This window comes from Dasypus novemcinctus, chromosome 12 (assembly GCF_030445035.2).
Source record: "Dasypus novemcinctus isolate mDasNov1 chromosome 12, mDasNov1.1.hap2, whole genome shotgun sequence".
NCBI classification, from domain to species: Eukaryota; Metazoa; Chordata; class Mammalia; order Cingulata; family Dasypodidae; genus Dasypus; species Dasypus novemcinctus.
The window spans coordinates 104,839,954-104,911,686 of record NC_080684.1 but is presented as its reverse complement, the minus strand read 5'-3'; the positions used below and the strand labels follow the sequence as shown (position 1 = coordinate 104,911,686).

The following is a 71,733-nucleotide window of genomic DNA, read 5'->3' as shown; positions in this document are numbered from 1 at the left end:
TGCATATATAAATAACTCCTATATCTTGAAAATAAAAAGATAAACAACCCCTTTAAAAATGGGAAAAAAAGGTTTTAACAGACACTTCTTCAAAGAAAAATACAAATGGCTAAAAAGCACATGAAAAAAATGCTCCAAATCTCTAGCTATCAGGGAAATGCAAATCAAAACTACAATGAGATACCATCTTACTCCCATAAAATTGACAGCTACGAAAAAAACAGAAGAATACAAATGCTGGAGAGGATGTGGAGGAATGGGAACACTCATCCACTGCTGGTGGGAATGCAGAAGGATCCAACCATTCTGAAGGACATTTTGGCAGTTTCTTAAAAAACTAACCATAGACTTGCCATATGACCCAGCAATTCCACTACTGGATATATACCCAGTAGAACTGAAAACAAGAACACAAACTGATACATGCACACCAATGTTCATAGCAGCATTGTTCGCTATCACCAAAAGTTGGAATCAACCCAAATGCCCTTCAACAGATGAATGGATCAATAAAATGTGGTATATACATACAATGGAATACTACTCAGCTTTAAGAACAAATACGCTACAAACACACCTGATAACATGGATGAGTCTTGAGAACCTTATGTTGAGTGAAGCAACCCAGGCATTGAAGGACAAATACAACATGACCTCAATGATATGAAATAAGTAAACCAAGCTGCCTCAGAGAGCTAGAGACTGGATGATAGGCTTACAGAAAATTGGGGGGTAGAGGAAGGATATAAGCTGATGTCTACACGGGTGAAATCTATGATATGCTGGAAGTAAGTATGTGTACAAGGAAGGAATAAAATGGGGGCATAGGGTTACCTTTGGTGGGGCTTTGCAGGCTTGAGGGGGACTAGGGATGGGCGGATGGGTAATATTGCCCAAGAGATTGAGGGGAGGGTGGGGCAACATACAAACATAAGAGGTTGTCAGGTATTCGTTGAGAGTATAATGCTGAGAAAACCTTTTCAAAAATATAATAAGGGAAGTTACCTGTTTATGATACTTAAAGGGGATAATCTGATGCAGGACAGACTCCTAGGGAATATGTGAATGCTCATTTTGACATAGTGGGTTATATCATTGGATAGAGACCCATATAATGAGAGTGAAGGTATACCCACATCCTGGGGAGGACTGATGCCATCAAACAGAGGGAACTGTATCTCTCAAGAGAAAAGGTGGCTCCCAGAGCATTAGGGCAGTTGAGCATGTCAAGCCCTCAACACTGTTGCAAGTATCTCTGAACATGGCTCTTTATGAAATGAAGATTGACTGTCACTGTGAGCCCTAAGAGGGGGGAAATAGGTATTGAATAGATAGAACCAACGTAACTGTGAGGGCAATAGAAGTGTTTCACAAGAGTACGCAAGGATGGATATAAGACATGTAAAATTACACCAAAAATATATAGGGCCTGATAGGCTAAAATGTAAATCTTAATGTAAAACATAGGATAACTAAAAATTTAGAAAATTGTATAGCCTTAAGTATAAACCACAATGTAAACACAAATGTTACCTTGTTTGAAAGCTATTGTCCCAATATCTGTACGTCTGTTTCAGTAAATATGGTATGAATATGTTAAAAGATTATTGCTGTGGAAGGGAAAAGGTTTTATGTTGGGCATGTGGGAGTACTGTATATTGTATATATGAATTACTGGGATCTAAAACTCTTGTGAAGATAAGCTTAATAATGAGAAAAAAGAAAAGAAAAAGATTGGATGTACAATTTTTCCAAATTAATATGAATTCTATATCTAACCTCTAAACTCATCACTATATTCCATTTTACTGTTAAGGGAACCTGGCAATATATTGGGCTTCACTTTTCAGGAAGTTTTGGATCACAGAGAGGTTCAACAATGGCAGCGGAGGAATACTGGTGTGGGATGTTATTGACAGGGGACATATGGTTGACAGGGAGTTCTCCAGGGCATATATCCAGGGTACATAAAAATGTTTGGCTATTTTCATAGTGGAAACAATTAAAAACAACAACTGAGGGAGTGCCGAGTTCCTAGCCAGGGGAGCTCTATCACAGTCCCTAAAGGAATAGCAACAGTCCCCCAAGTGGAATGGCAAAGACCAAAAAGGAATGAAGGTCCAACAATAAGCCCCTGATACTAATGACTATGCTTGTGAGCCTGTACACCTGAAATAAGAACAAAGCCTAGAGCAGCAGTGTGCCTAAGAGTTCCCACCTGAGAGCCTCCATCTTGCTCAAATGTGGCCAGTCTCGAAGTCAAACTCAGCATGTAAATACATTGCCTTCCCCCCAGCATGGGACATGACTCCCGAGGATGAGCCTCCCTGGCCCTGAGGGATCACTACCAAGTACCAGCTGATGACGCACCTAGAAAATGACCTTGAATAAAAGGTTCAACTCGGATCACCAGAATATCCCTGTCTACATACAATAACAGGAGTTAAAAATGCTTTTTGACCTAAATCAAGGGGGAAATGGAAAGGACAAATGAGTTTATATGGCTATGAGTCTCTAAAAAAGACCCTGGAGGTTATCAGAGGGGTTGCCCTTATGCACACCTGAGCAGAGTCTCAGAGACAGATAAAGTAGATACAACCCCAGGTATTGGTTCTTCTGAGGGCTACAGAGACCCACAGGTTCTATGGTCATGGCAGATGGAGGTCAGTGCCATGTCAGTTGGCCCTTCTTTGGAGTTGGTGTTTCTGTGTGATGGAGCTGGACTCAGGTGTGATCTCTTTTCACAAGCCTTTCCTGTTACTTTACCAGAATTGTAGTTGGTGCTGGGGTTTAAGATATATCTAGGGGATCTGAATCTCTGGACTGACAATATGATAGCCAGGCCCTGAGCCTCAGCAGACTTCAGCTCCTACACTCTGGTTTATTGGACTTATCCCACTCAGCTAACATGGAGTTGAAGAATGTCAACCACCACACCATGGAGCCAAGAGTGCCTACAACTGAAAGCAGGAGGATTGCATCCAGCATCCATGTGAATCTAAACCCCCTCTTGACATAGATGTGGAGTGGAGACAACCAATCCAAGGTCCACAGGATGGAGGAATAGAATATGTATTAGAGTGGACTTACTGATATTCTATTCATGAACTATTGTGGTTAGTAATCAAAGAAAATGTGGCATTGGTGTGGAAAAAGTGGCCATGGTGGCTGCTGGGTGTGGGGAATGGGAGGAAGAGATGAGATGTGGAGGCGTTTTCGGGACTTGGAGTTGTCCTGGGTGGTGCTGCAGGGACAATTACCAGACATTGTAGGTCCTCCCATGGCCCACTGGATGGAACGTGGGAGAGTGTGGGCTATGATGTGGACCATTGACCATTAGGTGCAGTGATGCTCAGAGATGTATTCACCAAATGCAATGAATGTGTCATGATGATGGAGGAGAACGTTGCTGTGGGGGGGTACATGGGGACCTCATATTTTTTAATGTTATATTAAAAAATGAATTAAAAAATAAAATAATATAAAATATAAGAGGGTCCCATATACCCCCACTCCCAACCCCCACCCCCATTCCTCCCACATCACCAAATTCTTTCATCAGTGTGGCACAGTCATTGCATTTGATGAATACATTTTGAAAGCAATTTTAATGGGACATATTCACATACCATACAACCCATCTAAAGTGTACATTCAATGGCTTTTGGTATAATCACAGAGTTGTGCATTCTTTACTGCAATCAATATTGGAGCATTTCCATTACCCCAAAAAGAAAAAAAACCCTACTACTGAGCAGTCATCTCTCAATCCTTCTCTCCTTCCCCTGCCATTCATAACTGCTAATCAAATTCCAACTCTCTAAATTTATTTATTCTTAAATTTTGTATAGATAGGATTAAATAATATGTATTCCTTCATGACTGGTTTCTTTCATGTAGTATAATTATTTTTTTACTGTTGATGGAAAAATATTAATATATTACTATTCCCTACAGTTCATAGTTTGCTTTAGGTGTATTTTTGTGCAAATACCATTCTATGATTACAATCTTGTAATATTAACACAAATTTGTTCTGATTCATGAAATAAAACATTCTTATATTTGTATTAGTATTATTAGCCACACTTTTTCGACAAGAGGGTTCACTATGCAATACAGTCTCATGTTGCAACCTTTAGCTTTCCTTTGGTGACATACGCAACCTTAAGCTTTCCCTTTCAACAACTATCATACCTATGTAATAGTGCTGGTAATTACTTTCACTATAATGTGCTATCATGAGATCTTCTATCCATTCCCAAACATTTGCAATCACCTCATTACAAATTCTTCACAAATTAAGCCTCAGCTCCCAATTCTTTACCTTCATTTAGTTCATATTAGTGAGGTCCTACAATATTTGTCCTTCTGTGTCTGGCTTGCTTCCCTCAACAAAATGTCCTCAAGGTTCATCCATGTTGTCATATGCATGATGACTTCATTTCTTCTTACAGACATATTCCATCCTATGTATAGACCACAATTTGTTTATCCATTCATCGGATGATGGACAACTGGGTTGCTAACATCTTTTGTGAATAATGCCACTATGAAAATCAGTGTGCAAATGTCTGTTCATGTCCTGCTTTCAGATCTTCTGAGGATATACCTGTAGTGGAGTTCCTGGATCAAATGGCAGATCTATATTTAACTTTCTGGGGAACTGTCAAACAGTCTTCCATTGTGGTTGCACCATTCTACATTCCCACCAACAGTGCAAGCATTCCTATTTCTCCACATCCTCTCCAACAGTTGTAGTTTTGTGGGGTTTTTAAAAAAATGGTCATTCTAAAAGGTGTGAAATGAAATCTCATTTTATTTTTTATTTGAATTTCCCTAAAAGCTAGTAATAGTCAACATCTCTTCATGTGTTTTTGTTTTGTTATTTTGTTTTGGCCATTTGTAATTCCTCTCTGGAAAATGTCTATTCAAGTCTTTGCCCATTTGTTAGTGGGTCTCTGTGTCTTTTTATCATTTAGTTGTAGAATATCTGTATATAGGTATTAAACTCTTATCAGATCTGGGGTTTCCAAATATTTTCTCCTACTAAAAGTAGGTTTCCTTTTTACCTCCTTGACAAAGTCCTTTGAAGAACAAAAGTATTTAATTTTGGGGCAGTCTTATTTATTAATTTTTTCCCTTCTGTGCTCATGCTTTGGGTGTAAGGTCTAAGAAATCACCTCCCACCTCCAGATCTTGAAGATACTTTCCTACATTTTCTTTTAGGAACTTTACATTCCTGACTTTTATATTTAGGTCTTTGATCCATTTGGAGTTAATTGTATTACAGGGTGTGATATAGGGTCCTCTTTCATTTTTTTGGATATGGATATACGGTTCTCCTAACATCATTTGCTAAAGAGACTGTTTTGTACCAGCTGAGTGGACTTGGCAGCATTGTCAAGTATCAACTGACCATAGATAGATGTGAGGGTCTATTTCTGAACTCTCAATTCCATTCCATTGTTCAATATGTCTATCTTTATGCCAATATCATGCTGATTTGACCATTGCATCTTTGTAATATGCTTTAAAGTCCCCTAACTTTGTTCTTTTAAAAGATACTTTTGGCTATTCAGAGCCCCTTTCCCTTCTGAATAAATTTGATAGTTTACTTTTCCATTTCTGTAAAGTAGGCTGTTGAAAGTTTGGTTAGGATTTCATTGAGTCTGAAAATCAATTTGGATATAATTGATATCTTAATGTTATTTATTCCTTCAGTCCATGAACACTAAATGTCCTTCCATTTGGTCAGATCTTCTTTGATACTTTTAGCAATGCTTTGTAGTTTTCTGAAAACAGGTCCTTTACATCCTTGGTTGAATTAATTCCTAGATATTTGATTTTCCTCTTGCTATGGTAAATGGAATTTTTCTCTTGATTTCTTCCTCAAATTGTTCATTACTAGTATATGGAAACACTATGGATTTTTGCATGTTTATCTTGTATCCCAAAACTATTCTGAACTCATTAATTAGCTCCAGTAGATTTGTTGTAGACATATAAGGATTTTCTAAATATGAGATTCTGTCATCTGTGATAGTGAGTGTTTAACCTCATCTTTACAGATTTGACTGCCTTTTATTTTTCATGCCTAATTGCTCTAGCTAGAACTTCTAGCACAATGTTGAATAACAATGGTGACAGTTGTCATACAATTTTTCATAATATATTCTTATGAACCTTCTTATTTCTGTGGGCTCAGTAGTATTGTCCCCTCTCTCATTTCTCACTTTATTTATTTGTATCTTCTTTTTCTTTGTGAGTCTTGGTAAGGGTTTGTAAATTTCACTGATCTTCTCAAAGAACCAGGCTTTTGGTTTTGTTAATTCTATTTTTGTTGTTGTTTTTCTCAATTCATTTATATCTGTTCTAATCTTTGTTATTTCTTTCTTTCTGCTTGCTTTGGGGATTAGTTTGCCGTTCTCTTTCTAGTTCTTCCAGGTGTTCAATTAGGTGTTTGATTTTAGTTGTTTCTTTCTTTTTAATATAGGCATTTAGGGCTATAAATTTCCCTCTCATCACCACTTTTGCTGCATCCCATAGATTTTGATATGTTGTGTTCTTGTTTCCATTCATCTAGAGATATTTACTGATTTCTCTTTCAATTTCTTCTTCAACCCACTGGTTGTTTAAGTGTGCATTGTTTAACTTCCTTATATTTATGACTTTTCCCATTCTCTGCCTATTACTGATTTCCACTTTCATTCCATTATGATCAGAGAAAGTGATTTGTATAATTTCAATCTTTTTAAATTATTGAGGCCTGTTTTGTGACTCAACATGTATTCTGTCCTGGAGAAAGACCCATAAGCACTTGAGAAGAATGTCTATCCTGCTGATTAAGGTGCAATTGTATGCATCTCTTAGGTCTAGCTCATTTATCATATTGTTCAAGTTCTCTGCTTCCTTATTGAAACTGAGGCATGAACCAATAACCCAAGAGAGCTCAATCTGCAATTAGTTAAGTTGGGTTTCTGCTGGCCTCCTTGCTTCCTGGACAGGAGAGAAGGGTACAGGCAGGTGGCAGGGAGATGTTCCAGCTGGAGGAGCCCATGGAGACCAGATTGGAGGGCATGGAGTCTATAAGGCCAGGGAAGGCGGTGGGGAGTAGTGGAGACCTGTCTACAGGAGGTGGAGCAGAGTGGGGCTTCTCAGGGAGTTCTTCTGGAAGTCAGGTGGGGGGCAGGAGACCCGCATGTGCAAGAAATTAGGCCAGCCCAGAGGAAGGACCAGGAAGCCAGTTAAGTAGGTGGGAAAGTGATGGTTTGCAATTGGGACACATTTAGATTGCTGTATCCCTGGGACTCCAGGTGGAGGCATCCAAGATACCCTGAAATTAGGCTAGTTGGAGACACAGGGATAGCTGGGCTGCAGGCTGGAGCGGTAGGGATCGCCTGGCATTTAGGGGTTGTTGCTATGGTCACTGAACTGCCCTAGGAGAGCACAACTTAAGGAAAAGATGGTAGAATGATGAAGCTTTCTGTGACCTTTATGGTGTGATGCCCAAATTTATAGTTAAGGGAAAAATCCAAGGTACAACAGACTATATCTGTAGGATGTAACATTTTATATAAGAAATAAGGGCAAAGAAGAAAATATTCATGCACATGTTATTTTTTTAATTAATTTTATTTTCATTTTACTTATTCTCAAATTCATTTATCAGTATGTTTTTAATTGTGATACGATAATAGATGTGCTTCACTGTTTATGCATTAAATCAGATCAGCAGTGGATCTAATAAGAAACATAATTTCAAATTAATATGCATTAAAAATATCTCAAGGTCTACAACAGAATGTGATATAAAAATGCCTGTGATTTCTATTAATAACAAAGACACAGCTACAGCTAATGCCTCTCTACTCTTCTGCCTGGATTTCAATTCATAGGAAATACTAAATTTCAAGTAGGGACCATGGAAATAAAGATGTCATTCTTTTCCATCCATCTTCCTAGACATGCTAAATTCTTTTCATGCTTTTAGAGTTCGGGTCTTTCTAATTTGTTAATGATACCATGCCACTCCCCTGCCTAAACTCTTTAGGGCTTCCCATTTCAACCAGAATATAAGAGACTCCTTACAGCTGCCTCCCCCAGCTCCTCTCCTTTTACTCTCCTGCTCCCTCCATCTTCTCCACCTCTCTCCATTTTCCAGTCCCCTGGGCCTTCTTCTTGGTGTTTGAACTTGCCAGTCTTATTTGTTCTAGCATCCAGCTCAGATCTGCTTCTTTCTGACAGGCTCACTCCTGCAAAGCTCCTCCTTCTGATGCTGCAGTTCTCAACTCCAAGTCCAGACACTTCAAGGAGACTTCCCTGTTACATACACTAGAGCTGTTCCAGCCTGGTGTCCTTCTGCCATGTTCTTTTGTTTTCCCTTTTGCACATATCTTTTCCTGTGTCTTAGTTTCCTGGCTGCCATATTAAATACTACATAACGGGATGGGTTAAACAATGGGAATGTATTGGCTTGCAGTTTTGGAGGCAGAAAGGCTTGTGGCTCCCTGGAGTAAGTAGTTCCAGCAGGTTCCTTGGCATTGCCATTATGCCATGATGTCCTCTCCATTCTCTTCTGGTTTCTGAACTCTAGGTACTCCATGTGGCTTTCTCTCTCTGTCTGAAATTTCTTCTGCTTATAAAGGACTCCAGCAATCTGGATTAAGGTCCAACCTCATCTTCAAGTGTTCCTAACTACAATGGGTTCCTACCCACAAAAGTGGAGACTACATTAAGAACATGTGTGAATTGTGGTACACAATTTAACTGACTGAACTCTAACATTATACAATTTCTTTGCTGCTGACATGTTTTTTGCCTGTCTCCCTCCACTAGCCTGTAACTTCCCTAAGTTATGTCTGTCTTATTTATTGCTGAACCCCTGCACCTATAAATATTTATGTCTCCCTGATTGAACCCAGGCAGCCTTCCAAGGTCCCCAGCTGGGTTAGCTTCTGTGACACTATGAAGTTCTCTTTAGAATCTCAAAGATTGTGTTTAAATTAAACTATTTCTGTGGGTATGGTACCCTTTGATTGCATTAGATTATCTTTGAATAGATCACTTGATTAGATTGCTTTTGATTGCATGTCGGAGAGGCATGACTCAGGTTGGGTCTCTGTCCTCTTGTAGTTCTTATTTAAATTGAGAGCACACAGAGCGACACAGAGGTAAAAAGAGCCACCACCATCTTTGCTGCCATGCATGAGAGGTGACTTGATGACTAGCAGCCAAAGATGAAGCAGGAAGCTCCCAAGAGCTGGGCCAATGGAGCAGCTCAAGGCTGAAGAGATGAGCCATATGCCTGATTACACACAGCTGGGCTCCAGGAGATAGTGAGCCAAGTGGGGTAAGGCTAGTACCTCAGAAGAGATCAGCCACCAACTTGCTTTGCCACATGGCAGGACTCTAAGATCACCAGTAGCTGACTTTGGTGAGAAAGCATCTCTGATGTTGCCTTGACTGGACATTTCATGGCCTCACAAAGTATCCTCTGTGGTCTGGAGCCCACCAGGAATAACAAAAGATACCCCTGTCACAGGAAAGCCAGGGATGTAGGGGTTATACCCCCAGGAACCAGGGACCAAGGTCAGTTCTTTATTATGCTATACCCAGACATAGCACAGACCACAGTGTAGAGTCATGGCCTTGACGAGTGGCTTATTTCTGCCCCTCCTCTAGTCTGTGAGCCCTTTGAGGATGGGCTTCTGTCTGGTAGAGATGCCTGGCACCCAGAGAGCAACACTGGTAAACTCCTTTGCTGCCCTATCCACATCCCCTGCCCTCTCTGCCCTCTCTGCCCCCACTGCCCAAGGATGGCTTCCAACTGCAAGCTCCTGCCACACTGTGCTCCTGCCATTCTGTGCAGCTTTGGCTGCACCACAGGTGCTGGGAGGGAAACCCCAAGAAGAAGCACAGAATGACAGAATTAGAGGAGTCCTCGCCACTCAGGTGGCATGCTCCTCCTCTAGGGGTCCCCAGAGGGACTGAGTCTTGGTGCCCCATGGGATGACCTACCAACAAACACACCTGTTTTGGTTCTCTTCACTTCCCTGTCTCCCCTCCCACTTCTCTCCTTAGAAGTCCTGAACCACCTTCTACTCAAACCCTTATCTCAGGATCGACTTCTGAAGGAACCCAACCTGGAACCACACCTAAGATGCTAAAGAGTAATGGAAAGGAGTTCTTAGCTCACATGTGAGTATACAAGTTAAGAAAACATCTAGGTCTGTGAGGGTGGTTCAGTTGGGAGGACATTTCATAACTAGCTAATTAAGGGGAATGAGTATCGTTTGCACCCATGCCTCATTCATGCATGCATTCATTCATTTTTTCACTAAACACCTGTTTAAAGCATAACACAGAATGGGCACAGTGCCATGTATTGGGGATTTGGCACTGTGTGAGACAGATGTGATAATGCCCTCCTTGATCTTAGAGTCTTGTGGAGAAGTCAGGTTTAGAAAGAGTTATCTGAATATTTTATTTGATCCAATGTTAGGAAGTGCCATGAAGGAAAAGTGCAGGGCACTAAAAGCTTGGAATGGAGACTTGGTCAGCATGGAAGGCTTCCCCGAAGAAATGGCAACTGTGTGACACCTGAGGCCCCAGAAGGTCCAGAAATCAGAAATGAAAGCTACGGAATGCCAGAACCAGGCAGAGCTTAGAGGCTGAGATAAAGATTTGAACTTTACCCTTATATGAAAGAGAAATGGGGAATGACAAAATCAAAGCCCCATCTTAATCAATTACCACTGGACTGGGTGGGAGGTAGGCAAGCTTGAGTCAAGGAAACTCGTTAGGAGGCTAATACGGTCAGTCCAGCAAAATGGCACCGGCCTGGGACACTGGTCTTCAAACTGGGAAACACCTAACACTTGGGGTGCACAGGGACAGGTGGAGTTAAGGAAACCTCCTAGCTGCTTTCCTAAAACCATCCTCCCGAGAACTTGCTGTGGTCGGGGTGTGAGGACACTCTTCCCCTTTCACAGTCTCCTCCATCAGAAGAAACCCCAGCCTCTCCCACGCCGCAGCTCTGGTCCTGCCAGGATGCTGTGGGAGGCCCTTGGGGAGAGGGCCATTCAGGCGCGACACAGGGACAGTAGGAGATACCCACTTTTATGGGACCCTACCAACTGGGTAACAAATCCTTTTGCAAGTCCAAGGGCTTTTGGGTCTTTGTTTTCCACAAGTGCAGGGGAGAATTGAAATGAGTTTTGATTGATAAATCATTATAAACCATTCATCTTCCTAGATCCCTAAGTATATATTTATATACTAAGTATATATTGGCATGTAACTACATTTGGAGCAATGAGTGACCCTGCTGTTACCAACTCCCATTCCCATCCCTTTATGTTTGGGAATAGTTCCTTAGCACTTGTCTTATAAAAATCAAAATATGAGTAGAATTGATACCCAGCCATATCTCAGTCCAGTAAATAAGTATTGATCACCCAAGGATACAGAACAAGTAATAATTGTAAACAATCTGCAGTCATCTAATTAAAGGATGCATTTCTCACAAACACAATTTTTATAATAGAATTAGGTTGTTTTGACCATCGTGTATTGAGAATATTTGTGATAACTCAGTCTGGAAGGAAAAAAAGTTTCTATCTACATAAAGAGATTTGTTTAAGGAAATGGCTAACACAATTGTGGGGGATGACAAGCCCATACTCCATGGGGTAGGCTGGCAGACTGGAAATTCCAGTGAGAAATGATGCTATGTTCTTGAGTCTGAAATCCTTAGGGGTTCCAGCAGGCTGGAAACACAAAGGGGTGCTGACGTTGTGGTCAACTCTTGGGTGAAGCCTACCCACATCGCGGAGGGTCATCTCTTTTATTCGGGTCATCTCTTTTATTCGGGTCAACTGATTGCAGGTGCTAATCCCATCTGCACAATAGCTTCACAGCAATACCTAGGCTAGGGATAACTAAACAACTGCACACCTAAGCATAGCCAAGTTGACAGAAAAAATTGACCATCTTATGGTCAGAGAAAAATTTAGAGTTTCTATTTGTTGCTGCATCCCTTCCCCCAGCCTTTGTTATCTCCTTCCTCCAGCCGCTGCTGTCCTTCCCGCCAGTCCCGCCCACGTTGCCAAGATATAATCTGCCTCCTTCCCTAGCTACTGCCTACCTCATAGCCGCCTGCACAACTCCGCCTATCCACTACCGCCCCGTAGTCAATCCGCCCCAGCTCCTGCCCCTCCCTCTACTCAACCCTATATAACCAAGTGTATTTCCGCAATAAAGCAGACTTGTTCCTGCGCTCAGGCTGTCTCCGTGGTTTTTACCGCGCGTCCCCCATGCCTGGAGAACCTAGGCCTACGCGCTGGCCTAGGGGCTTCCCGCCGAGCCGTGGAAGGCTGCCCGGACCTCGTGGGCCGCTAATCGCTACCAGCGAGCCCACACTTGGGGGCTCGTCCGGGATCCTTTCCTTCCACCGCCCTACGGCCCCTGTTGTCTGCTGTTGCTGTTGTCTACTGGCGATCATTTCAGCTCTCCAGGTAGGGACCCCATCGCCGTCTTTTCTTCTCCCACTATGGGCACCTCCCTCTCTTCACACCATACCCCTCAGGTTCGGCTTTTAGCCGCCCTGCTTGATACCAATGGGGTTCGCGTTTCCCTGAAACAGCTCCAAAAATATTGGGACTTACTACTCCCCTTCAATCCGTGGCTCGCCACCTGCCAGCTCTGGAGCCCAGACACGTACTCACGGCTGATAGATCGAGTTACCTCTGCCATAGACCATGAAAGGCGGTCTTTTCCGCCCGGCCTGCTGCCTACTCTTGTGGCCGTTCGTGCCTGCCTCCTTGGTGCACCATCCAAAGTCATCCAGGACAAATCGATCAAACAACCCAATGACTATGAGCCCGATGATCTTAGAGACACGAATTCTCTGTCTGACCAGCTCGCCGCAGCTCTCGAGCGCGAGCCTCCCCGCTCGCGCTCCCCGCCGCCTACAGAAACCGTTTCTGTGGCTCCTCAGAATGGCGGACCTCCTCCTCCTTCCTCTACCCCTGCCCAAGATGGCGTGCTTCCTGCTTCTTCCTCACCCGGATTAGAGCCCGCCAGCTGGAACAAAGGCGCTTCCTCTCGCCTTTACCCGCCCCTTCCTGTCTCGTCATCCCCCGGGCCGGCCCCCGGAAATGATGTAGCTTCGCCGCCATCTTGGCCGGCCCCCGGAAATGATGTAGCTTCGCCGCCATCTTGGCCGGCCCCCGGAAATGATGTAGCTTCGCCGCCATCTTGGCCGGCCCCCGGAAATGATGTAGCTTCGCCGCCATCTTGGCCGGCCCCCGGAAATGATGTAGCTTCGCCGCCATCTTGGCCGGCCCCCGGAAATGATGTAGCTTCGCCGCCATCTTGGCCGGCCCCCGGAAATGATGTAGCTTCGCCGCCATCTTGGCCGGCCCCCGGAAATGATGTAACTTCGCCGCCATCTTGGCCGGCTCCCGGAAATGACGTGGCTTCACCGCCATCTTGTCCGACGCTCAAAAGGGTCCCGCCGCCAGCTTGTTGCCGCCTTGACGCTGCTAAGCTGCCACTCCCTCACTTGTTTCCCGCTACCGCTCATCCCTCGCCACCACCATATAACGGCGACTCCGGAAGAACGCACCCTTCCGCCCCTCAGCTTTACCCGCTCAACCCGCTGCCTACGCCACAGCGCCCTCAGACCTGGCTTCCCTTTACGGCCGAAGAGATCAAAACACTGCGAAAGGCCGTGAAAGAAGATGGTATAGGTAGCCCATATGTCCAACAATTGTTAGAAGAACTGGGGGTTCAACTTGCGCTCCCCTATGACTGGATTTCCTTAGCCCACGCCATTCTTCCGCCCGGTCAGTTTCTTGAATGGCGTGCCTATTATCAGCATGCTGTTGAGCAGCAAGTAGCAGAGAACGCCCGCATCGGTGTCAGAGATCCACCGGATGCCTACACCGGAATCAACGGCTTTGCTAATCCTCAGTCTTATGTCAATATAGATCCAGGGTTTTGGCAACGAGTAAAGAACCTTGTCCAGCGGTCATTTTCGCTAGTCTCCTCCAAGCAATCTACCAAATTTGCGCAAATGCTTCAAGACCCACAAGAGACCTTTCCCGCGTTTGTCGCACGCGTTCTAGAAGCCTGTCAGCGGAAAATCACCAATGAAGACGCCCAATTTATGTTAGCAAAAGAGCTTATTCTTGACGGATGCCTCGCACCCTTCCGGACTGTCATCCTCCCTCTTCGCGACAAGCAGTTACACGAGTGGGTCTTAGCCTGCCGAGATATTGACCCTCAAACTAAAGCGCTTACTACTGCCTTCGCCTCTGCCATGGCTGTGTCCTCTGCCTCTGCTTCTGCCTGCTTTCGATGCGGTCAACCTGGTCATTTCATCCGCAAGTGCCCTCAACAAGCGGCTCCCCGCCCTGCCGAGGCACTGCGCCGACCGAGAGGCCCCCCCACACCATGCCCGCGCTGTGGAAAAGGGTACCATTGGGCTCGCGATTGCCGTTCCTCGCAACAGCCTTTAAACTTCCAACGGGGCAGGCCTCAGCCCCTCTCCCAAGAGGCCTTCAAGAGAGCTCCAAAGCCCTAATGTGGACAATGCCTATCACACGTCACCAGAAACCTTCCCTCGAGCTCAAAATCAACGGGCAGTGGCTTGAAGGGCTCTTAGACTCTGGTGCTGAAATCTCTTGTATTCCCTTTGAAATCGCTGCCTTCAACCACTGGCCCCTCGAAACCGGCCCTCAAGTCATTGGCGCCACGGGAGCTGCTACCTCCTGGAAGACATCACAGCCTTTGCATTGGAACGATCGAGAAGGTCACGAAGGCCAAATTCGTCCACTCGTCCTTTCCTCAGTTCAAACCATCCTGTGGGGACGAGATGTCCTCAGCCAGTTAAAAGCTCGAATCACCACAGAAGCCTTCTCAGCCGCGCTGCCCCCCCCTTCTAGGGGCCACTGCTCCTGTCTCAAGACCTGACCCTATCCCTCTGGAATGGGACACAGAGGAGCCCATATGGGTCGAGCAGTGGCCCTTGCCCGTGCACAAGTTACAGGCTCTCTCTGCCCTCGTCGAGGAACAACTACAAGCGGGGCACATTGAGCCGTCCACCAGTCCCTACAACTCACCAATCTTTGTCATTAACAAGAAAAACACTAGCAAATTCCGCCTTCTCCACGACCTTCGAGAAATCAACAAGCACATCAAGCCAATGGGGTCACCCCAGCCAGGCTGCCCCCATCCTACTGCAGTCCCCCAGCATTTTCATGCAGTGACCATCGACATCAAGGACTGTTTTTTCTCCATTCCTCTTCACCCGCGAGACTGCCCACGATTTGCATTTACAGTCCCACGCACTAACAACCAGGGCGCAGCACGCCGATTCCAGTGGAGAGTGCTACCACAAGGTATGCGGAATAGCCCCACCATGTGCCAGCTTTATGTCAACTGTGCCCTCGAGCCGCTGCGCTCTCATTTCCAGCCTGAAGAAACATACATCATCCATTATATGGACGATCTTCTCTTAGCAGCGAGTTCTAGCACCCTTCTCAATGACCTGCTTTCTGCAGTGATGACCAACCTCTCGAGTCTCGGGCTTACCGTACAGTCAGACAAAATAAACCTCAAACCTCCTTTTCAATTCTTGGGCTTTCATTTCCATCACTTCATACAACCGTCAAGCCCTCGGCTGCACATCTCTCCCACTATGACACTGACTGAACTTCAGCAACTTTGTGGGCAAATCAATTGGCTTTGATCAGCTCTTCCCATCACGACAGCACAAATGCAGCCTCTCTTCGAGCTTCTGCAAACTAAAGATAGCCCACCTGCTGCAGTCCGGCAAAAGATCACCATCACCCGCGCTGCACAAGAAGCCGTCCAACAAGTCAGTGATGCGCTTCAGCAATGCCGCCTCGAGCGATTCTCTCCAGATCTTCCAATCTTTGCCCTGGTTCTACCGACGCCGGTCACCCTGACAGGTCTCCTGTGGCAAGATGGTCCTCTTCTTTTTCTGCACACGTCAAAGAGCAAACTCCCAAAAATCTGCCCTTTCCTAAGGGCCTGGATTGCGTTGGCCACTGACTTAGTCTTCCTTTCCATACAAACGTATGGTATCCCACCGCACACTATTATTTGGCCTCTTGATGCCAAAGAAGTTTCTTCCCTTATTATGAACAATACCCAGATGCAGAGCTTAGTAGAGCTCTTTCGCAGCTCCTTTGATAATCACTACCCTCATCACCGTTTGCTGCAAGGGGTGTCTCAGTTAGCATTCTCTAACCCGTTCCGCCCGTTGCCTGCGCGGAACCCCATTCCATCAGCCATCACTGCCTTCACAGACACCTCAAAAACAGCGTTTGCAGCCGTTATCTACACTCCTGGAAAACCTGAGCCCCAGCACTTAGTATTCGCCAATGACTTTTCTGTTCAAGTAGGCGAGCTCCTAGCGGTCGCAGCGGTCCTCAATCTCCACCCAAGCCAGCCTCTCAATATCTTTACAGACAGCCTATACACACTACAAGTTTGTCGCAGCCTGCCACTTGCCACCTTTTTGCCAGGCGATTCAAACATTGACCGAGCGCTTGCCTTCATGCAGCGCTTACTTGAAACGAGACAGCAGCCCTGGTTCATCACACATTTGCGAAGTCATTCCAACCTTCCGGGGCCCCTTGCCCACGGCAACAACCTTGCCGATGCGGCGGTGTCAAGCTTTAGAGTATTTCCTTTAGCCTGCAAAGATTATGTTGTGGATGAAAATCTGCTTGGAGACCCCATCAACCACGCTAAGTTGCTGCACTCGCGGTTTCATTACTCAGCGCGGACAATTCGCAAGCTCTATCCAGAATTACCCGCTGAAACCTGCAAGCACCTAGTGCGCTCGTGCCGCGTGTGCACCCCTCTCCTCCCTCTGGGGCCCCTGCAACCCCGAGGTGTCAACCCTCGCGGCCTCCGACCTAACTCGCGGTGGCAACTAGATGTCACTCATGTCAGTGCCTTCGGCCGCTTCAAGTATCTTCACGTAGCCATTGACACCTTTTCCCATCTGTGCTACGCGGTGCCCCTCGCAGGGGAGAGTGCCAAACATTGCATCAAGGCTCTTCGCCAAGCCATTCTGTTTATGGGGGTCCCATGGGACCTCAAAACAGATAACGGACCAGCATACCGCAGTGCTTCCTTTGCCAATTTTGTGCAAATGTATCACATCACACATCACTTCGGCATTCCGTATAACCCACAAGGACAAGGAATTGTCGAACGCACTCATCAACAGCTCAAGCTACTCATTCAAAAAGAGAAAGCCTCTTCCCCCCACAAAGCTCCAGCAGATGTTGTAACAGCTTGTCTCATCCATCACAATCTCCTAACTTTTGATAGTCAAGGACTCTCTCCCATGCATAAGCATTGGGGACCTATGTGGCCGCCTTCTCAAACTCCTGTGGTCTACTGGAAAGACCCAGCTTCCAATCGCTGGCAAGAAGAGCCTGCCCCTCTGCTAGCACAAGGGAGAGGGTTCGCCTGTATTTTCCCAGAAACAGAACGACAGCCTCTTTGGGTCCCAGGAAGGTACATCTGGCCTGCAACACAGCAGCTTGACCTAGATGATATCCCGCGCCCACTAGCGCCAGACCCCGAAGATATCCCACGCCCTTTGGTACCAGAACACAATACTAATGGCAATGATTGAGACATCGGCCAAGCCCCCTCCAAAAAATGTTTCTATTCCAATGAGTGCTCTCTCTAAGTTTCTTTCTGCTGATTGCCCCTCCTCTATGGGGGCTCTTTTTTCCTTTTTGTCATTTCAGATCTTTCTAAGGACCCAACTCTGCACAAGAGAAGCCTTTGCTACCTCCGCAACCCGCCGTTGACAAGTGCCTGACCTTCACCAAAACGTGCTTTATAACCTATCAATAAGGGAACTCACCGTGCAAATGCTCCTCAAGCTCCCCTCCCACCCACTCTTACTTTGCTTTTTTCTTGCAATTTTCATTTTTCTAACAATCTTTTCAGCTGTCTGTCTCGCAGCCACAGCCCCAACAGACTGGAACCTTCGTCAACGTCTTCTCCTCGCTATTGCCTGGTTGCTTCTAATTGCTATCCTCATCTCTCTTGTAGTCCTTCTCCCATGACCACTATGCGCCCCCAAGTACATTCATCTGAGCCTACTACCCCAACACCGTCGCCCATGGGGACCACACCAGCTCTCTCTCGCCGCGAACGACGTCGACAACGCTTCTTTGCCCGCTGCCTAAGCCGACTTTCTCTTGAAGATGATGACCCCATCGAACGCCAAATTCTTCAACTCCTCAGACAAGCCCGCTCTATCCAGACCCCCGCCTCCTGCCCCCCCACCCTCCCCCGTCTCATTCATCTCCTTATCCTCATGCTGTCTCTAGCCTCCTCTGCTACCGCCAACCTGAATCACCAGCCCTTCAATTGGACCCTCAGCCTCTGGCAGTTTGAAAAACTTCTCGCCTTCAACGTGACTGCTGGAGCCCCCTCCTTCACGCTGCACGTTTGCCGGCTAGCTGGATACGATCACACAGATACTAAAATCTCAGGCTCTGTTATAAATACATTTAACATGGGATACATCAGTAATAAGTTGCCACCCCGACCCAAGTGCTCAGGCACCCCTAGCAGTGGCCTTACTGGCCCCTACGGAAAAACTCTTTCCGGTTACTATATATGCCCCCCTTCAGTGAGAGGCTGTCATGATCCAACACATTACTACTGCCCATCCTGGGGCTGTGAAACCATAGCCTATGGCCTGTCTACAACCCCAAAAGACAAAGACCCATATCTCACCCTCAAGTATGGAAATCGATGGGACCGCGTCACACTTTCTGTCAAAGACCCTAATTCAGATCAGTGGTTCACAGGCCGCACTTGGGGGATCCGTCTGTATATGACCGAGTATGACCCTGGTGCCTTTTTTATTATAATGAAAAGACCTGTCTCCGCCCCACTCTCTGCTATTGGTCCCAACCACATCCTTAACCCTCCTCCCCCACCCACTGTTCACCTTCTTCCGTCCTCATCTACTCCCCTCAAAATCTCTTCCACCTCGACCGCCTTCGTTCCTTCTACTAAGCCCACTTCCCCCCCTGCTTCAGATTTACAACCACATCCTCTCATCTCCTCTAGTCCCTACTTCAAACTCCTAAACGCCTCCTATTTCTCTCTCAACGCCTCCCACCCCAACCTCACTCGCTCTTGCTGGTTGTGTCTTTCCCCCAGCCTCCCCCTCTATGATCCACTTGCTATTCCTTCACCACTCTTTACTTCCTCCACCGACGATTCCCCCTCTTCCTGCAATTGGAATCAATCTACTCATGTCCCACTCACTTTTACGCACATCTCTTCCAAAGGTTTATGCATTCACCCCCGTTCTTCTCGCACTCCCAGCCTTACAGCCTGTGCCAACTATACCTCCCCAAATATCTCTACCAAATACTTAATTCCTCTAAAAACTACCCTATGGCTTTGCTCTTCCACCGGACTTACTCCATGCTTATCTGTTGCTACACTTAACAAGACCAAAGAAACATGTGCTCTCATCCTCCTCACACCTCGAGTCATTTATCACACTCCTCTACATTTCTTTGAAGCCTTTGATCACACGCAAGAAGCTATCTACCTCCACAAACGCGAACCTATTACTGCTGTACTCACTGTCACTTCCCTCCTAGCTGCAGCTGGAGTTGCCACTGGTGTTGCAGCTCTAGCCACACAAGCATCCGCCCTCCAAAACCTCAGACAAGCAGTAGACTCTGATATCATCTACCTCCGTGATGCAGTCAAATACCTTAAAGACTCTCTTAATTCTCTCTCTGAAGTTGTCCTGCAAAACCGCCGAGGCCTTGACCTCCTCCTCCTTAAAGAAGGTGGCCTATGTGCTGCTCTAGGAGAAGAATGCTGCGTTTATGCTAACTATACCGGCTTAGTAGACTCTAGCTTAAAAGAACTTGAAAAAGGTCTCAACCAACGCCGACTTGAACGAGCCCAAACTGCTGGTTCCTGGGGCTTCCTGCAGCCCCTCCTCCCCTATCTCCTCCCGTTACTAACCCCAGTTCTGCTCATTGTCCTGGGCCTCACCGTCGGTCCCTGGGCCATTCGACGAATCATCCGCCTTGCCAAAGATCATGCTGACAGTGTATTCTCCTCATTTGTCCAAATCCATTACCAACGTCTCGTTGCTTCTGATTCCATTCCTCAATCTCGACCATGTCCTCGCCCCCCTTCCCACCGTACTTCCTGCCTGTAAGCTGCTTACTGTAGAACTCCCTGACCGTAGCCGCCGGCACGGGTTTGTTTCCCTCGGCGTAAAGGGCTTGGGTGCACCCCCCGCCCCTCTTTATTGCTATACATCAGAAATATTTTGCAGTTAAGCTAGCCACAGTGCTATCCACCCCAAAAAACAACGTCAAGTTAAGTACTCCATTTAGCACTAGCACGTACCGACCCTAAGGGCTATACATGCATCCTGATCAAATGCTATGTCATTTGCCCTTAGCCAGTCAATTCTGCCCCCTCACCCCTCGTCCTCCCCAGAGATACTCTGTTTTCATCTACTCTCCCTTAAAAAACAGAAGGAGCAATTGTTGCTGCATCCCTTCCCCCAGCCTTTGTTATCTCCTTCCTCCAGCCGCTGCTGTCCTTCCCGCCAGTCCCGCCCACGTTGCCAAGATATAATCTGCCTCCTTCCCTAGCTACTGCCTACCTCATAGCCGCCTGCACAACTCCGCCTATCCACTACCGCCCCGTAGTCAATCCGCCCCAGCTCCTGCCCCTCCCTCTACTCAACCCTATATAACCAAGTGTATTTCCGCAATAAAGCAGACTTGTTCCTGCGCTCAGGCTGTCTCCGTGGTTTTTACCGCGCATCCCCCACGCCTGGAGAACCTAGGCCTACGCGCTGGCCTAGGGGCTTCCCGCCGAGCCGTGGAAGGCTGCCCGGACCTCGTGGGCCGCTAATCACTACCAGCGAGCCCACACTATTTATTTTTGTTGTAGAGAAGTGAACCAGAAAAAGTTTTCAAGGATAAAAATATATTACATTGATATAAAATTCTGTAATGGAAGTGGGGTGGCAAAAGGTGTTCAAGGATAAAATATAGAATGTAGAATTCTTTACCTGTTAAAGATGAGCTTGTTTGAGTGTTTATATATATATTATATATATATATATATATTTCTTTTTAATTAGGGAAGTTTTGAATTTTAAAAATTATCATGTATAATGTGCAGAATTTCCATACATCGCTCCCCCACCAACAGCTTACTTTGTTGTGGAACATTTGTTACAGATTGTGAAAGAACATCATCAGGCTATTACCACTAACTGTGGTCCAGAGCTTACATTTCGTGTATTTTTCCATAACCGCCCTATTATGAACACCACGTATTTGTATTGTACATTTCTTATAGTTCATGGAAGAACACTCTCACTTCTGTACTGTTAACCACAGTCCATCTTCCACCACATGATTCACTGTTATACAGTCTCCCATGTCTTGTACAATTTATCCAAAGTTTACAGTCAGTGCAAAAGGAATTGTGGTTTTGGGCCATGAATTTTAAGTCATTATAACTAGGCTCAAACACATCTTTACTAATCAAAATAGGAGTCATTATAATCAACACATTTTTGCCAATGAGAAATAAGTTTGTTTATTCCTGTAGCATAAAAATCTGGCTTCAGGATTCGACGAACTCTTGGAAAGCATTTTCTGCATCCTGCTGGTTGTGGAAGCGTTTACCCTGCAAAAAGTTTTTGAGATGCTTGAAGAAGTGGTAGTTGGTTGGCGAGAGTTCAGGTGAATATGGCGGATGGGGCAAAACTTCATAACCCAATTAGTTCAACCTTTGAAGCATTGCTTGTATGACATGCAGTTGGGCATTGTCATGGAGATTTGGTCCCTTTCTGTGGACCAGTGCCAATGGATGGCATGTCCAGCAATCAGTAAGATTGAGAACAGTGGCTACTCTTTTGAATAATGTAGGAATGGCATTAGAAAGAGTATGTTCAGTTCTAACAATTACAATAAGGGAGGAAGAAAGGAGAAAAACAGCCATTGTGGATGGCAACAACCTGAGGTCTACTGTGGTGACTTGGAGTTATGTACCCTAGAAAAATGTGTTTATAATCCTACCCCATTCCTGGGGGTGTGAACCCATTGTAAATAGGACCGTTTGATGAGGTTGCTAAGGTGTGGCCCAGCTGAACCTGGATGGGTCTTAATCTGATTACTGGAGACTTTATAAAGAAGGCATCCAAGAGAGAAGCTAAGGGAAGCAAGAAGCTGGAAGTCAACAGGATTTGGAATAGAAAGGAGGGGATGAATCATGTGCACTGCCACATGATGGAAAAGTCATGGACCGAGGATCTCCGGCAGCCAGCCCCAGAATGCCAGGCTTCAGGGAGAAAGCATTGTCTTGCTGATGCTTGATTTTGGACATCTCCTAGCCTCAACACCATGAGTCAATAAACCTCTGTTGTTTAAGCCAACTGCTGCATGGCATTTGTTTTATCAGCCAGTAAACTAACACATCTATAGAGAATGAGAAGAATGATTATAAGCAAGCAGATGAAAACAAAGCAAGAATTAGCTAGGGCTCTTGGCACTAATATCTTGGGTGGAAGGTGACCACTAGCTGCTTTCAGTGGTCACTTGCTTCTACAAGATCTCTGAGAAACCTCAAGTTGACAGCCCTGTTGAAGTAGCTGTCTAATTATACAGAAATCTGAACGGCTTCTTTTGTTGTGAAGCATGAACCCAAGATTTGGCTCCCTGAAGTTTTGCTGCTGCATTTTTAGTTAACAGCACCATAGAAGGTCCCTTCCAGAAGATTCAAGAGCAGTTTTTCTCTGATGTCTCTTCTACCAGTTGAAGTCTCCTGGTTGAAGATCATGAAGAGGCTGTTTAGGAAGATGTTGCAGGAAGGCCACCTTAACTTGTGGTGATAGGACTGGGAATAGAACAAGTCCTTTGCAATATTTTACCCCGTCTTCCAGAGCAGGAAGGACTGTTTTTCAGTCAAGGGCCCAGTGTTACAGTTAAGGACGAGGATACAGGAAAATGCTGTGGGCTGTTTGAAATACCTACCACACGTGTGGTGTGTTTACACCACAGAAGCAGTTGTGCAAAGATGATAGTGTTTAATCGAGAAAGAGTAGACAAATGGCAATACTTAGGCGTAAAAAACCTGTTTTGGTTATACAGCTTGACTGAAAATCAAAGGACCTGCATAGCATTTCAGATGGAGCTCTTCACTGTGAAATTACTGACACAATATGGCTTAAAAATTAACTGTCACAGCTGAATCATCTGATTAAGAACAAGTACCATACTTTTTAGATTAATGAAAATATATTGTTTATAATATCCATTACAATGTGATAAATCACAAATTCAAAACACGTCATCCAAGCTCTGTTCATTTTTTGAATGCTGGGATGGTGCTACTCTGAAATCAAGTAAAGACTACTTCCAAGTAGCTCTTTGTGGTGATCGCCATCTACTTGCTGGTGGCTGTTAACCCCGGGAGTACTGAGGGAGTATCTCTTCCCTTGAGATTTGAATAATAAAAGTGGTTTAGGAACATCAGTAGGGGGAATTACTGCCAAGGTTTGGGGAAAGTTGTGTTCTAGAAGCCTTCTGCAGTTAGGGCCCCTCTGGTTGCAGGTGGAAGGGTTGTCCTCTGGATGGAGTCAGTGCCTGCCAGCAGGGAACCTGGCAGCTGGGTTTCAACCCCACGCATGAATTTGTTTTCATTCTTTCCATATTTTGCTGTCATTCTATTCGTTATAAGATGTAAAATTTCCCTGTTGACGCAAAGCACCACCAACTTTACTCCATCTTCTCTCCTTTCACATAAGTTCTTCCTGAGGCTTAGGAGTCTTATATTATTTGGGCCCCTTTCAGTATTCCTTGTCAAAATCAGATCTTTTTCAATTTCCTCATTGTTTAAGAATACCTATGGAAGCTTTTGTTTCTTGACTCAAAGACTAATTCCATTATACTGTTTTCTTCACCAGAAGGCTAATTGGTGGTGAGGTAGCAGAAGAGGAAGAGCTGTGGTTTATAACCTGTTCAACTCAGGCAGTAAGTGATTTTAGCTTTATTTAAGGTCTATGGTGAGCTTTAAGCATTTTATTTGAAAGGTATGGTCATAAATAATAATTCCCAGATAACCATGTTGAGTTAATAGCCATTGGGTCTATTCCTTTACCTCATGCGATCATAGCAACTGCAGTGAGGTCTAAAGGTGAAATAGGGGGAAACGGACTTTGGCCCAGTGGTTAGGGCATCCGTCTACCACATGGGAGGTCCGCGGTTCAAACCCCGGGCCTCCTTGACCCGCGTGGAGCTGGCCCATGCGCAGTGCTGATGCGCGCAAGGAGTGCCGCGCCACGCAGGGTGTCCCCCGCGCTACGCGCAATGAGTGCCCCCCATAAGGAGAGCCGCCCAGCCCGAAAGAAAGTGCAGCCTGCCCAAGAATGGCGCCGCACACACTTCCCGTGCCGCTGACGACAACAGAAGCGGACAAAGAAACAAAACGCAGCAAAAAGACACAGAAAACAGACAAGCGGGGGAGGGGAGGGGAATTAAATAAATAAAAATAAATCTTAAAATAAATAAATAAATAAATAAAGGTGAAATAGGCAAGCTAAATGTACATCTCTACTGTGAATATTTTAGGGAAAGAAATTCTAAAACTTCTGTAACAGCAAAGTACAGTGTTGAATGTGGCTATCAGCTTTATTCTCCACTTTGATTCTTAACACTGTCAGCCAACTTCCACATTAATGAAAGTTGACCATAGTTATTCTCAAATAAAAAAAAATCAACTCTTAAAAAAAAGAAAGAATGAGTAGCACCCATATCTGCTAGGAATGCAGGAGCTTAGCCATCTGTATTTATAGTTATTTCATCTAGAGTGTTTAAGGCCAAGGTAGGATAGCAGATTTTTTTTCCTTCCTCACATTATCATTGATCAAAATTGAGGGCTTTTTCTTCACCGTGGCTTTTCTTTTGTAAGATGGGACAATCTTGTTTTGTTTTTCCCCCAGTGTCCCTCCTGTTTACAATGTCTAGAGTTGTCTTTGTCAGTAGCTGGTTGGTTGGACAATGGACTACCTTTAATCTGCAGGGCCACAGGTCTACTTTGGGTCCTGTCTTGTTTTTGTTCCAAAGCCCTTTGAAAATGTTCTTCCAAATGCTATAGTTCAGATAAAGGAGCTATTTTCCTCTAATTCTAATTCTAATTCTAATTCTAATTTCTGTTTTTGAAATTCAAAATTTCAGGTTTCACTCCATTAAAAAGGGTGATGAAAGGGCCCCTGTTAACCTCACCACTTCTTGAACTCCCAAATGCTGTCAGAAGGTTTTTCTAGCCTCTCCTTAAAATCTCCTATAGTTCAGCTTTTCTCCATTTGCATGATTGAGTTATCCAGTCTTCCTTTTTTTGTATACTTTTTAAGTCAAAGTTAATAGATCACAAAGAATGTTACATTAAAAAACATAAAAAACATAAGAAGTTCCCATATACCCCAGTCCCCACTCCCCACCCCATCATTTTTGTAAATTGCATTTTTTTGAAGATATATACATCACACAAAAATGTTACATTAAAAAATATAAGAGGTTCCCATATACCCCCCACCACCCCACCCCACTCCTCCCACACCAAATACCTCCTCCATCATTGTGGCACACTCATTGCACTCGGTGAACACATTTTGGAGCACTGCTGCACCACATAGATAACAGTTTATCCTGTAGTTCACACTCTCCCCAAGTACTTTCAGTGGGTTATGACAGGATATATAAAGTCCAGCATCTGACCCTAAAATATCACTTATCCAACCTTTCTTATTGGAAATATTTGGGAATGGCTTGTAGCAGGTTTTGCTCTTTTTTTTTTTTTTTTACTTCTTTTATTGATGCTCTGGGTTGCTGTGGAAAGAGGGGCCCTGTAGGCCCCTTTCAGGTCAATCCATTTAGCCTTTGCCCTCCAGGGTATAGCAGTTGTGGTTCCAACCAACACGCGTATGAGTTGAAGTGGATCGGATAACTCTGGTTCATATGAATTCAAAATAATTCTAAATCTTCCTTGAATATTTGCTGGTCTTGTTTGGGTTTATGGAAATCTTTAAATACAGCTTTTAATTCAGCTCAGGCACAGTTTCATTCTACTGTTGCCTGCGTGCTTGGCTCATGAGAGGGATGAACCAATAGCGGTAACTGGCATTTTGGGCTTTTAGGAGTGTTATCGAGAAATGGTAGAGGATCCAGACAAGGGAGAGAGGAGGGAGGAACTGATGGAGGTACAGGAGGAGAGTGATGAAAAAGATAAGGGGGAAGAGGAGGAGCTGGCTAGAGGAAGGCAACTGAGGACAAGGGGGGAGGAATTACTAGGGAAATTAGTTTGTTTTTGCTCACACTTGTCAAATTGCTCATTAACCTTGGCCAAAGAGTCTTCTAGTGAAGTAAGTTTTGATCCATAATTTGGTTTGGATGCCTCTGCATCCCCACCCAGAACATGCCACCCACTAAGCCTGAGGAACCTTCTCCTCCTTCTGTTCTAAGAATCTTTCAATGAACGACTTCATTCTAGTCAAATGTAGCCACTGAAGGCAAAACCATCCTTGGTGGAATTACTCCACATAGACAGAGAGGCACCAGAACGAGGATTGTCCTGAGAGTGCAGAGAAGAAGCGGTTTTTCTAGGTGGCTCCACCAGATCTGGCAGAGTTTTGCAGAATTGCAATACTTATGCACCTCTTGCCCTGGGACCCAAACCTGGTATTAAAGGAAATTAGCAAGAAACCGAAAAGAAAAACTATCAAATGGAAGAAAATATTTGGAAACCATATATCTGATGAGGCTATAATATCCAGAATATATAAAGAACTCCTACAACTCGACAACCAAAAGAACTAAATTTACAAAGGGGCCAATGAATAGTCACTTCTCCAAAGATAACAGTCTAATGGCCAACAGGTGAATGAAAAGATGCTCAACGCCATTAACCATCAGAGAAATGCAAGTGAAAACTGCACCGAGACACCACTTCACACCCACTAGTATGTCCTGAAAATAACAAGTGTTGGCGAGGATGCAGAGATATAGCAAGCCTTGTTCATTGTTTGTGGCAATGTAAATGGTGCCACCACTGTGGAAAACACTTTAGCAATTCCTTAAAAGGTTAAATATAGAATTACCATATGGCCCAGCAATTCCACTCCTAGACTGGAAAACAGCTTGGCAATTCCTTAAAAGGTTAAATATACAATTACCATATGGCCCAGCAATTCCACTCCTAGGTACATGCCTAAAAAATTGAAAGCAGGGACTTGAACACAGATTTATACAAACACAGTGTTCAGTGCAGCATTATTCACAATAGCCAACAGCTGACAGCAACCCCAAGTATCCATCAACAGATAAATGGATTTTTAAAATGGGGTATATGCAACAATGGAATATTACTGAGCTGTAAAAAGAAATAAAGTGCTGGAACATGCTACAACATGAATGAACCTGGAAGATATCATGTTGAGTGTAATATGCCAATCACAAAAGGAAAAATATTGTATGATCTCACTGAATGTGAGTAATGAGAATAAGCAAATCCATGAAGACAGAAAGCAGAACAGTGACTCTAAGGGCAAGGGGAGGGGAAACTGGAGAGTTATTGCAAATGAACATGAGTTTTGGTGTAGGATGATGAAAACAGTCTGGAAATAGTGTTGAAAGTTACACAGTATTGTCAAAGTACTTACAGTAAAAGATTGTCCACTTAAATGACAAAAAAAAATTTTAGGTTTTGTACATTTAACTGCAATTTGAAAAGTAAATTTTAAAAAGCAATATAAATTGTTTAATATTGCAAAATATTTCTCATCCTCCGCGTGCAGGTGTGGTTGATGCCATGATATATCATGAGTTCCTCTTGCTCCATGAATTAGGACATGCAGGACACCGGGCACGCCTGGGCAACCATGCTAAATGATGCAAGAATCAATTGTACTCAAGCCCTCTGACAAAGATTTGGCAAGTTAATTTGAATTTTCTTTTGCACCTGTGCTTTGGTTGCCAGTCCTCCCCTTCCTCAAAGCACTGTTTGTATGATGTGTAGAAGGCAAAACCCACACATCTCTTTGCTGTCTGTCACTCTTTTGGGGGATAGGGGTGGCACAAGTTCAAGATGTGTAGAGAAGCAATTAGCTGGGTGACGGGGGCAAAAGAGGGAGGTTCAGGGTTCACTGTGATGGCAGCGAAGGCTGGACATCGCCGCCAGCACTGCCCAGGCGATTCTTCATAAATGTCATAGTGGGTGCATGAGTTTGTGAGAGAGAAAGAGAGAGAGAGAGAGAGATGGGGGGGGGGGGGGGGGAAGAGGAGAGAGACAGAGGAGGCGGGAACCCGGGCACTGTGCTCCACGCTATCTACCCAGTTAGCTGAAACGCTAAGGCATTGCACTACACCTTATAATGTTAGAAAAATTCAAATAACTCTTGCTCAACTGGCAGGAGGTGCCCAGAGCTGCAGATTTAACATGACCAGATTTATTTACCAAAAACCTGTAACTAGGCGCCTCGTCTTTGCACCCCGCCAGTATCTGCGTCGTCACATCCGTCCCTATCTGTACTTTCACTCGGGAACCACCTCGCCATCCTGGCTCCCCAAGATGACCAGATCCCGGGAACCAGGTGTTTCAAGATCGAAGCGAAAACTAATCTTCCCAGACCCTGCTTAGGAATGTCATCCAGACAATTAACTTTCTTTCAAGGGGTATAAAACCTGTGAGAAATCCAGGAAGGAGGGGACGGTCTGGGATTGTGCCCCTCCCGCCAGTGAACAGGCCTGCTCGGCGGGGTGGGGGCGGCCCTCTGCCGCGAGGGGCGCCCCAGGCCAGGCCGCGCGCCTCCTGCGGGGGAGACTGCGCTCCCAAGGGCCGCCGAGGGCCTGTGCCGCCAGCGGAGGCGTCTCCCCGGTTCGGGGGTGACCGGGGAATCTGTGCTCCCCAGGACTTCCCTTGTGCTGGAGACAGGGCAATGCGCTCCCGGGTGGGGGCGTGGCGGGCTCATTTGCATGGGGCGGGGGCGGGGGCGGGGGTGGCCCCTAGGACTTCACCCCGGGCCCTGGCCGCTACCTCCCGCCGCCATGGACGAGCCCGAGCGCGGCTGGAGCCTGTCCTTCGTGGGCTGCGGCTTCTTGACCTTCTACCACGTCGGGGTGACCCGCTGCCTGCGCGAGCGCGCCCCGCACCTGCTCCGCGACGCCCGCATGTTATTCGGCGCCTCCTCCGGGGCGCTGCACTGCGCCGCCCTCCTCGCCGGGGTCCCGCTGGGTGCGCCTGGGCGCCGCGGGGGCTCCCGGGGAGGGGGCGCTGGCGGGCTGGGGCGCCCCGTGGGCCCGGGGTGGGCGGGGGGCGCTCAGGATTTAGCCCCTACCCTGGGCCAGGAACAGAACCCGGGTCTTCCAGAAGCGATAGGGTGGACGGAGTGCGCCCGGGACCTGAGGAAGGGGCTGGGCCCCGCGGTCGCCGTGGCGACACATAGCGCTGGCAGCGCTGGGCAGCTGAGCTGCCGAATGCCCTGGTCCCAGGGTGGGCAACTGCTCTCCAGGGACTGGAGGAACTGGGGTGCCCCTGCCCCTCCCACAGTCGTCACCACCCAGCCCTCTGGGGGCCCAGCAGCCACTGGGAGTGGGCAGCCCCTTGGGGTCTTCCAGGGGAGAGGGGCAAAGCGGGGGAAGGGTGGCCGCCGGGGAGGAGGAGCGGGCCCCAAGGCCACTCTGCAGGTCCTGGGCTCAGTGGCCCTAACAGCCACCTTGTATCCCAGGGGGCCCCAGGCACCCGCATGGACCAGGGATTAATTAGGACACACTGGAATGCGCTGGCTGACCCTGGGGACAGGCCCACAGCCCCTCCAGTGTAGGGGGCTCCTACAGGAGACAGGGGTGGGCTGGGGCCGTATCTGGCAGGGTGGAGGGGCGGCTCAGGACCACCACATCCCTGGAAAGTGGCTCTGGAGGTTGCGGCAGGAGCAGCTCCCCGTGTCCTGGGAGCCCCAGGTTTCTGGTCTCCACCCCCTGTTCAGAGGGCCGTGCCCCGGTGCCTGCTCTGCACCACTGAGGACACTTTCCCAGGGGCTGGGACCTAGAGCCCACCTGGGCTGTGGGCAGTTACGTCCCCTCCACCCGGCTCAGCAGGGCCACACACAGAGGGAGAGCTGTGAGCGGAGGAGGGACTTGAGGCAGGACAGGCAGGGGGCGAGGTCTGTCCCGCAGCCCAGCATTTATGGCTGGCCACGTCTCAGGCTCACAGGGTGGCCCTGCCGGCCAGGACAGAAGGGGCCGGGTCAGCGAGGGGTCAGAGGGAGCCTGCACGGGCCCCGGGCCCCTCGACAGGCTGGTGGGACCAGTTAGTGATGCGGGGCCTCCTCTGGTCAAGCACCTTATAGCCGGTGTCTTATCCACCCTTCCTGACTCCAAAAGGTAGACAAAGATTGTCCCACCTTAAAGAGGCCGCCTGAGACTAGGAAGATGGTGAAGTCGCCTGCTCAGGCCACCGGGCTAGTGAGTTGGTGGACACGGGATTCACGCAGCTCCAAGCCTGGCTTCTTTCCCCTGCCCCCTGTGGGACTGAATAAAGCTCTGGTGCTGAGTTCTTGGCTCTGGTTTTGTGGGGAGTGGGGATGGGGTCAGCTTACCAGGGCCCCTGGAAGTGGGGGGCTCATTCTGTGGCAGGAGCCAGAGCAGCACTGCCCAACAGAAACAGCGTGCAAGCTGCATACATATCACAGTTTCTAGGGACACAGGGGTAATTGATCCGGCTTTTTGCTTGCTGTCTGCTCTCTGTGTCCATTTGCTGTGCATTCTTCTGTGTCTGATTTTATTTTTATTTCCTCCTCCACTGCCTTGTGGCTTCCTTCTTGTCTGCTCTCTGTGTCCATTCGCTACGTGTTACTCTGTGTCTGTGTGTTTTTTGCCTGTCTCCCTTCGTGTTGCGTCACCTTGCCGAGCGGCTCCCTGCGGTGCTTACCAGTCAGGTGCCACCACACGGCGCTGGCGGGCGAGCCTGCCTTCACCAGGAGGCCCCGGGACGCGAGCCCAGGGCCCCCCACATGGTAGACGGGAGCCCAGCTGACTGAGCCACAGCCGCTTCCAGGGTAGTTAACTTTAATAATCTTTTATTTAACCCAGTATACCCAAAATATTATCATTTCACATGGTATGAATATAAAACATGATTAATGAGCTATTCCACGTTCTTCTTTTGTGTGCACTTAGCCTTTGAAATCGGGTGCTCGTTTTACACATCTCAGCTGGACTAGCCCCATCCGAGGGCTCAGGAGCCACACGCAGGCAGAGAAAGGCTGGCAGCTTCCTTGCTGTCCGGCTTCGTCCGGCCCTGCCTTAAAGCATTCAGTGTCTCCAGTGTGGAACATTCTTCTGTATGTTTGTCTCCCACCAACAGACCAGACGATACAGATACTCACTGACCTCTTCCAGACTGTCAGGAAACGGAGCCTTGGCGCCCTCCACCCGTCCGTAAACTTGAGCAAGTGTGTTCGAGAGGAACTCCACAAATGCCTCCCGGCCAACGTCCACCAGCTCATCTCCGGCAAAATGTGCATCTCACTCACCAGAGTATCTGACTGGAAAAACGTGCTGCTGTCTGATTTTCAGTCCAAAGATGAAGTCGTGGACGTAAGCAGCTTAATTCATGGGTGTCTAAGCTTGGTTTGGGAAACATCACATGGAGGGATGTGCTGGCCCCCTGCCCCGTCAGCTTAGATGCAAAGGAACTGCCTGCCTGTGATGCTGGTTTGCTGCGCGTCCCAGGGCAGCGTAAACGCTGTGGCTTCGGGTGGTCTGGCCGGCGCCTCTGTAAACCCCGAATAATCCAGGACAGGTTCAGTTTCAAGTAACCCCTAGCCATCCTTCAAGACTTGGCTCGTGACCTCTCCCTTGGGAAACTTACCAGCTTGTCCCTGTCCCCGACATGTTCTAACGTGCTCCATCATGACGGTGTCTTCTAGAGTGAGGCCCACAAGGCTCAGAGCAAATCTTGTACGTGTCTGTTCCAGGGTCTAGTCCAGGGAAGGTCACCTGCAGAGTCGAAGTATCTTTTGATTTGGCTGCTGCTTACCACAGGGCTGTACAAGACAGCAGCCTCCACCCCTGAACAGCAGCCTAGCAGCTCAGCAGCCCGTTTCACCCTGTCTTGTGTTCCTAGGCAGCCAGCGCCTGTCCCTTCCCACATGGCTAGCTCTCCATGAACCAGCGCCCCGTCCTGCTTAATTCTCACTAGCACAGCACTAACCAACGTGTGGTCCTTGGCCTGGCTGCATCGGCCTCCCCTGGGGGCTTGTTAGAAATGCAGGCTCTCAGTCACCTGGCCCAGACACGCCAGATCAGATTCTGTGTGTTGACAAACTCTGCAGGTGGCTCTGGTGGACATCAGGGCTTGAGAAGCACCTAGGCAGCCCCTTACATCTGTCAATGAGCTCTAAGTCTTGGTCATGTCTGCAGTGGCCCGGCCGGGCTCCCTTGTGGGAACAGGGGCTGGAAGTGTGAGTCCATGCAGAAGCTGTTGTGAAGGTGCTAACACTAGGAAAGCCCCTACACCTGAACTGCAGGGTCTACTGGCCCATCCTTCACTCAACCCACTGATCAAAGCACCTCCGCTGAGCAAGAGGATTTTCAGCTTTGTTGCCTGCTTGTTTGGGGAAGGCCTTTGTGAGGCCAGGAGCATAAGGGGCAGGCCCAGCCTGTTCCGAATGGTTGATGCACAGCCTTTTGTCTTCACAGGTTTTGGTTTGTTCCACCTTCCTCCCTGTCTACTGTGGCTTAATCCCTCCTTCCTTCAGAGGCGTGGTAAGTCTGCCTTTGGATGGTTGCTCCTGTGAGTCCCAGTTCCCTGGGGCTTTCCTTCAAAGATGCAATTGCTCGGCTCCTCCTGCCAGGCGCCAGGCTCAGCCAACCCTGCCCTCCCCACACACATAGTCCCCAAATGAGGACATTTGTGCTTCTCAGTCTTTCAGAGTGGAAGCCACACTGATCCCCTTCCAGGTCACTGTGGAAGGAAAACCACCTTTGTGCATATAATTTATTACCTGCTACCTGTCAGGTAAGCTGGATGATTGATTTCATCTGTATCCAAGTGCCAAGGATAGGTCCAGTGGCCTAAAGTCTATGACTGTTATCAATATGTTACACATGTAAGGGGGAGCTTGATTCTTAGGGTAAATTTAAGTGTAATACATTTTCAAATCAAAACTTCTGTAGGTCTGGTCTCACACAGGTTTCTATTTTACTTTCTTTCACCACTTTGTGATACAAGATATAAAGTTGAGGCTTTAAAACAATTGGATTTTAGGAACATTTCTGAACTTCTGAGCATAGTAGCAACATATTTCATAAAATCTTGTTTGAAGTGTAAGCAGAACCAAGCTGCAGAGAGAAGTCACATTAATGAACCACCAAATAAGAGCCGGGTATAGAGGATGCTCATTATTCATATGTGTGAGGTTCTGGGACGTCTCCTGAACTGGCCACCATGGAAGCAGTGCCCCTGGAGGAAAGAGCAGGTCAAGGTCCTTAGAGCCTCTGGTCACCACAGTCCCTCCACCTTAACCTTCTTTATGTGCTTATATTCAAGGACACCTTTTACCTTTTGCTTCCTCCATACAGTTGCAGGCAATGATTCCCCAGGGAATTCTTTGTTTCATGGTCTTTTAGGGGCTGCCCCTTTGAACCCCATCTAAACAGGATCAGAACATTTTAGAGCAATTTTGAACAAAGCCTCTGCCTGCAAACCTAGTCAAGTTTAATCATCGGTCACATTGGAGGGGCAGGTAATTGAAGCTCATTAAACTGAAGTCATAACCCACATCAGGAGAACTCAGGTGAGGGAAGCTTCTTCAACACACACCCCGTCAGGCAGGCACTACAATCCCCAAGCAACAGGAAGCAGTCACAGAATGAACACCGCCCTTCAGCTCCCTTTTGTGATTAAGGGTATACAACTCTCTCTGGGGGGATTTGAGGCAGGAGAGAAGAGGCACCTTTCCCCTAAAGGCACCATGAATAGCTCCCCATGAATAGGCGCCCATGAATGCTGAGGTTCACCTGTAGTTCATGGGCAGTACCTTCTTCAACCTTTGAGTCTACAGGTATTATAGCCAGTGTCTAGGTTCTTGACTATGTCACATAAAGGAATTTAAGGACACAGCAGAGGGTAGGCAAGGGTGTAAAGTACTTATTAAGGGAAGTGGACTTGGCCCAGTGGTTAGGGCGTATGTCTACCACATGGGAGGTCCATGGTTCAAATCCTGGCCTCCTTGACCCGTGTGGAACTGGCCCATGTGCAGTGCTGATGCGCACAAGGAGTGCCCTGCCTTGTAGGGATGTCCCCCACATAGGGGAGCCCCACACGCAAGGAGTGTGCCCGGTAAGGAGAGCCGCCCAGTTGGAAAGAAAGTTCAGCCTGCCCAGGAAGGGTGCCACACACACAGAGAGCTGACACAACGAGATGACACAACAAAAAGAAACACAGATTCCCATGCCTCTGACAACAACAGAAGCAAAGAAGAACACACAGTAAATAGACACAGAGAACAGACAACTAGGGTGGGGGGAGGGGAGAGAAATAAAAATAAATAAACCTAAAAAAAAAGAACTTATTAAGAAATTAGAAATTGATAGTATGCAACCTGAGACCTGGGTGCAGGTATGCTACAGGATGACATGAGTACCCCCTCTCTAGGGGCTTCTGGTTTTATTGGCTGTACTTAGGGTTAGGGTTCATACTGATGGGAACATTTAGGACAAAGTGGAGGAACTTTATTGGGGATTTTGACTTTTAGGGGTTGGTGTACAGTTGTGATTGTCTTCTGACTATTGCTGTTGAGACTTGCTGGGCTTTGCTGCATGAAAGGCTTGTGAAAATAGGTGGGTAGTGTTGGAATTTCCTGCTTTTATCCCTTCTGCAGGGTGGCCACTGCAAAATCTATTCCCATTAACTTGATTGTGCATGTCAGCAGGCACAAGCTGCTGGTGCTGCTTCTGCAGCTGATGGAAGAATGCTAAAAGTTGCCTGCTGATAACTTGCCTGCATTGAGTCCAGCAGGGTATTGCCTTAATCTTTTATATTGGGTGGGGTTCATGTGGAAATTAGGTTTCCGCCTGACCTCATTAGGTCCCTATTCTATCCTCTCTCAAGTCTATCCCGAGAGAGTTGTATACCCTCAATCAAAAGTGGGAGCTGAAGGGCGGTGCTCGTTCTTCTGTAACTGCTTCCTGTTTATTAGGGATTGTAGTCTGTGCCTGACAGGGTATAAAATTTTCTTGCTACACTACTGGGCCTAGGAGGAGGGGTGATTGTTTTAGTGGTTGAGGCTAGGTGATATCCATGCAAGACAGAAGCTCATTTTGGAATGCATGAATCCTGGAAAAGATAAAGTGAGTTAGGATCTTAAGTATATGTGAGGGGGTGGGGCAGACACACACTAAGAGTAAAGGATTGCTTGTGAGCAGCAGAGTGTCCTATTCTGTTTTACATTGAAGGGTAGGAACACCATGCATGTGGAGCTACACCCAAGCCCGGGGGTCTGCGGGCTAGGCCTTACATTTGTTAGATATCAGGGCACAGATCCAGCAAGAGGTTAGTTTTAAGAGGGTGGTGGCCCTTTGGACAAGATGAAATAAATGGTGGTTAGAACTGGTTTGTTCCATCTTAAGATTTGGAGCAAAAAGATTAGTTAAAAGAAGAGTTTTTAGGATTGTCATATTAGAAGCTAAACAAATTTTATCCACCAAGGGAGAAAATAATAGTTATGGTAATAGAGGACATAAGGAGGCAGCAACACCAGTAGGGGCCCACAAGGTGAAGGTGGCGAGGGCGCTGTCGTAGGTACTTAGCTTTTGCTTCCTGAACAGATATTTCAGGCCATCCAATGGCTGGCACTTGAGTATCTCAGCAGGTGTTTCTGGTGTGTTGGCAATTCCTTGGACAGCAGGCTTTATTCGGGATAAATACACTCAGCTACCTGTTCATTTGCTTGTGTGTAGCTGCCCCGGTGACAGCCTAATTGAGGAAGACATCGGATGAGCTTATTTGCAGCAGGCAGATTAGACTAAAGATGCAAACCTAAGTGTTTAGTGGGTACCTGGAGAGGGAGACTTTCTTTGGTAAGCAAAATGACAGTTGAAGTTTTTTCCATAGGTTTTAAGACATAGGCCACCAATGAGCAAGCTCCAGGTTTGCAATACCTCTCCATGGGAGCAGGCCATAATGCCCACTGTGTTTGTTTAAGTTCTACTTACATCATTGCAGACTGCCAGAGTCAGTCTGGAGACAGTGTCCATTCTAGATCTAGGGAGACAGAGCCATTGCCAGCTGGCAGTCGCAGGAGTCTGAAGCAGCAGTGTCTTTTCATTTACTTCAGGAGCATACCCTGAAGATGTGGCAGATACCTTTAATGTAGGGGTCACACTGACCGACCTAGCCGATAATTCAAATGGAGAGACACATGCTGGCACTTGGGGCCTGGTTTAAATGCACAAGAGAGTCTGACAAGACTGATGTTTATCCCTTATTGTATGGCTTTATGGATATGTTCACTGTCGTAAGGCACCATTTGTGGTCAAAGTTGAGAACAGGCCTCACAATTTTGTATGATATAAAGTAGGTAAGAATATTTTATAGGAATACCTAATTCCCAAGCCATGCATCACCATAGCAGCCCCTTAATGGCCACTCTTTTTGTGTGACCACAAGGCTGCTTCTCTTGTGGGGTGGGAAAGACCATTTAATTACAGGTCAGAGCATCTTCTTCTTGATTCCCAGGTGGAGAGGTTGTTTCTGTGACATAACATTTAAAAAAATAATTTAAAGCATGAATAGCAAAATTTTACTGTTCTTTAATATTATACAGAAAGTATTGTTAAATATTCTGGAATTTTATTCAATCTTTACATATTTATATGTACGTTTTGCCCATACAACTTTGATTAACAGACGGTTAGACAACCCCTTTTAATTTTTTTACACTTTCTAAACACTTTCCATTTAACTTATAACATGTTAAATAAACCTTTTTTTTAAGATTTATTTTTATTAATTTCTCTCCCCTTCCCCTCCCCCCCCCCTTGGTCTGCTCTCTGTGTCCATTCAGTGTTTGTTCTTCTGTGTCCACTTGTATTCTTGTCAGTGGCACAGAATCTGTGTCTTGTTTTTGTTGAGTCTTCTTGCTGCGTCAGCTCTCCGTGTGTATGGCACCATTCCTGGGCAGGCTGTACTTTTTTTGCACTGAGAGGCTCTCCTTATGGGGTGAACTCCTTGTGCGTGGGGCTCCCCTACACGGTGGATATCCTTGTGTGGCACGGCACTCCTTGTGCACATCAGAACTGCATGTGGGCCAACTCATCACACTGGTCAGGAGGCCCTGGGTTTGAACCATGCACCTCCCATGTGATAAGCGGACGCTTTATCCATTGAGCCAAATCCACTTCCCAGAACCTAACTATTTTTAATACTTCACTTACTTAAAGTGAAAAAAAAATCTTTTGCAATAGTTGGAAATAAAAATGCACCTTTTAGTGTTTTACTTTGAGAAAACCAAGTGTTTAAAGTTGCTAGATCTGACCACTATGTTCTTTTAGATATGAGAAGACTTGTTTTTCTCTTACCACTAAGACACCATAAGGTACATAAGGTACCATAAAGTATAGGAAGCTATTTTGATAAAACAGAGTTTCTGTTTTTGTCATAATTATCCAGGAGAAAAGTTTTTATAAACTTTTATTAAAACAGGCTAATGATTTAAGAAATGTTGTTACTGTAACAGAGAGAGAAGTAAATTTTTGTTTTGCATCAGTATACTATTTGGTACTAAGGCTTTAATACTTTGGAGAGAGAGAGACCCATTAAATCTTACTGAACTTTGACCACAAAAATTGCTTCTTTGCACACCTTCTGCACTTCCTGCATTCATTCATGTTTGACCCACATTTTCCTCCTTCCCAATAAACAGTTGTTTTCTCTTAGGACAAAATTACTTTATTTTCTTTACTTTCTTTTAGCAAAATCATACATCCTATGTACCTTACATACTCAAGTTGCCAAAATGATTTTGGAAACTCTCTCCAAGCAAACCTCTTACAACATACAATTACCGTTAGAATTTAAAACTTGTTAGAGTAATGACTCTATTTGGTTATATGCAAACATATCTTTTTCTTTTTAAATACCTAGTTGCATATAGTATTAGAACATTGATAGCTCATAGGGAATGGTTTTTGGAAATACATGCTTTCTTTAGTTTACTATTTTATCAGTACTTTAGTGAGATACAATATGAAACATTTACAAGGACACATTTCTGAAACAGTTGTCTGGAGGCCCGTTGGCAGGGGGTGCTGCTTGCTATCAGGGCTAAGCCATGATTGACCTGCAGGCCTACAAAGCAGCCAGCATTTTTCTTTCTTCTCTTTTACTTTTACACCTTTACCATGATTACATTAATTAAGAGATATTTTACTTTACCAGTACCAGAAAAAAACCAAAACACTACTTTCTCTATTATTTTATGGAAACCTAAGATACCCAAGGGAATCAAGATTATTTCCCCCTTACCACCACTTTAATATGCAGATTGAGGTGGCCTCTGACAGGTTTTCCTGTTATGAAGTTACTTTCTGTTATCAATCTCAATTTAGGCTTTTATTTAATAATGGCTTTCTGGAATTACCCATTTAAATACTTCCGTTTAGAAGATGCTTTTGCTAGCTTCCTATTGAGGCAGGCTGGTTCAGGGAATGGGAAGATGAATCTAAAACCTGTTAATAAACAAAAACGCCCAGTTTATTTTTAAGCAAAAATTTACTAAGAACTATTACTAAGAGTTAAATCATACATATAAAAAAAATTAAAAAAAAAAAGATCATTACATAGATGCCTTTATTTCATGAAACAGCAAAAGGATAGTATCTGAAATTGCTCTAACTGGGTGGATTTAGCCTAAACTTGCCACTGTGATGGGAATTCTGAACTGAGTTTGCCTTTACTTATGGTTATTTCAGGACTGGCCTCACTTTGTATGGTAACTACTCTAGTCTCCCATTTGTATCCATGGCAACTTCTGCTCCCCACGGCTCAGGGGGCAGCAAGTTTGAGACACCCTGTCTCGGTCCCTCCACTGGTGTTAATAACCCTGCTTTCTCTCATGGCCATCCAGATGTGGACTCCCATTTACCTACTCGGGGCAAGAGCCTGGAGGGACCCCATGAACTTTAGGGAAACCACTGCCCGATGGAGTCCTTGGCCCTCAGAGTTGGACGTCCACTCTTCCACTCCAGTGTCTGCCGGAGTCCTGTTATGTCTGAGACTGGAAAGTGGGGAGCCTCCCACCTCAAGTGAAAAAAAAATCCTAAAAGCAACAGGCTGTACCATTCCACATTCCCACCAACAGGGAATAAGCATTCCTATCTCTCCACATCCTCACCAACACTTAGAGTTTCCTGACTTTTTAATAGTGGCCTGTCTAATGGGTGTGAAATGATTTTGCTTTATACTTTTGATTTGCATTTCCCTGATTGCTAGTGATGTTGAACATTTTTTCATGTGTTTCTTCACCATTTGTATTTCTTCTTTGGACAATTGACTTTTCAAGTCTTTTGTCCATTTTAAAATCAGGTTGTTTGCCTTTCGATTATTGTTGAGTCATATGATCTCTGTATATCATGAATATTAAACCCTTATTGGATATGTGATTGCCAAATAGTTTCTCCCATTGAGTCAACTGCCTTCTCATCCTTTGACAAAGTCCTTTGAGGTGTAAATGTATTGAATTTTGAGGAAGTCCTGTGTATCTATTTTTCTCTTTTGTTGCTTGTGCTTTGGGTATAAGGTTTAAGAAACTACTAGCTACCACAAGTCCTTGAGGATGTTTTTCTACATTTTCTTTTAGGAGTTTTATGGTTGTCACATTTATATTTAGGTCCTTGAACCATTTTGAGTTAATTTTTGTATCTATGAGATAGGGGTCTTTTTTCTTTCTTTCAGATATGGATATCCAGTTCTCCCAACACCATTTGTTGAACAGACTCTTCTGGCCCAACTGGGAGGGCTTGACCACCTTGTCAAAAATCCCTTGACTGTAGATGTGAGGGGTCTATTTCTGAGTTCTCAATTTGGTTCCATTGGTCAATGTGTCTGTCTTTAGGCCAGTACCATGCTGTTTTTACCACTGTAGCTAAGCAATATGCTTTAAAGTCTGGAAATGAGATAGTCTTCCAACTTTGTTCTTCATTTTTAAGATCTTTTTGGCTATTAGGGACCCCTTACGCTTCCAAATAAATTTGCTAATTGGTTTTTCCATTTCTGCAAAAAAGGTTGTTGGAATTTTTATTGGGATTGTATTGAATTTGTAAATCAGTTTGGGTAGAATTGATGTCTTAATGATATTTAGTCTCCTAATCCATGAACACAGAATGTCCTTCCATTTATTTACGTCTTCCTCAGTTTCTTTTAAGCAATATTTCATAGTTTTCTGAAAGTAGGTTTTTATGTCCTTGGTTAAGTTTATTGCTAATGCTGGATGGTTTTAGTTGCTATTATAAATGGAATTTTTAAAACTTCCTCCTCAGATTGCTCATTAGTAGTGTATAGAAACACTACTGATTTTTTCACATTAATCTTGTATCCTGTCAGTTTGATGAATTCACCTATTCTAGTTGCTTTGCTGTGGATTTTTCAGGAGATCCTAGATATAGGATCCTATCATCAGCAAATAGTGCAAGTTTTTTTAAATTTTATTTTATTTCTTTATCCAGCCTAATCACTCTAGGTAGAACCTGTAAGCACATTATTGAATAATGATGGTGACTGTGGGCATTCTTGTCTTGTTCCTGATCTCAGCAGGAAAGCTTTTAGTCTTTCACCATTGAATAAAATGCTAGCTGTAGGTTTTCATACATGCACTTTACCATATTGAGAAAGCTTCCCTCCGTTCCTATCTTGTGGGGTGTTTTTATCAAGAAAGGTTGTCGTATTTTGTCAAATGCCTTTTCAGCATCAATTGAGAGGATCATGTAATTTTTCCTCTGCAATTTATCCATGTGGTTCATTACACAAATTGATTTTATTGTGTTGAACCACCCTTGCCTACCTGGAGTAAAACCCACTTGGCCGTGGTGTATGATTCTTTTAATGTGCTTTTGGATTCTGTTTGCAAGTATTTTGTTGAGGATTTTTGCCTCTATTTTCATTAGCGATATTGGTTTTCAATTTTCTTTTTTTGTAGTATCTTTATCTGGTTTTGGTATTGGAGTAATGTTGGCTTCATAGAATGAGTTTGGTAGTGTTCTTTCCTGTTTGATTTTTTGGAAGAACTTGAGCAAGATTGGTATTAGATAGTCTTTGAATAATTGTTACAATTCACCTGTGAAGACATCTGGTCCTGTGATTTCATCCTTGGGAGTTTTCTGATGACTGTTTCAATCTTTTCACTTGTATTTCGCTTATTGAGGTCTTTCTTCTATTTTTTTCTAGAGTCGGTGTAGGTGGTTTGTGTATTTCTAGAAATTTGTCCATCTCTTCTACATTGTCTAGTTTTTTGGTATATAGTTGTTCATGGTATCCTCTTATGATCTCTCTTCTGCAAAGTTAGTGTTAATGTACACCCTCCCATTTCTGCTTTATTTGTGTCTTCTCTTTTTTTACTTTGCCTGTTTAGCTAGGGATTTGTTGCTTTTTTTTGATCTTCTCAAAGAGCCAACTTTTGGTTTTGTTGATTCTATAAAATTTTTTATTCTCAATTTCATTTATTTCTGCTCTGATCTTTACTATTTCTTTCCTTTGGCTTGGTTTGGGATTAGTTTGCTGTTCTTTTTCTGGATTCTCCAGGTATGCAGTTAGATTTTCAATTTTAGCTCTTCTTTTTAAATGTGAGATTTGACGGCTATAAATTTCCCTCAACACTGCCTTTGCAGTGTCCCGTAGGTTTTGATATATTGTGTTCTCATTTTCATTCATCTCAAGGTAGTATTTTTTGTTATTCTGGTCTTTTGGTAAGATCTTCTATCAGTTTTTGGTTTTTCTGTGAAGACTTTGAACTCGCCCTCAGTTTTGTTTTGTTTTTTTGAGATTCTGGGGACCTGGGACCTCCTATGCGTGAGGCAGGCACTCAACCACCGAGTCACACTGGCTTCCGAGAGTTGGTCTTTCATTTGTTTTGCTCGTTGTTTGCTTTTGTTTTTCTAGGAGGCACTGGGAACCAAGCCAGGACCTCCCATGTGGAGGCAGGCACTCAGCCTCTTAAGCCACATCTGCTCCTCTCACCCTCATTTTTAAAGAACAGTTTTGGCAGATGAAGAATTCTTGGCTGGCAGTTTTTCTTTTTCAGTATCTTAAATACATCATACCACTCTCTTCTTTCCTCCATGATTTCTGATAAGATGTCAGCACTTCATCTTATCAAGTCTCTCTTGTATGTGATGTTTTGCTTTTCTCTTGCTGCTTTCAGAATCCTCTCTTTATCTCTGATATTTGACATTCTGAATAGTAGGTGTCTTGGGGTAGGTCTATTTGGATTTATTCTGTTTGGGGTGAGTTGTCCTTGAATATTGATATTTATGTCTTTCATAAGGCTTGGGAAGTTTTTGGTCATTATTTCCTCAAGTGTTCTTTCTGCCCCTCTTCTATTCTCTTCCCATTCTGGGATACCGATAATGCAAATGTTTGTGCATGTTGCATTGTCTTTGAATTCCTTGAGGCTCTGCTCCATTTTTCCATTCTTTTGTCTGTTCTCCTGTCTTTTCAAATTCAGATGTTCTGCCTTTGAAATCACTAATTCTGTCTTTGAGCATTTAAAATCCACTAGGTGTATATTTAAATCTCATCCATGAAGTCATTCATTTCATAGATGTCCGTTACTTTTCTTTGCAGGCTTTCTAATTGTTCTTTATGCTCAACCAGTGTCTTCTTCAGAGCCTTTATTTCTTTAGTGATATTTTCTTTAAATTCTTTGAAGTGATTTAGGAGAGTTGTGTGATTATCATTGATTAATTGTCTTAAATCCTGTATGTCTTCAGGATATTTGGTTAGTTCTTTTCACTAGGCCATCTCTTCCTGTTTCCTAGTATGGCTTGTAATTTTTTTTGATATCGAGGCATCTGAATATGTTGGTGAATTTACTCTGATGGGTTATTTCTCTTTCTTGCCTATTTTTTTTCCACAGCTCTTTTTTGATACTTGGTTGAACTTATTCTAACTCTTTAGAATTACCTGGCTTAAGTTATCAAAATTGTGCCAGGGATTCATTTGCATGGTTCAGATTTTCTCCCAGGGGTTAGGATACATATGTAACAGAGAACAGTTTTGTCCATGCCATTTCCAGACCAGCCAGCTGACGGCGTTTATCAGCGCACCGTTCCACAGAGGTGGTTCAGTCTGGGCTTTCCTGTGTTCTTGTGCAGAATCTCCAGAGTGGAGATTCAAAGCAGGCTCTTCTGGTGGAATTCCCTTAAGGAAATCCCCCTGAATCCCCCTCCCTTTTCCCTTGAAACAGCTGACAGGGAGGAAGGTGTCTGTTCCCCTCTCCATCAGCTGTAGTGAGCCAGGGGTTTTACTCTGGCTTGACATCTTGGGGGAGGAGGAGGAGCCCTTCCCGGCTGCCTTGGGGGCATGGGAACTCAAGTTTGTAGTTTCAGCTTCTTCAACTCTGTGTCCCTCACCCTTCTTGGAGTATGTAGCACTGTCCTGGTTTTTTGACCCCTAAAGTGCCTCCCTCAGAAAGCTTTTGGTTCTTTCTCCATTGTTTCTGAGAGCTTTTAACTCTACCTGTGAATGCGATGCCATCTTCACACAATCCTCCTCCAAAATTGTGTGATTTATTTTATACACCAAATTTAATTGTAAGATAGTATCTAAATTTAAAGACATTTTCTTTTTACATACTGGGGGGCTGGAGATTGAACCTGGGACCCCATATGTAGGAAGCCGGTACATACCACTGAGCTATACCTACTCCCTAAAGACTCATTTTTATGTTACCATTCACCATTATCCAATTTGCAACAGGTGAGCTCCAAATTTAACTTATGAGTTTTTAGGCATGAGCAGACTGACAAAGTTCAAGTAAGCACAGAAGAGAGAATTTTATGCACCAAGTAGCATATGCAAAGGCCCAACTTTAAAATCACCTTCATGAAGCCCCGAGTAATCCTCCAGCTTTCTTCCTTCAGGAAAATTCCTGGGCTATGCATGGAGCTGAGGGAACCAGGGAAGCCCTGCCTCCAACAAGACAAGAATTGGGGCTGCGTCCCCACTAGCTACTTTGCGCAAGGTGTACAGTCCTGTGGGGCTCTTCTGCTAGAAGAATCAAGCGCAGCCGGAGGCCTTAGCAGCTTCCTTCTCGAGGTGATGCTGCTTATTCTACAGGGGGAGGTTCAGTAAACGGTCTAGATTGTCACACCCCCCTGACTCCCCTTAGTAGGCATGACAGAGAAGAGTAGGTAGAGCAGGGTCGAAGGAAGAGGCTCCCATGTGCCCTAAGGAATTCACGCTCTTGCCTGCCGCCTCCTCCTCTGGCTTGATGGTTTGCGTGCTGTCCAGGGGCCCCACCTGGCCCCCGCCCCTGCTGTCCTCCCCTGGGGCCCATCCTGGCAGGTCCTGACAGCAAGGCAGCTTGGGGCCAAGTGCCGGCCGCTCTGCACTTGAAGCAGGTTTCCGCTGGTGAGGAAGCCTGAGTCCGGGGCGCCCTGAGGTGTCGGGGTGCCTTTCATGGTGGCACTTCAAAGGGGAGCCTGTTTCTGGGCCCTACGCCTGCCCCCCCTTCCCTGCTTCCCTTCAGAGGCTCGGTCTTGATTGTTGAAACCTGGGAAGGCTGTTCAAAGGGAGTCAGTGGAAGTTTGGTGGCCCAGGGAAAGGTTTTGCAGCTTCCTGCAGATAGTGGAGGCAGACTGGCTGATAAAGTGAGCTCCTAGGAGGCTCTGTCCTTCTCCAGAGGCAGGATCCCTCAGAGGGTTTTAAGTGCCTTTATTCATTTGCCCTGAGACACGGCTGGGTTTTTAGGTTCAGCCTCTGAGTAGGTTCCCTGAACTCATCATCACTGACCAGGGTGCACTTCCTCACCCATTGGAGAGACCTGCGACCACACGGATCAGCCTCTTCCCTCTGACCCTCTCACACAGGTTTAACTGAAATTCAGGGTCCCACACAGACCACTTTTGGCCACACTGATGCCACATGGTGTGGCAAGAAAAGATTAGCCTTCTTATTTTTAGATCGTCAATCCAGATTCCTGAGAAGACACCCCAAAGGGGAGTCTGCTGAAATGCTAGAGGCTGAGCCCATTGTTCCAGGGGGAAGGGGAGGAGTTTCTGAGTCAATCTGGCATCACACACTCAGCCTGAATAAACCTGTGCCTTCCACACTGAAGCGGCCAAGCTGCTTGGGAGACATCTGGAGCTGCCGCTCTGATTCCCGGTGTCCTGAGAAGGCAGAGGCCCTGCCACCGGGCACACCCATGGCCCCTGAGGTTGGTCCACATCCGGGTTCCACACCAAAGCTACCAAGCCAAACTACTTTCCTAGCAAAGGCACTGGCCCGAAACCCTTCCTTCGGTCTACATTTGCCGAGGATTTAGGAAGCGGCTGTGAGAGAGAGCTCATTTTATGCTCACTGCCAGGGAATACGTTTTGTACTTAAATTGAATATTAAGAGGCCAGAGTCTGGCTGTTCTGTGGTGTACAGGAAACAGCCTTGGGGGCCCCGGAGGTAATGGATTAAGAGGAATCTTAGGGCCTCCTGAAGTCTGAGTAAGGAACAAACCTCTGGGCATGGCCCGGGGTGAGAGTCTCACTGGTAAAACAATAGAGGGCATAGACAGGCTATAATTAACCTTAGACTCAACAGTCCATGTGGGGTGTGGAGGAGAGATCCCTGTCTTTAACTCTCCTGCTTGGCTTACCATGAGATGTCATCAGAGCCGGTGTCTAGATTCATAAGTAGTCACATGAAGGAATTTGAGGACATGCCATAGGGTAGGCAAGGGAGTAAGGAATTTATTAAGAAATTAGAAGAGAGACAGTATGCAACCCAAGATATTAGAGTAGGCATGCTACAGGGTGAGAGGAGCATGCCCTCTCTAGTGGCTTCTGGTTTTATTGGATATCATTAGGGGCTAGGTTTATGCTGAATGGGGTGTTTAGGACAAAGTGGGGGAACTTTATTGAGTAGTTTGATTTTTAGGCTTTGGTGTCCAGTTGTGATTGGCTTCCGGCCATTGCTCTTCAGCCCTGCTGCAGTTTTCACACAAGGGGCTTGTGAAAATAGGTGGGTAGTGTGAGAATTTCCTGTTTTTCTCCTTCCTTCTGCAGGGTGGGTACTGCAAACTATGTTCCCATAACTTGTTTGAGTACATCAGCGGGCACAAGTTGCTGGGGCTGCTTCCACAGCTGATGGGTGAATGCTACAAGCTTCCTCCTTGATAACACATCTACACTGAGTCCAGAAAAATGTTGCTTTAGTATTTTTTCTTGGATATTTTTGTGAAAATTTATTGAGTTTTCAGCCCCACCTCCTTCGGTCCCTAATCTATGTGATTAGTCACCCAACATGACTGCTGGGGAACCAAGAATCAGGGACATGCAGTGACTGGCCTGAGGGCTCACAGTCAACAAGGCTGGACCCTGTGCCTCCTCCCACAGGATGAGGCCTTAAGTCACCACCGGGAAGGAAGCTCACAGCCTCCTCTGCTAAGCCAGCCCTGCAGAGTGCTCTACAGGGCACCTGATCCAGCCACTGCTCTTGGCACAACTTGGCCTGACCCAGGCGAAGCCCCTTGCCCTGCCAGGGGCTATAAAGGGATGGTTTTTTCTCCCCCAGAATGCGGCACCCCTGCTGATGCCCTGACACCCTAGGGCACAGTTCTGACTCTGCCTCCCAGTTCAGGGTTGCAGCCCTTTGGGGTCTGGCTCTGTCCTTTTAATCCCACGGATTTGATCAGAAGCTGCTGGCAGTGTTGGGACTTGGTTCTGTTCAACAAAGAGGTGCAGTGGCCAATTCCTGAGCCCTGCTGGGGGCGAGGGAGCAGGAGTCCAGGCTGTGGACTCAGCACTGTGCCTGTGCTTCCAGGCAGAGTTGACAACTGGAAATGATCCTGGACGCCCGTCTATGACCGCCACTGCTTGGGCATGTCTGGTGACACTCTCGGTTTTCACAAGGGGCAGTGCAACAAGCTTCTATGGGCAGAGGCCGCGGATGAGGCATGACACTCCACAGTGCATGGCACAGCCCCCTCCGCAGACACAGCCCACCCAGATGGCCAGTGCCGATGCGGAGCAGCCTGTGGACCCTGTTCTAGGGAGGGAGAGCACTTCAGGGGCCTCGGTACACACTTGAGCAGAGGCGCAGGCCTCTGAGCAGATGGAGGCTTTTACTGACATGCCAGAGCTTCGTCAGGTCCCACACGCACTGTCATCCCTGTTTACAGGCCAGGAGCCCCAGGTCCTGCAGGAGGAAGTGGCTGTCCCTAATCTTCTCTGCCTTGGCATGGCATGGCACACAAACCTAGAATTCAATCCCTGCTCTTCCCCACAAGAGCTGGGCCACTTTGAACAAGGGTCTTCACCTCTCTGAGGTTGGCTTGAAAGACGTGTGTTCACTACAGCATGATTTCCTATCACTTGTGGTGGAAGGAGCATAGGAAGGCAGGCACAGTGCTGAGCACAGCCTGGCACAGGTGCCTATTTGGTAACGCAGGTCATGCTGTTTCCTCCCCCTCCGCCAGGCCCCTGTGGCTATGGCTGAAGCACAACCACCCATGCCCTACACGCCATACACCCTCTGAAAAGAACAACAGGGCACTCCTGAGGGTCCACTGAGCAAACTCGTACAGTGCTGTAGGAAACAAAAATCGAAGGAAAAATGTTATATGGCATCATATGGAATATCCCTTATATGAAAAATCATCCTTGTGGCTTCCTCCTCCTCAGGCTTAACCAGAGACTTCTGACTCTGGGTCCATGTTCCTTCATGCCAGGGAGGTGCTGCTGCCTTCCTACAGGGCACCTGATAACCAGGTGGATGGTTGTGGTTTGGGAATCATTCCAGACACCAAGTCCCCAGCTGGAAACTGTCCAAAGTGTAGCAACACCTGACTGTCCCAGCTTGGCAGTGTGCAATAAGATTGTTTTAGGATAGAGATGAAGGACAATTCATCCTCAGAATTATTTGTTCCAAAGGCCACTTGGAGAAGAGGACATCTTTTGGGTCATCTGGGCCCCAGATTCACTAATTCATTTGAGTCTCTCAAGGTGATGGCTGTTTGCATTATGAAGGTGTGAAGGGAGAAGACCACAGAGGTTAAGAATCTTGTCCTAGACTTCCCAGCACCAGGGGGGTTTGGATTTGAACCTGTGGACAATTGCATCCTCTAGGGCAGCAGCTGGGTCTCCATCTGCTGTTTCCCCAGTGCCCACAGGGCCCCTCATTTCATGCTCCCTTGATGCACAGACAAAAGGCACTCGAGTGGATGCCCACTGGGCACAGGATTGGCCAGCAGATCAGGCTGGCCTTGGGCCTCCACCTACGTCTTGCCCAAGCACCTCTGTACACTGCACAAACTGCACACCAGCACACTCCCACCTAGGGTGCCTGGCACAGGAGAGCTCAGTGAGGATTTGCTGGAGATTGACTAGGTGCTGCCAAAGCCCCTGGTCTCCCTACACATCAGCTTGCACCCAAGAAGCCTCCACCCAGCCTGAAAAGCCCATGACACAGTGGCCCAGAGCTTCTGACAATGTGTGTCTTGCTTTCCTTCATTATAAGCGATACGTGGATGGAGGATTTACTGACGATGTGCCATTCATCGATGCCAAAACAACCATCACCATTTCTCCATTCTACGGGGAGTTTGATATCTGCCCCAAGGTCAAGTCCAAAAATTCTTTTAATGTCACCCTTGGCAAACTCAATCTGCATGTCTGCTTTGAAAATGCCTACCTTCTAAGTGCAACAGTATTTCCCCCATTTCTCAAGGTGAGTAGCACATGTATGAATGTGTGTAAGCATGTGTGTGCGTGTGTGTACATGCAATTTTTTTGCCCTCTCTTTGGAGGGAGATACCACTTGTTCTACATACAAATAAGCAGAAAGAGTAATTGAACATACAGAGTGGATGAAAAGGAGCCTGTCCCAGAAGCTCATGGATTCTCAATGCTGCTGCCCATTGGAATCACTGGGAACATTTTTAACTACCTAAAGCTCAGACCCCACTCCTAGAGACTGGTGTAATTGGCCATGGGCATTAGAATCTTTATAAAGTTACTCACAGGATTACTATTTGTGGCTGTGGTCAAGAACCACAGCATGTGGTGCTTTAACCTTCTATCTAATCATTTCTGTTTTAGAGTGGCTTCCACCCAGATGCAGTAGGACAATCTGTAAACTGCTTTCCCTGATACTGGACAGTAGGTGCTCCCGGGGAGAAAGAGGGCTGAGCAGTACAAGGTGCAGCCACAGCTGAGCTCCGGGTAGAGGGAAGCCTCCCCAGAACAGGGTTCATGTGCAGGTTACAGAAGTCACTCACTCCTGCGACCCCACCCCACAGCTTCTGTCCTTGCCCACAGGCAGTAGGGGACAGAGTCACAGCCAGGTGAGCAGAAAGGCAGCTCCTCTTGGAGCAGAGGGAACTAGGAAAGGCTCTGATATCTGTCAGGTGGGAGGCTGCCCATGCTGCCCATGCTCAAAGGGAGCCAAGAAAGTACTACCTGGGCTTCACCAAAGGCTGAAGGTGACACCTGAGCCTGAGATGAGAGGGTGCACTGCCTGCCAGGGGCACAAAGCCCTTTGTTGGGCTTGGCTATGGCCCTGCTGGGAACAGGGAGGGGCTCCAGGCCTGAAGGTCCTTCCCTGCATCTCTGCCGTCCTCAGGTGATGTTAACTAAATGGCACTTACGGTTTCCTCTCTGCAGTTACCTTATTTGATTTGCTCCCAGGAACTTGGAGAGATGTGCCTCCAAGGATATTTGGACGCCCTCAGGTTCTTGGAAGAACAGGGTATGTATGGGGTGGGAGATGAGGTGAGTGCTATAAGCAGGCTTCTTTTTGGGAGTCTATAGCAACCAAGACTGAACCTCAGGTATATCACTCAGGCCTCAACCTTTCATGCCAACTTTACTCAATGCAAGCATTTTCATGGGAGATAGGAAATCCTTGTGCCACCTTATAGATGAGGACATGAAAGCCTGGAGAGGTGAGCAAGGACCACGTGGCCCTGTGGGGCAGGGCTGGGACTCGACCCCAGGAACTCAGGACCCCAGGGCTCCTCCTCCTCCCACAGGATCACCTGCGCTGCAGGCAGTTAGGCTGGTTTTCCTCTGGCTTGAACCACAGTGAACCTTCACTTCCTTTAGCAGGGGATGAAGTTGCACAGGGTTCCTGGACTGTCACCCCAATTTATGCAATCAGAAGAGTTGCCTCCAGGCTGGTGTGGGTCCCTCCTGCTAAACTAGTCCTCCCCCCCTGGGCAGGAGGCACCTACGAGTCATCCCAGCTCCTCCAGGCTCTAGAAGCCTCACGGCAGAGGCACATTAGATGAGCTCCTTCCCTTGACCACTAAAAGTTGGCTGATTATAGGTTGAGGCAGGTCCTCTGGATTAGTTTTTGGCCAAGGCAAGCGAGACAGTGTGACCAGAGGATGTAGGGCCAGTCCTCATTCACGGAGTCCGTATTCGCCTACTCACTAACATGCTGGTAACCCCAAAACCAGGACTCGTGGTACATCTGCTGTCACACACGGACACACCAGAGAAGTGAAGGACTTGCGTGGGAAATGCGCACATTCCTGTAGAGGTCGCGCAAGGTGGGGTTCGGCCTTCCCACTGCAGCTCATTTTAAAAGCAAGTGTCCTTTTCAGAGTCAATGTAGTGCCAGGTCTTTCTCATTTTTGTGTTTATTTTGGAGATTTCACAATTTAAAATGACCCCCAAAGATAGTGCCAAAGTGCTGTCTGGGGCGCTGAGCGTGGGAGGCTGTCGTGGGTCTTACAAGAAAATACTTCGTTCAGGCGTGAGGTCTGGTGCTGTTGGCTGTGAGCGCAGCGTTAGCAAATCCAGAGCGTCTATTGAATGTGGTGTCTGTAAACAGAAACGACGTGAAACGAGGCATGGATGGCGGGTTGATGGGAACGTTGTGGCAGAGGCTGCAGCACCTGAGCCTGCTCTGCCCCAGGAGCAACGCCCAGGGTCGCTACTTCGGCTTTGGCGGAACTTACAGACCTTCACTCCTGTGAGGGCCGAGGACCGACTGACAGGCATTTGTCTACTCAGAAAATACTCATCCTGTCCCTGCTGGAGGCCGGGCAACAGGCTACGTGGCAGGCTCCACCGTGAGCTGGCTGCCGTGCCCTGCCCCTGTGGAGCTTGAGTCTTGGGGAGGCACAGGCAGATCAGTCAATGGAAAGAACCTTGGCAGGGGGAGCCAGACACCCTGGGTTCATGCAGGAAGGAGCGCAAAAGCAGGGACTTCAGGCTTCTGGGAGGATTGAAGGCCAAGTTGAGACCTGCAGGTGTACAGGAGCATCCCAGGCACAGGGGACATACAGGTCAGGCCTGCAGGCAACAGGGAGTGGCCTGTTGGGGGGACAGAAGGTGGCTGGGGAGTGCAGTGGGGGGGCAGGGACATGCAGGGAGGAGGACACAGGGGACCAGGGACTGTGGGTGTGGAGAGGGCTTGGCTTCCCAAAGCAAAGGGGAGCCACTGAGGGTGGCTGAAGCAGGAGGGAGTAGGGACAGATGAGAGCTTGGGAGGCCCCACTGGCTGCAGCGCAGAGAGGACAAGATGGGCACCGAAGAGGGCAGGGGAGGCTGGAGGCTGGGACCGTGTCAGCAGCAGGTGCAGTGAGGGAGAAAGGGGCAAAGGGGTTAAGCAACAGGACTTATTGCCGGCTAGGGGCTGGGGAAGGTGAGATTCAAGGGCGACATCCTAGTTTCTGGCTTGGGCCACCATAGGGCTCAGGAGGGAACAGGCTGGCAGGAACGCTGTCGAGCTGATGTGGGCCACCCTTGCGTGGCTGCACAGGGTCTGCAGTGCTGGAGGGCACCCAGGCTGGGGAGGACATCTGATGGGGACTCAGGAGGCAGGATTTCTGGGCTCAGCTCCGCCACCTCCTGGCTCAGGACCAAGCGTTCCATTCCTGGCCTGGGTGTCCACCCCACTGCAGGGGAGAGTGGATGAAATGCTACCTAGGTAGATCCCAGGAACTGCAGACACTGAGGCAGGACTGAGCCCACACAGCATAGGAGTGGTGGCTGGGTCTAACGATGGACGCAGGACCCCTGAGCAGGCTCATCCTCCCGGGCCTCTGCGAGAAGAGGGGTGCCGTGTCCATGTGCTGTGCCACAGGATTGGCATCCCTGAAACTGGGGAAAGAGAAGCCTCAGAGGCCTGGGACCTTCTAGAGCATGAGGTGTGCTTGGGGAGCAAGGTGGGGCTCTCAGGAGGAGCCCCGCACACCTGGGACTACCTGTCGGGGCCCTGCCTGGTGGTGTTTACAGGGTGCCTGCACCTAGGAGGGTGCCCGGCCTGTGCGATGCTCCTGAGTGAAGAGCTCCTTCCATTTCTTTCACCAGTAGACTCTGAGTGGCAAGGCGGGGAGACGCAAGTGTGCTGTCTTGGACGTTAGGTCTGGGCTCAGTTCCTGACTCTGCCACATCCTAGCTGTGTGGCTTGGAAAAGTCCCTTAACCTCTCTGTGCTTCTGATTGCTCAGCTGAAAAATGGAGACGATGATAAGGATAGAGTCAAATGGCCATTTCAGGCCTGACTATGATGTTCCTAGCCCAGGCCTGGAACAGCTTAAGTTTGGCTATTTATTAGAAACTAATGACAACCCTTATCTTTCAACTGCATGAGCCCAGATGTGGACAGGGAGCCCACACAGCTGGTGAGTGAATGAGCCAGGAGCTTATCTCACCTCTCTCCGGCTTCAAAGGCCACACTTCCTTCTCTATTCCAAAGCCTGCCCTCCCTGGACTTCGGCTAAAGATGGACCTGCAGCGTACCATGTTTGCTGCCTCCCCTCTGGTTGTGTGGGTGGGCGGGTGCTAAGTCACGGTCTGTTTCCCAGATTGCCCTGATGGGAGCTTGCCCATGCCCTTCGCAGGCATCTGTGCCAGGCCAGGGCCCAGCCTGAATTCATCCTCGGAAGAGAGCGCATCGGAGGTCATGGTGCCCTGCTGGGAGAGCAGGGGCGTGGAGCCCCCCCGGGAGAGAGCTGCTGGGGAGACGAGGCCCGAGGGGGCTGAGCTGCTGGACCACCTGCCCCTCAGCATGCGGGAGAGACTCTCCCCCGAGCTCACTACAGGTACCCTTTTAGTTTCCTAGGCTGCTGTCGAAGTGAAATGGTTTGGCTTCAATTTGGGCCTCTAAGAGTTTCTGGTTTTGAGGCTGATAAAACTGCAAACCAAGGCGTGCTTCATCTCTGAAGACTGTGGCTTCTGCGATGGCTCCGGTGATCACTGGTCTTGAGATGCTCACGTGGCAAGGCCCAGGGCAGCGCTGAGCTGGTGTTCAGCCTCCGGCTGCTCCATCTGGGGCCTTCTCTCTCTCGTGTCTCATTCCACGTAGAGGAAGAGGAGTAGGACTCGTCCTGACCGAGGAGAACCAAAGCTTAACTGACGTAGTGTCATGACCAGGCTCACACCCAGAGGAGGGATGGAATTCACGAACACATTTTTATGGCGTGTACACAGCTTGCACCTGCTAGATACCAACTGTTCAGGGCTGGGGACGGGAAAAGGATGGAGGTTTCAGTAGACGTTTGAAGGAGAAAAGGGTTTCTTTCCTGCGTGGTCTGAGGAAGTGACGTCGTCGAGTTGAGAAGATGGGGCAGAGCGTCAGGCTACGCCCAGGGCAGCCCCTCCTCCCTGGCACAGGCGAAGCTCCAGGCCCCGCCTCCACAGAAAGAGGCTCCGCTGGAGGTGCCACGTCACACCTGGCACAGCCCGAGTGTGGGGTGCCAAATCTCACCTACCACAGGCTGGCTTGTGGCGCCAACCTCCCCCTGGCACAGACCACGCTGAGGGAGCCACTTCCCACCAGGCACAGGCCAAGCTCAGGGCGCCATCTCCCTCTGTAACAGGTCAGGATTGGAGCCACCATGGCACACCTGACATAGGCCGAGTCTGAGGCCACCACCAACTCCCACAGGTACAGGCTCCCACCTGACCAGGAGCCTGGCTGAGTCGCCCTTCCCATGGTCACTGGAAGGGAAACAGCCTATGGCTGAGCCCACCATCACGTCTCCCCATAAGCCCTCACTCCTCAGGCCCTCTGCCCACCTTCCTGACTGCCCCTCCCGACGGCTCCTGTGCTCTCTCTGCTCTGCACCCAGGGGCCTTCTCAGGAGACCTGCCTTGTCCTTTCAGAGGGCCATCGCAGTCACCGCACTCTGCCCACTAATCCACCCCAAAGCCACCTTCTTCGAGATGCCTCTCCTAATCTCCGTTTCCCCCAGATCCACAATTCTGAACCTCAGTGGAAAGGTGGTACATTTTATGCCACCCAATATTGATGGACAGGTAGATAGATAGTGTAGCAGTTTGGCATTGCTTATGAATTCCAAAAGTAGATACTGGATTATGTTTGTAAAGTGGTTTGCTCTACTGGATGTGCTCCTTGGGCCACGTCACAGAGAAAACGACATGGCAGAGGATTTTGGAGTTTGATGCTGGGCCCAAGGAATTACATGCACAGGAGAGGAACACAGGAATAGAGACGGCTCTATAGCCACGGTGGGGGCCCCGAGAGCCAGCGAGCCTGACAGTCTACAGTTGGCCTCGTGGAGAGGGCAGAGCAGTTGAGCCCGTAGAGGAACAAGCCCCGGGAAGGACGAGACTTAGCCCAACCTACAGCTGGTATTGGAAGCAGCTGGGACCACAAAGCCTTAAAAGGAAGAGAGGCTGAGCCCTGGCAGGCGTCATCCACAGCCATCCTGCTCCAACACCTGGCAACAGATTCTGATGAGGGAGGTAACTTACTCTTATGGCCAGGTATCTGTAAACTTCTACCCCAAATAAATACCCTTTACAAAAGCCAACAGATTTCTGGTATTTGCATCAGCACCCCTTTGGCTGACTAATACAAATGTACAAAGCAGCTTCCATGTCAGGCAGCTGGAGAAAGGGACGCATCAGGCACAACCCCTGCCTGGGGGCACTAACACCTTAACAGGTGAGAGGCAGCATCTGCCCAGGGGACGTGATGTGAGGCTTCAGGAGGTGATCCTTAGAAAGAAACGGCTGGGGCCCTGGGAAGGAGACCCGTCCAGGAGAGAGATGTCAGGAGCAGCTCTTAGAGCAGGTGGTATCTGAGGTGGACACTCCTGCACTCCTGCCCTGATACCTGGAGTGGCAAAGAGGTCCACTGGAACCTGCAGCCCATGTCGGGGCTGCTGTGGGCTCCGTCCCTGTCTGATCGTGACAAGCCCCGGCTGTGAGAACGTCAGCCCGTTTCTCCCTGGGGAGAGCCTCTCACATGCTGGCTCTGACATAGCTTGCCAGGGCTGCCGTGACAGACACCGCAGACTGGTGGCCTCATTGACAGGACTTCAGCACCCCAAGATGGGGAGCCTAGAAGTCCACCCCCGGGTGCTGACAGAGCTGGCTTTCTCCCTGCAGCCTGCACAGCCTCTGGCTCTGGGACTCTCTGCCCCTGGGTCTCCTCCTTGCTCCCGCTGCCTTCTGGCTTCTTCTGTGTCCAAATCGCTGCTCATGAGGACTTGGCCCTACTGGGCACCGTCCACCCTCGTCCACCGTGGGCCACCGTGGCTGGTATGGCTTCCTCATGCCCACGGCCCCAGGGCAGGACTTGAACGTGGTGTCTCTGGGGGACACGACTCATTCCCAGCAGCTGCCCGGACTATTCACAGCAAGTTCAAGCAGCAACAGGTAGAGGGGTTTGCTTTCACATGGAGGGACACACCCCTGATGGGCAGTGCCCCCATTTTCTCTTTTAGTACTGAGAGAAGCACTGACAGACAGTGGCGCCTTCAGGAGCGAGCTATGTGGCCTCTTCCTGCTGAGATTCCTGTCCTTCATGCTGTTTCCCTATTTGTGTGTGGTGGCTCTTGTCCAGAGGTGAGCAGCGCAGGAGTCTGTCTTCCTCAGGGTGGACGCAGGTCAAGTGAGAAAACACAGGAAGGCCCTGAGCCCAGGCCTGGCTCCTGGTACAGGAGGACAGAGTCCCTGCAGATGGGAGCACGCAGTCTCCATGGAAGGCCCCGGAAGGAGGCCCACCTGTCCTCCTGGCAGCCACGCGCACCCTGTAACCCAGCAGAAGTGTCCTCAGAACCACACCTGCCGCCTCCCGGAGCCGGACGTGGCCGCATGCAGCATCTGCTCCAGCCCCTCTTTATCCCCTGGGGAAACCGAAGTCCAAAGAGGTGGCAGTCACAGCTCGGGGTCACAGAGCTGATCAGAATATAAAACACATTAATGGAGGAGAATGTACCTAATTAGTTCTTCCGTTCTCGCCATGCAGTGTTTATGTGATTCACAGTCAGTAAAGAAGACAGGGCGAGTGAAGTGGGATGTTCCCAGAACTCGATGATTGGGCTCCCTGAGGAAGTGGGGGGCAGGGTGCTCAGGGGTCAAACTGCCCATGCTCAGAACCTGGCTCCTCTACTGGGAGCTGAATGTACCTCACTGTGCTGCAGTTTCTCCCTCTAGAAAACGGGTGATAAGGGAACCCCCAGACCACGGGTGGTCAGGAAAACCAACGGGGCTGGAGTGTGACGTCCATGCTGGTGCCACTGATTTTGACTTTCAGGTAACAGTCATGACAGCAGGAAGTAGGCAAGAGACAGAAGAGCGTGGGCCTCAAAACAGGCGACCAGGGTGCTTGGTCCAGGAGGTGTGACCTCAGCAGTCCATCTACCTCTGAAGCGGCAGGTCTCACCTGTGCCAGCATAAGGAACCCTACATGGGTTGCTTATAACTAGATTTTTAAAAATTTGCCCTGACTGATGAAACACAAACTCAGCTTGGAAGAGCAGGAATTGGGGGGCGGTGGTGAAACCCTGTGAGGGTCCAGGAAAGGAGGAGCCAAAGAACCTAAATGTTTGAGGCGGGGCCGGTGCTGACCTGCTGCTGGCAGAGCCTGCTGGACCTTCGTGCCACGCGTGGCCCTGCCCTGTAGGCAACTACGGCATCAGCTCCGTCCCCAGGCTCAGTGCTCCTCAGGAGCGGGGCTCAGCTCCGGGAAATGCTCCTGAGGGGGGAGCCGGCCCAGAGCAGGACGTGAGGACCACCGGAAGGTCTGCTCCTCCCGTTGTCCTGGGCCTCACCCCCAGCCCCCTCGACCCCCGGGTCCCATCTGGGTGGGGAGCCCTGGGCCAGCACAGCCCCTCCTGCCCTCTCCTGGGTTGGTCCCACTGGCTCCTTGTCCTTGGATTAGCCCATTCTTCTGCAGTAATAAATTTACAAGCAAGTAATAAATATTTTGATACTGTTTGACAGGAAATTTATTTACTTGTCTCTACATTTGACTGAGAATTCAGCTCTGTATCAAAAATTTTTAAATCCTCAGAATATGAAGACATTACACTACCCAGAATTGTGAATGAGGAGTCTGATTTTAGTAATTTTCATCCTTTACAATATGAAATTTATGAAACAGATCTTTGTGTTGTTTTTTTTCCCCCTTAATTCAGCTGTGGAATCACTGGAGACTCAATCTAAAGCCCTCTGCCTTTCCTTAGACTTTGGTAAATTACCTTCTGTTTTTCTGTAATGCCCTCTCTTCATTCTCTCTCTTCTCACTTTATGGGGCTCTTCTGACTGAGATGTTTGACTTCCTCTCTTGGATACCAGTCTCTGTTTGACTCTCTGTTTTCCATATTTTTCACCTCTTTTGTCTTCCTGCCTTTATTTTTGAAATTTTCTGAAATTTTATCTTTGAGATAAAATTTCTTTGACATAAAATTTCTGAAATTTCATCTTTGAGATAATTTTTAATTTCAGCAAACATAATTTAGTTTCTAAGAGCCCCTTCTCTTGGGCCCTGCTTGTTCTTTTTTCTCAGCATTCTGTTCTTCTTTTATGGATATAACCTTCTCCTGCAGCTGCTCTGCTGTTCTCTGAATTATCCCTTCTCCTTTTCTTCTTGGATTCACTGTTTTTGCTTCTCTCCATCATTCTCTCATGCTTCCTGATGTCCACATGTGCTTGGTGATCTTTGACTCACAAAAGACACAAGAGCCGTGGAGCTGGAGTTCCTGTGCTGTGATGTGTGTCAGCCCATTTTCCAGGCAGGTCTCTTCCCAGCCAGGGAGCTCGGTGTGAGCAGCACTGGTGTGTCACCTGGCCGAGTTCCAGGAAGCTAGTGGGCTTTCTTACTTGTTGGTGAGCCCCTGCCCAATGTACCACTTTCCTTGTTGCTGTGACAGATTCATCCATTCCTTTGGGTGTGCATTTTTATTTCATGATTTAATTCATGATATGCTGGGGGGGGTGTGTGGACAGAAGGCAAACGCATGTGTGCACTTTGGAATCACGGGCATTTGTTTTGCTTGAGGTTTCTTCAGATTTTACATTGTGTTTCTTTATAAAAAGCCACTTACCCTGGCCTGTCCTTCAGTCCATCTTTTAAGGGGTCCAATCCCCCCCTCAATATCCTACTCAGTTTTCCTCCGCTTGGGGAACCTTCCTATCCTTCCCCTCTTCCACAGAGTCAGTTGCCTCTGCCCCAATATCTGCTCCCAGGGGGTGGGGGTGTGTGGTGGGGAAGTCCGGCATTTATTGGCTCTGCCATGGGGTGGCTTTTTGTGTCTGGAGGGTGGAAGTCTCTGGAGGGGGGCTCAGGTCTTCCTGGGCTCACTCATGACCCACCAGAATCTGAAGAAGGTGGTGGTATCTTGACCCCAAGATTCTTTCCATCAGCTGCCCTCTTGCCACACTTCTCTTCTAGACAGGAAGAACCCGGGGAAGCCCAGGCCTTTTTATCTCCATGTAAAAGTCTTGAGTTTCTCTTTATCAAAGGGCTTAACTTTGCTTAGTCATTTGTCAGGCTGATCTTTGGCATGAAATTGGACATTCACTTTCTGGGCACTCCTCAGATTGGGGTTGGAGGTGACTCTAGAAACTGACCCAGGGACGATACCGTTAAGATGCCCACATTTGGTTTTGGGTTGTTGCTTTGTTCGTTTCCTTGCTTGTGTTTGTGATCATACAGTGAATATTCCTGTGTGTGTGTACATGTGTGAACCCTCTGCTGGTTTTGGTTTTACTCCTACAGGCTGGTGATGTGGTACTGTTTCTTCATGTGTGCGTTTGCACATTTGCACACAAGTGTACTTTGGGTTTGATGCTTTGGGTTTGATTCCTGCAGGCTGGTGGTATATTTCCTGTATATTCCCGCTGCCATCCAGTGGCTACAGTGGGCAACATCCAAGATTTATTCTCAACTGATGGAGTCTCTGCTCCCCTCGAGAGGGTAAATCACCTGCGTGTGAGTGTGGGGGCCACACAGATACCCCTTTCTTCTGATCAGGTTACCAGGACATTCCAGAACCTTTTTTTTCTCTTTTTAGTAGGTACTGGGATTTGAGCCTGGTACCTCGTAAGTGGGAAGCAGGTGCTAAACCACTGAGCTACACCTGCTCCCCTCCAGAGCATTTTGTACCTGACTGGCAGCGAGGAGCTTGTCCTCTAGTGGAAGGAGCCTCTGTCTGTGCTGGCAGCTGAGGAAGTCAGAGCTCTTGGTGCTAAAAATGGTCATCAGGGTGGCACAGGGGGCCCAAGAGCCCCACAGAGAAGAGTGGGAAGCCTTCCCATAGGAGTTCTTTTGAGCCTGGCCTGATGGCAGACAGGGCAGAGCTGGATGACAAAGCAGGGAAGGGGATCTCAGGCCACGGGAGCAGGACGAAGGTCAGGGAGGGTCAGGCAGCCGGTGCTTAGCCTGCAGGAAGCAGTCCTGGAGGCCTGCAATGTAGGGCAGGTGGGGCAGGGCCAGGGTGGCTTCTCAGCCCCCGCCCCCGGAGTGGAACCTGACAACCCAAGTCATTACAAATGGCCTGCCCAGGCACTGCTGCCCCTGTGTGAATTCTGAAAACTGCTGACACAGGTCAGGAAGGTCCAGGTGGCATGTCGAGGACAGAACCTCATCGTGAAAATCCTGGGCCTGTTTCCTCACCTGGTCAACAGGACGGAGCCTTAGCTCCCTGGAGGGCTTTTAACAGCTCCCAGCCCAGGCCCTGACGCCTTGTGGGCACTCAGGAGTCAGGTTTTATTGTTCTTATTACTGGCAGGCACAGGAGGGGTTAAAGTAGGGGCGTGTGAGGTTCTGGTGCCCACTGGGAAGTGACTGCAGTGGTTAAGTGGAGGCTGGATCCCAGGGCCCACCTGGCAGTGGGGACAGGAACAAAGGGCAACTACCAGGACTGGGCAAGGACAAGAAGGGCCTGGTCTGAAGAGGACTTGCAGGACTGCGGAGGCTACACAGGGACAGGAGGAGTGTCCACTGCCAGCCTTGGGGCCCTTGCATTCTGAAGGGGCAGGACAGCTGGCCAGCAGAAGGAGTCCTGGTGGGGGTGGGGGTGGCAGGCTGCAGCAGGGACCCAGGTGGTGACCTAGTGTGTGTGCTGATGGATGAGCCCTAGCACATGATGGGGACATCTGTGACATCCAGTGGGCAGGGTCCAGCCCTGGGAGGCTGGGAGTGGCACCTCAGCCCCACACATGGTGGTGGTGGAGCTCTGGGTGTGGGCTGGGCCCCTCTGTAGGGCCCAGAGTGCATGTGGCAGGGCTCTCCACGCCCAGTGCAGTGGCCACTCTGAGCCAAGGAGGTCTGAGCTGCGGAAACAGCGGCTAAACGGGCGTTCTCCCTGTGCTCCAGGTCCCCAGCTCCAGCGCCCAGCCACCAGGCTGTCCCGCATGACCCAGAACATGAGCGATGCTGCCGGCCACCCCACGCCCCACGCCGCCTGGATGCCCGCTCTGGGGACAGGCCAGAAAGGCCCGAAGCTGAGGCAGCTCAGAGATCTTTCCTCAATCTGGCCTGACCTTCTCAGACAGCAAAGAACATGCAGGGAAGGAGCAGGGAAAAGGGTTTCTGAGGCATTTTGGGAGACGCACTGAGGACACACCTTCAAGGCTGCTAAGCCTTGTCAATTGTTGTGGGGTCCCCTCTCCTCTGCCTTCCAATGTCCTGATGCTTCAGACATACCCAACTGTGGCCTCTGCACTCAACTGACAGTTTATCAAAGACATGGAGCAGAGCTGTGTTTAATCTTAAGTGGAAGTCCAACTCCTCAGGAAACTGAGTACCCAAGTGACTGAGCCAGTTGGCTCGGGTGCTCAGCCATCCTAAGGCATGTCCAGTGGAGGGCCCTGGGATGGCCACTTGGACAGGCGGGATCCTCAAGGTGGGGATGGGGCTGGCCTTGGCCTTTGTAAAATCTTGGGGTTGCAAGGAAGAGAGAAGAATGATTCTTCCTCCCCGTACAGCAGAGGTTCTGTGCAGGAGGGGAAGAGAATCTTCTTCAAGAGGGCAGCCTGTGAGTAAGACTCCTGCCTGTATGGTGGAGTTAAAGGGATAAAGTATTTAAATTTGAAAACTACCGGGGGCCTAGCTAAAAGATTTTGTATGAAAATGTAAGGAAATTTTATTATCTGTTGGACTGTGTAATATATGAAACAGGGAAATGTTATGAGATAAACCTTAGGAAATCCCTACATGCAGGCACCCCAAACGTGACCATAACACAAGAGAAGCATCAGCCCTCCTCTCCCCTGGACCTCTGCAATGTGGACTTGGCTTATTCTCCCCGATTTCTGCCCTCTGTCCTTCTTTCCCTTCCCATTGTCCCCTACCATAGCCACCCGTCTTCTCTCTGCCCCCTCTAATCTCTGGGCTTTATTGGCAAAGAACGCTTGACACAGGGAACCTACCTTTGCTCCAGGTGTAGTGACTGATCAGCAAACATAAGGTACTTCTATAAGGGGAAATGGTTGTGTTTTTTTCTAATTTATGCTTTTGAGTAAGGCAATAAAAACAGGACAGATAAATATACTGGCTTTGTGGGGGTTAACAGAAAAGAAATATATTAAATGGCTGATAGGAGTACATGGGACTCATTTTCTGTCTGCTTTTAAAGATGCTCTAAAGTGAGCATTTTACGATTTTTATAAAATATGTCCTAAGACAAGGAAGAGCTGTATTCTTAGAAAAGGCCAAGGCTCCCCCTCCACCTGCCCCTTAAATACTACCCTGCCTGCCTTCTCTGGCTGCACCCACAAGGCTCTCCCCCCTGCCGCCTCCCCCTCTCCTGGACTGAGGGCGTCTCCCAGCAGCAGATGCCAACATCCTTACGCTCCTCCACCTCCAGGTACATCCCTCCTTCTAATGCATGCTACCAGGGTGCTTTGGGATCTTCCTCCATCAAGAATAATCATGTGTAGTATATTTGATGGCAGGGATCAACAGTCTGTGGTAAAAAAACAAAACAAAACAAAACAAAAAAAACTCACTGCCAACTTGAAGTAGAGTGTGGGCTCAGTGAAAAAAAATAATAAAATGGATGTGAGTGTCTCTATGTGCATGGCTGTATATAATAAAAGGAAGACCAAAAGGACATATTCCAGAATAGTTACGGTGGTTTTCATTTTACCATTATTTATCACTATACTTTACTCATTGAGCTTTTATGTGTTTCCTAGATTTCTATGATGAACATGTTTTGCTTTTATAATCAGAATATAACTTTGTCAAAACATATAAAGGTGTACGGTCCAAAATGTAAACTATAACGTAAGCCATGGTTAGTAGCAATGATTCAATATTTGCTCAAATAATGTAACAAATGTACCACAGTCATGTGAAATATTATTAGTAGAGGAAAATGTGAGAGAGGGAGGGGTGGGGTATATGGGAATCCCCTCTATTTTCAATGTAACATTTATGAAATATAAAGCATTTTTAAAAATAAAAAGATTATAACTCATAATAAATATTATTTTTAAAAAGCTTTCTGGCAACTCATCCTGCATAAGGCCTGCGGTCTATGTCTCAGGCAGTGTACTTTTCTCATTTTCTTGTTTCTGAATAAACTCTTTACTCCTTTGCCTACCCTATGGCATGTCCTTAAATTCTTGTATGCAACATAAACCAATAACCTAGAAGCCCAGAACCCAGTAATATTATTTGGCGAGCCAAGCTAGGAGACAAAGAGGCAAGTGCTGCTCCCTGACCCCACCCGAGACTGGTGTGGACTAGACTGCTGCCTGGTGGAGTTCTTGATCATTGGGCTTGGGCACTCACTCTTCCAGTCCAGTGACTGCTGGAGTCCTACTATCTCTGAGGGTTGGGGAGTGGGGTGCCTCCCACCTCGAGTGCTGATGCTCCTAAAGCAGCAAGTCAAGAGAAAAACCATGTTTCCCTGAGACTTCAATATCCTCAATCATATGCACAGGAATATTGAACATATTAAAGTCCTGAATCAGCACCTTATTAGTCAGGTGGGGATTTCATCCAGTTCCAACCAGGGTGCTGCCTTCCCTCAACCACAACAGAAAGGCTAGAGTGTTTAACACATTGTCATGTAGAGCCTACTCCCCCTACCAGCAGGAAGTAGTTACAGAAAAATGACCTCGGTCCTTCAGCACCTCCTTAAGATTGAGGGTATAACCCCCCTGAGGGGAGCACTGAGGCAAGTTAGTATACTGAAAGGGGGAAGGCTGCTGGCTCAGCAGATAATGTGGCCAAGAGACCACATCGCTGTGAGGTCCCACCTGGAAACCGGAGAAGAAGGCTGCTGGAAAGATACTGCAAGATCCTGGCCATGAGACTCTTACTTGGAACGAGAGGGAAAGTCCCAGACATTCTCAAAAGGCCTCACCATTGTCCCCCGAGAAATGATAGGTGGGGTAACCAATCAGAACAGCAAACAGACTTTTAAATAAGGCCTGATGTGGGGCCCTACCTGCACAACCCACCCTGAAGTAGGCTGGCGGTCCATGCCTCAGATTGTGTATTTTTCTGGATTTCTTGGTTTGTTTTTTTCTTTTATAGCAAAATTTTGTCTTTTTTTTTTTTTAAGATACACAGAACACACAAAATGTTATATGAAAAGTATGAGGTTCCCATGTACGCCATTGCCTGCCCCACTCCTCCCACATCAAAAACCTCTTTCATGAGTGTGGCACATTCACTGCATTGGTGAATATACTTTGGAGTAATGCTACACAGCACAGATAATAGTTTACATTGTTGTTTACAATCTCCTCCAGTCCAGTCAGTGGGTTATGGCAGGATATATAATGTCCTGCATCTGTCCCTGCAACATCATTCAGGATACCTCCAAGTCCCAAAAATGCCCCGTATCACACCTCTTCTTCCTTCCCCCTGCCCTCATTAACTCCCATGGCCACTGTCTCCACATCAATGATACAATTTCTTCTATTGCTAGAGTCATAATAGTTCTATAGCAGAATACCAGTAAGTCCACTCTAAAATCCATATTTTATCCCTCTAACCTGTGTACCCTAGGGTGGCGATGTCCACTCCACCTCTAAGTCGAGTGGGGGCTTAGATCCCACATGGCTGATGGATGGGATTCCCCAGCTTGCAGTTGTAGACTCTCTCAGTTCCCTGGTATGGTGATTGACCATCCTCACCTCTCTGTTAGCTGACCCGGGTAAATACAACGAACCAGAGAGTAGGTGTTAAAACTGTGCTGAGGCTCAGGGCCCAACTGGCACATGGACAGTCCAGACATTCAAGTCTCCTGAGCATACCCCAACCACCGCGCCAACCACAGGTTCAGTGAAAGTGACAGAAGAGGCATGTGTAGAGAGGTCACATCTGAGTCCAACTGCATCATACTCAGGAGCAAATTCCAACGTAGGGCCCTCTGGCAAGGCACCAAACTCCAGAGCCATCTGCCATGACCACAGAACCTGTGTGTCTCTGTAGCCTTCAGGAGCACCAGTACCTGGGGTCATATCTACTTTGGTTGTCTCTGGGTTCCTGCTGAGATGTGCATAAGTGCGACCCCTCTGATGACCTCTTGACTCACTTTTAAGTCTCTTAGCCATATAAACTCACTTGTCTTGACCATTTCCCCCTTTTATTCAAGGTCTTTTTCTAGTTGCATCACCAGCTGGTGATAGATAGTAATCCCTTGGCACCAGGGAGGCTCATTCCCAGAAGTCATGTCCCATGTTGGGGGGAAGGTAATGCATTTACATGCTGAGTTGGCTTAGAGAGTGGCCACATTTGAGCAACATGGAGACTCTCAGGAGGTAACTCTTAGGCACCCTGCAGCTCTAGGTCTAGTCATCAGTATCAACGGCCCATCATTGGATGGTCCTTCTTCACTAGCCTTTGCCCTTGCACTTAGGGGATTGTTGCTGTTCCATTGGGGAATGCAACAGAGCTCCCCCGGCTAGGAACTCAACACTTCCTCAGTTGTCGTGTGTAACTCTACCTACTATGACAATACCCAACGAATATCCAAACCTATTTATAGACCTTTATACATGCCTAGAGAAATCCCTCCCACCAATGTGTCCCCCATCAATGACACCCCACACCAGGGCTCCACCCCTGCCATAGTTGAACCCCTCTGTACTCCAAAATTTCTTCAAAAATGAGGCCTTCATTTTGATTGGCTAAGGCCCACTCAGTTTACTGAAAGTCAATACATGGTAGAGGCTAACCCATCTCCAGAAAATAGACACAGAGGACAGCCCAGCTGATACCTAAAACCTTCCCACGAAGGCACCCCATGCTCCTTTTCTTCATCAGAGCTGACCTCCTTCAACATCCTTTCCCTTGTTGGGTTCCTGACTCACTCCCACTGTCTTCTCTCCCCATGGCAGCCCCATGGTCAACCTCGGACTCTGTGAGGCAAGGCCAGGGTCCTCTTGCCACATGGGGTGGCCCAGGCTGGACAACTGACCAGCCCTTTCTAGAAATCTCTCTCCTGCCTTTAAGACCCCAATTCTCACACTGCTCTAGCTCCTTCCCTGGCACCAAGCCTGCTCTTCAGGGATCTGTTGACAGCAGGCACCAGTCATCGGGTCACCTCGCTCCCACCCAAGGCTGCAGCAAGCACTCTTGGAGAGGTTGTCCCCACATCCAGGATGCCCTCAGCTGCAACTCAAAATGAACCCTTCCAGGGCAGAGCTCTTCAGCTCTGCAATCCTCTTCTAGGCCCTCTGTCAACTACCAAGTCACCAAGCCAAGAACAGGGACTCCCCAAGTCTCCCTCTTCCCCACTTCCAGGTAGCCCCAAGTCCTGCCAGGTCCACATCCACTTAACTGGAATCAGCCTCTTGCTCAAGCCTTTGCCATGATCCAGACCATGCTCTCACTACCTGGGTTGCTGCTAGAGCTTCCCACCAGCCTCCTTGCTGCAGGGGCCTCCTAAAGCCAGCCCAGCCCCTCACTCCCACACTCCCAGCATCCCAAGCCTGCCTCCCTATAGCAGCTGCAGTCCTCACCGCATGCTCCCTGCCAGTTCCACCAGTGCTTCAGGGCCTCCCCCTCCAGTCCCCTGGGCCTGTGGGATGGCATCAGAGGTTCCTCAGTCCTCAGGTGTTGGGGAGGTAGGCAGCAGCAGCCAGGATGCTCACCCTCTGGAAAGGGACAAGGAACCATGAGCAGAGGACCCGGGGGAGCCCATAGTCCAGGGTGCTTCAGAACTGCTGTGCCGAGAAGTGGACGTGGCTCAACTGATAGAGCATCCGTCTACCATATGGAGGGTCCATGGTTTGATCGCCAGGGCTTCCTGACCCATGTGGTAAGCTGACCCATGTGCAGTGCTGCTGCTACATGCAAGGAATGCCATGCCACACAGGGGCGTCCCTGTGAAGGAGTCCCCCACGCTCAAGCAGTGGGCCCCGCAAGGAAAGCCACCTTGCATGAAAAATGCACAGCCCACCCACAGGTGGTGGAGAGCTGACATGGCAAGATAACACAACAACAACAAAAAGAGATGCAGTTTCCCAGTGCCGCAGGATAATGCAAGTGGATGCAGAAGAACACACAGTGAATGGACACAGCAGAGAATGGGGGGTGGGGGAGGGAAGGAGAGAGGAATAAATAGAAAAAAAAATCTTTAAAAAAAAAACAAAACTGGGCCGGTGACCCTGGTGGGCACTGCAGGGAGGAGTTTGGATTTTGATACCGCTTGGTCACCTGGAGAAAGTCCACTTCAGGACAGGGCAGGGGAGGGGAGGGAAGGGACATGCCTGGTGGGGGCACCAGGGCAGAGGGTCAGTCTCCTTTCCCAGCTGGAGGACCTGACTGGTCTCCACGGGAAGCTGGGCTGCAGTGGTTTCCCAGCTGCTAGAACATGCACCACACATGGGCTGGCTTCAACAACAAGCACTTATGGGTTCTCAGTTTCAGAGACTACAGGTCCAAAATCAAGGCGTTAGCAGGCCATGCTTCCTCCCAGAGTGGAGCATTCTGGGGCTGGCCTGCCACAGTCCTTGCGGTTCCTGGGCTGGCAGCTCTGCCCCCTATCACAAGGCTATCATGGTCTTTCTTGCTCTCTCTCCCCCTCTCCTTTGTCTGCTCTTCCGGTGTTCACTGACTTCTGGCTTCTTCCTGCATGGTCTTCTCTAACTGCCCCCACATTTCTTCTGCTTAAACAGACCTCCAGGAATCCAGAGTCAGGCCCACCCAGCTTTGGCTGGTCACACCTGGACTAAAAATACCCACAGAAGGTCCTATATACATTGGGTTCATACCAGGGGCACGGATTATGCTTAAGAACATGGCTTTTGTGGGGGAACATCAGTCAATCTGTGAAAAGGAGAACATAAGCTCCTTCTGGTTGGAACGCTGACACACAGTAGATGCACAGCAAATATGTGCTGGATGCAGAGGTATGAACCAATGCATGAATTCTGGGTACCACTGAGCTGCCTCAGGGCCCAGTACATGAAGGGCCAGACGCCACCCCACCCAACCTGTCCTAGGGTCTCCCCATGGGAGGCACCACGCTCAGCTCAGCAGAGGAAGGAGGGGCAAGGGGCCCTTGCAGGGCTGGGGGAGGCATCACCACAGGGCAGTGCCAGGGCCACCTCTTGGGCCTGGCCAGACACAGACCACAGCATGGACTCTGGAGCTGGAGAGCAGGTCAGCAGCCTGGCTCCTGGGCACACACCAGACATCCTCAGGCTGCTGCAGCCCTCAGGTGGGGGTGTGGGGTCCTGGAGCTGCGGTGGGCAGGCAGAGGAGTGGAGGGGTGGGGGTGGCTGGGGTCAGGAGACACATCCTGGGGAGTGAAGCCAGCAGGATGAAGTTAAGTGTAAGCATGGGAAGTGTCCAGCACAGACCCCAGCAGTGGGTAGGAGCTCAACAGCCATAGCCGTCCTCCTTCTCCTGATTGGCACTTGGTTCCTTCTCTCCCTGCCACCCTCCTTTCTGCACAAGGGCAGGAGGCAGGAGTTACTTTCTCTAGGGCAATATTTTAATGATAGGAAGGGATTTGTTGGCCCTGAAGCCAGCAGGGGGCCTCTGGTTGTGGCCCAGGGGTCACATGTGTTGGGGAGTGGGTGGGGGAGGAGGGGAGGTGCTTTCCAAGATAAGAGAGCACATGGGCTGATCACACTGAGCCTGGATGGGGGCTTGGCCATCCACCTCAGGCCAGAAGCGGGGAGGGGTGACAAACCTGAGGCAACCATGGGGGGCAGCAGGAATGTTGATGGGATCCCTACAAAGCAGTTGAAGTTAGAGGGGAACGGAGGGACTAAGCCTCCCCTCTCCATGGCCCAGGGGACTAAGCCTCCCCTCTCCATGGCCCCCAAGACTTAGGGTTTGGGTTTATTCAGGGAACCACTGTCCACACCGACACTGCCTTTCCACTTCCAAGGGACGAGGTCGGCACTCCACAAACCACAATCTCATGAACGCTGCTGTCCCTGCAGATGTCACTAGGTAGGTTTTATCAGTTAGGATAGGCTGGGTTTTGCTGTGTTAGCAAAAAGCTCCAGAAGGTTTATTTCTCACTCACGCTCCAAGTCCATCATATCTGGTGAGGGCTCTGCTTTAAACTGTCTTCACTCCAAGACCCACCATCTGGAGGACCACAGATCACTATAGCAGAGTGAAGGGAATATGGTCCTTCAAGATTTCATCCAAAAGTGGCATGTATCCCTTCTGTGCACAATCTTTTCACCAGAGCAAGTTACATGACCACAGCAGGGAAATGCAAGTCTGCCTTGTGTCCAAAAGAGGAGAACCAGAAATATCAGTAAACACCACCACTGATGGCACAGCCAGCCTCAAACACAGAAACAAGAAGTCTCAGGATCCAACAAAGTTATGAAATTCTAAATTAAGAGAAACAGGGATCTCAACCACAAGACTTTCCAGAGTCTTCAGTATGCCAGTGGGGGTAAAGCCCCTGACTGTATTTTGCAAACATGCTCTCCCGCCCTGGCTAGGGTCTTGCACACAGCAGACTCAAATATATGGCTCACTTTTTTTTTACAATCTGCAGGGTAGCCTCATGGGCATGATTTAAAAACAAAAATTTTTTTAATTAACAACTTTAAGTGAAATCCACAAAAATGAAAGAAAAGAGGCAGCTCAACAAGTTAAGGAAACATTACTCCTAAAAATTTCTGTTTTAGGCACTTTTATCTGAGCTAATTCCAACTGCTAGTTCAGTCATTCCTCTAGTATTCAGAAAGATCTGCAGATGAACAGAGATCAGTAAAATGACATAGTCAAGGTCTCTTTATTAATGAAAAGAAATGACATGAAAAAAATGCTTAATCATATTCATATCTCACAAAGCCAAATCCCTATTCTTTTCTTCCTTTAGAATTAATATAATGGGAAGCAGACTTGGCCCAGTGGTCCACGGTTCAAACCCTGGGCCTCCTTGACCCGTGTGGAGCTGGCCCAGGCACAGTGTGGATGTACGCAAGGAGTGCCATGCCATACAGGGGTGTCCCCGTGTAGGGGAGCCCCACGTGCAAGCAGTGCACCCCATTAGGAGAGCCGCCCAGTGTGTGAGAAAGTGCAGCCTGCCGCACACATGGAGAATCGACAAAGCAAGATGACGCAACAAAGAGACACAGATTCCTGTGCTGCAGACAACAGTAGAAGCGGACAAAGATGAACACGCAGCAAAATGGGCACAGAGAACAGACAACTGGGGGGGGGTGGAGGGAAGGGGAGAGAAATAAATAAAAAATAAATCTCTAAACAAACAAAAAAAAAGAATATAGTACCAACTTCGCTTTTGCTACAAAAATATTACCAAGTTGTTGTTAACTATTGTCCATAAATTGTTATATTTTCCCATGTATCCCCACCTGTAGTAAAACATTTCTGTATCTACATTATTAACCACAATCCTCATCTGCGTCCAAAATCATTGGAATACCCTCCCAATATTATCCTCCAGATGTCCTCCAACTAACAATAATCTTCCTAGACTACTTGTTTCAGTCACAATCACACCCATAAATCAAAATGTTTGTTACATTATGTGCTACCATCAAGTCCAACAATTACCACATATTTATTTTTGACCTTATTAAACATTCTACATACATCTAGCATCATCTCCCCCGTCTCAACCCACATTCCACCTCCCCAACATCTACACTTCATAGTCCAACTCCATAAGTTTACTCATTGTATTTAGTTCTTATCAATGAAACCATATTCTATTTGTCCTTTTGTGTCTTGCTTATTCCACTCAATATAATATCCTTAGGGTTCCTCCAAGTTGTCCTGTGAATGACAACTCCATTTCTTCTTATAGCTGAAGTATATTTCATCGTATGCACATACCATATTTTGTTTATCCACTCATTGGCTGACAAACACTTAGGATGTTTCCATCTTTTGGCAGTTTTGAAAAATGCCACCAAGAACACTGGTGTGCAAATACCTGTTCGTGTCCTTGCTTTCAGTTCTTCTGACTATATTCCTAGTAGAGGGATTGCTGGATCACATGGCAGTTCTATATTTAGTTTCCTGAGAAACCACAAGATTGTCTTCTGCAAAGGCTGCACCATTTTACACTCCCATCAACAGTGAAGGACTGTTCCTATTTCTCCATCCTCTCCAGCACTTTCAAGTTTTCTGTTCTTTTAATAATGGCCATTCTGTATAGTACGAGATATCTCATTGTAGCTTTGATCTGCATTTCCCCAATAGCTAGTGACGCCACACATCTTTTCATGTGTCTTCTGGCCGTTCGTATTTCTACTTTGGACAGTTAATTCCTTTACCCATTTTTTAATGTGGTTGTCATTTTGTCGTTAAGTTGTATGATCTCTTTATATAATATGGAGAGCAATCCCTTACCATACAAATGGTTTCCAAAGACTTTTTCCTGTTGAGTAGGCTGCCTTTTTACTTTCCTAAGTCTTTTGAAGAACAAAAGCATTTACTTTTGAGGCACTCCCATTTATTTATTTTTCCTTTTGTCGCTTTGGGTGTAAGGACTAAGAAGCCACCATCAATCACAAGATCTTGGGAGATATTACATTTTCTTCTAAGAGTTTTATGGTTCTAGATTTTATATTTAGGACCTTGATTCTTTTTAAATTATTTTTTGTATAAGGTGTACGATAAGAATTCTCTTTCTTTTAGATATGGACAGTTTTCCCAGCACCATTTATTGGATAGGCTCTTCTGACTCAGCTGAATGGTTTTGACAGCCTTGTCAAAAATC

General features: G+C 47.6%; 1 protein-coding gene across 1 annotated transcript; it reads left to right on the top strand.

The window, feature by feature from the left end:
• Nucleotides 1-29,174: 29,174 nt before the first annotated feature.
• Nucleotides 29,175-66,379, top strand: LOC101447589 (1-acylglycerol-3-phosphate O-acyltransferase PNPLA3-like). The gene is made up of 8 exons (XM_071218740.1): nt 29,175-29,361; nt 31,492-31,724; nt 32,829-32,894; nt 48,853-49,062; nt 50,022-50,082; nt 53,188-53,388; nt 60,918-61,037; nt 66,309-66,379. Exons 1-8 carry the CDS (start codon nt 29,175-29,177, stop codon nt 66,377-66,379), a joined length of 1,149 nt encoding a protein of 382 aa, XP_071074841.1.
• The last annotated feature ends 5,354 nt before the right edge of the window (nt 66,380-71,733 follow it).

What these genes read in the sequence shown, in the direction of transcription:
- LOC101447589 (XM_071218740.1), top strand. Translation starts at nt 29,175, where the DNA reads ATGGACGAGCCCGAGCGCGGCTGGAGCCTGTCCTTCGTGGGCTGCGGC. An exon ending in CCAAAGATGAAGTCGTGGAC is followed by an intron (nt 31,725 to 32,828) that starts GTAAGCAGCTTA and finishes TTGTCTTCACAG; the next exon opens with GTTTTGGTTTGTTCCACCTT. An exon ending in CTCCTTCCTTCAGAGGCGTG is followed by an intron (nt 32,895 to 48,852) that starts GTAAGTCTGCCT and finishes CTTCATTATAAG; the next exon opens with CGATACGTGGATGGAGGATT.